Here is a 71382-nt window from a genome sequence, read left to right as displayed (position 1 = left end):
CGGTACAGACTCCCAGGTATGAGATAAACTCGTGCTAGGATGTAATGCGCGTGTGACGACTACAGCCAACACTGCAGTGTGACGTGTGGGAAAGTTAAGAGAGCAAATCCTCCAAGTCCTCATCACAGGGAATTGGTTTTCCTTTTCTTCTTCCTTCTCTCTTCATTGTGTCCACGCGAGAAAACGGATTTTAGCTCAACCCACTGTGTTAGTACGTTCACAATGTGTGTCAGGCAAACCATTGTGCAATATGCCTTCAACTTATACAGTGATGCATGTCAATTATTCCTCAATAAAACTGGGGGAGGGGGATCATTCCCTACAGTAATGTAGATAAACCATTTCGGACAAAAACATTTATTTATTTATTTATTTATTTATTTATTGACAGAGACAGAGAGTGTCAGAGAGAGAAACAGATAGGGACAGACAGGAAGAGAGAGAAATGAGAAACATCAATTCTTCGTTGTGGCATCTTAGTTGTTTGTTGATTGCTTGTTCATTGATTGCTTTCTCATATGTGCCTTGAGAAAGCATATATGGGGTGGGGGGCTACAGCAGAGTGAGTGACTCCTTGCTCAAGCCAACAACCTTGGGCTCAAGCCAGTGACATTGGGCTCAAGCTAGCAACCTTTGACCTCAAGCCAGTGACCATGGGATCATGTCTATGATCCCATGCTCAAGCCAGCAACTCCCACACTCAAACTGGTGAGCCCGTGCTCAAGCTGGATGAGCCCACGCTCAAACAGGCAACCTCAGGGTTTTGAACCTGGGTCCTCCATATTCCAGTCCGACACTCTATCCACTGCGCCATGGCCTGGTTAGGCTAAATGCATTTTATTTTTTAAATGTCCAACAAAGAAGATCCTGCATACTATTTTTATAAGCTTCTGTAGCATTTAACAATCCTGCCTGGTTCTTCTGGTGGTAGTAATCATAGAGGTGATGGTGGTGTTAGTAGTAACAATAGTACTCCTAATGGTAGTGATAATTGTAGCAGTAACAATAGAAGTAGTAATAGAATAGTGATAGTAGTAGCAGTAACAGTAGCAGTCATAATAGCATAGTAGTAATAGTAGCATTAGAAGACCACCTGTCCAATTCACAGGCTGTACTGAGTGGCTCCATCACTGCACAGGTAATACCTGGGAAAGAAAACCTCTGTTCTCTGGCCAGGTCTACACAGACCTCAATAAACAGCACTTAGGGATAGAGACTGAAGGATTTCTCTCCAGGCAAGAAGTATTACATTAACAAAGAAATTTTTTTCTGTTTGAGCAAAGCCTGAGAGCAGAGAATCCCACGACTGACCACCAGCCAAGCTCGGTCAAGCTGCAGAACCATGAGAAATAGTAACTAGTTGTTCTCCAGCGACTGATAACTAAGAGTTCATCCTCAGACAACTCTGGGCGTGAGTGTATAAGCATGTACCCATGCTTATAACCGTTTGTGCTCTGCTTTGCCCACTTTGCATTTCCATTAACTCTTCACGTTCCTCTGTCGTGATTTTCTAATGGCCACACCCTTTCCCCCTATGGGTCCACATCGTAGTTACTGTGATGACTGTGATGATTCGTGTGACTGGGAAGTTAGCTGACTTCCTCATTGGCATTCTTCCACAGGACATCCACAGCATCCACAGTGAGCATTCTTGCACACAAACTTGTCCACGAGTATCTTTCTCCATCCTTCGGATGAATCCGGAGCATGTGATGAGAACACCCAAGGCTTAAATATGTTTTAAGGTTCTGGTTCAAACTGCCCTGAACAAAAACGGTCCGAGTTCCACTCCCGCTGAGAAAGGGGGTGCTCATCTCTGTGCCCCAGTCTCACTACACAGGAATGTTTTATTCTTCTCTTCCAGTCTGTTCGGTGACAACAGTGTCTCACTGCTGTTTTCATTTGCCTTCCGTTAACAGAGGGTTCGATCTTTGTCCGTGAGCATGAGAGGCCCACAGTGCCTCACTCTGCTGCCTCCACCCGTGTGATAACATCATCCATGGTGTTGTCTGACCATCAAGGTGAAATGGACAATGCTCCCAGGAAAACTACATGGGGAGCGTATTTTTAACGCACGGATGACAGGAATAATATTTTAGTGGGGACTAAAGAGTCCTAATCCATTTTCCTGACAGACCAACCTCACAATCCATTGATTTCAAGTCACAGGGATGGATGATAAAATTTCCAGACCATTCGTACCTGCCACTTATATTTCTGACCTGTTTACAGGAAACTGTAAATCATTTCTTGGGCAAACCATTAATTGGGAAAATACATTTCCATCTGATCAAACCCCTAAAACAACCATTTTTGTACTATGAACTTTTAGAATAGGAACTAATTCTCAAATTCCTCTTCTGCACAAGCTAATTTTTAATTAAATTAAATATGCTCAGCCATCAACAGACGTTGTAGGGGAAAGTTACGCTTGGCACTAAAGGCAAGAGATATTGTCAAGTAAAGAGCAGATCTGAGCAGAGGTCACTCGTGCAACATGCGAGGCAGAATTTTTTTAAATTACAATTCCATCAAAAATATTTCTCTAATTTTACCTCATTTGAAATATAATAGGCCCTGGCCAGCTGGCTCAGTGGATGGAGCAATGGCCCGGAGTATGGACATCCCAGGTCCAATCCCCAGTCAGGGCACACAGGAGAAGCGACCATCTGCTTCTCCACCCCTTCCTCTCCCCCTTCTCTCCCTCTTCCCATCCAGCAGCCATGGCTTGAATGGTTTGAATGTCGGCCCCAGGTGCTGAGCATAGCTTGTTGGTCTGAGGGTAGCCTCAGATGCTAAAAATAGCTCAGTTGATTCAAGCATCAGCCCTAGATGAGGTTACCAGGTAGATACCAGTCAGAGCACATGAGGAAGTCTGCCTCACTATCTTCTCTCCTCTCACTTAAAAAAAATATATATGTGTGTGTGTGTGTGTGTGTATGTGTATATATATATACACACACATATGTATTTATCTTTATTATATGCGGCTTAAGTGTCTGTTTGTCACCGATAGCTTATTGGTTGCTTGCGTAACTGTACTAGCCAATGGGGTGAAGTTGCCATGGCTTTCAAATAGTCCCACCTTCTGGCATGCCACCTCACAAATTGAGGTTAAACATTGGAGCAATTATTATGCTGTTAAGAAATCTTAACACCAGAAGGGGTCTTTGCAATGGTACAAGACTAGAGGTTTTCCAATTGAAAAATAATGTCATAATAGCTAAGTCTTTGACTGGCTCCTCTAAAGGTGAAATACATGTCATTCCAAGAATTGATTTGGCTCCATCTCAAACAGGGTTGCCGTTTCAATTGAGACGTAGACAATTTCCTATAAAACTTGCCTTTGCTATGACCATCAATAAGTCTCAGGGCCAAACGCTTAAGCGTGTTGGCATTTTTTTACCTGAGCCTGCATTTGGACACAGTGAACTTTATGTTGCCTGTTCAAGAGTTCGTGAAAGAATGGATGTAAAATTAAAAATAATTGATGGTCCTCTGCAAGGCGAGCTTAAAAATGATGGAAAGATCTACACAAGAAATGTTGTGTACAAAGAGATCTTTGACATGTGAATTAACATTTTATTATTATTTTTTTTTTTATAATTTTATTTTTTTTAATGGGGTGACATCAATAAATCAGGATACATATATTCAAAGATAACAAGTCCAGGTTATCTTGTCGTTCAATTATGTTGCATACCCACCACCCAAAGTCAGATTGTCCTCTGTCACCTTCTATCTTGTTTTCTTTGTGCCCCTCCCCACCCCCTATCCCTCTCCCATTCCCCCCTCCCCCCCGTAACCACCACACTCTTATCAATGTCTCTTAGTTTCACTATTATGTCCCACCTACGTATGGAATAATACAGTTCCTGTTTTTTTCTGATTTACTTATTTCGCTTCGTATCATGTTATCAAGATCCCACCATTTTGCTGTAAATGTTCCGATGTCATCATTTCTTATGGCTGAGTAGTATTCCATAGTGTATATGTGCCACATCTTCTTTATCCAGTCATCTATTGATGGGCTTTTTGGTTGTTTCCATGTCCTGGCCACTGTGAACAATGCTGCAATAAACATGGGGCTGCATGTGTCTTTACATATCAATGTTTCTGAGTTTTGGGGATATATACCCAGTAGAGGAATTGCTGGGTCATAAGGTAGTTCTATTTTCAGTTTTTTGAGGAACCACCATACTTTCTTCCATAATGGTTGTACTACTTTACATTCCCACCAACAGTGGATGAGGGTTCCTTTTTCTCCACAGCCTCTCCAACATTTGCTATTACCTGACTTGCTAATAACAGCTAATCGAACAGGTGTGAGGTGGTATCTCATTGCCGTTTTGATTTGCATTTCTCTAATAGCTAAAGAAGATGAGCATCTTTTCATATATCTGTTGGCCATTTGTATTTCTTCCTGGGAGAAGTGTCTATTCATATCCTCTTCCCATTTTTTTATTGGATTGTTTGTTTGTTTGTTGTTGAGTTTTATGAGTTCATATATATAGTCAAATAATTTTTGATAAAGGGGCCAACAACACACAATGGAGAAAAGAAAGCCTCTTCAATAAATGGTGCTGGGAAAACTGGAAAGCCACATGCAAAAGAATGAAACTGGACTACAGTCTCTCCCCCTGTACAAAAATTAACTCAAAATGGATCAAAGATCTAAACATAAGACCTGAAACAATTAAGTACATAGAAGAAGACATAGGTACTCAACTCATGGACCTGGGTTTTAAAGAACATTTTATGAATTTGACTCCAAAGGCAAGAGAAGTGAAGGCAAAAATTAATGAATGGGACTACATCAGACTAAGAAGTTTTTGCTCAGCAAGAGAAACTGATAACAAAATAAACAGAAAGCCAACTAAATGGGAAATGATATTTTCAAACAACAGCTCAGATAAGGGCCTAATATCCAAAATATACAAAGAACATTTTATTATTTAAATCACCTTTATTTATTGAGCTAGCGGTGGCTCTTAAGAAATGTACCGCCAGTGGTTTCCTTCATTGCACTCTACTTTAAGCAATTAAGCAAGTAGAAGGGGGAAACCCCATGGGGCACTAAGCAAAGGGGCGTCCTCGCCACCTGCCCTGGGTAATTCAGTTTGAATTAGCAGACACCTTTGCACAAATCATTTTAATTACAATTTATAATATCTAGAACAGCGGTCATTTTGTATGACCGCCGGCTTTCTAGTATATACATATGTGGGTGTGTGTGTGTATATATATATATATATATACACACACACACACACATACACATACTGACAACAGTATGTGTATATATACATGTATGTGTGTGTGTATATATATATACTGACAATATTTATTTATTTATTTATTTATTTATTTATTTATTTATGACTGTTGTCCAGCAGACGGGTACCCTGCCCCGCTGGGTACAGTCAGAGGTCCTTGGTCAGGACAGTCCTGGGCAGACACTGGGCATATCTGTGACTCTCCTACTCCGGGCTTTCTTGGGCTTTTTATGCAGAAAGGGAGCAAGGGCAAGAACACACCAAGGCCTGGGAGAGGGGTTTTGACCCAGCTTGCTGAGTTCCAAGACTTAAAGGCACAAAAGTCCCCTGGCTCTGAGGCGAGTCCCAAGGGGACTTAAAGATGAGGGTGGGCTTGCATGCCGAGGTGGGGACCCCAGGCTCCAGTTCAGACTCACCTGCCACCAGCCGAGCACCACAGGAAGGAGATAAAGGGTCACCCCACCCTCCCCACTACTCAGTTTATAAACCCCACACACACCCCCACTGAGAACACCCACCCCCTCCTCCAGGGACACATTTCACTCAGGGACCTCCCGACTCTGGCCACACTGAGTTCTGGACCTTGGTTGGCACCACAGCATTGGTATTGGTGCCACCCGTCCTGGTGAGCGGGTGCAGGATGCACTCAAACCCCATCGGCAACACGCGGTGCAGGTCCTCCCTGGTGCTCCCATCCCTGGGTCTGCTCGGACACTCCGCCAGCTACCCCCTGGACAGCAAGCCCGGGACATGTGAGGACAAAGAGCATGGGCACTGGATTTGATCCCTGTGTCCACGGATCCCCTCTGCTGTGCTGAGTCCCGAAGAGTCCCCAAAGAGCTCCCTGGGCCCCGAATACTACCAGGGGTCTCCAAACCTTTTACACAGGGGGCCAGTTCACTGTCACTCAGACCATTGGAGGGCTGCCAAATACAGTGGTCCTCTCACTGACCACCAATGAAAGAGGTGCCCCTTCTGGAAGTGCAGCGGGGGCTGGATAAATGGCCTCAGGGGGCTGCATTGCGGCCCGCGGGACGTAGTTTGGGGACGCCTGGAAGACGCTGCCTTGTTACTCAGAGAGGACCTCAGTTAGGTGGGTCTGTCTGGGAGTGGCCCTGAGCACAGAGCAGACTGCCACCTCCTCTGGGCACATCGCCGCAGACTGCACTCAGTGCCGCTGGCTGGAGAGGAACAGGGACTGCAGTGAGCATTCAGTAGCCCCTTGACAACTAACCCCAGGGTCTGGATGGAGAGGAATGCTCCAGAAGACAGAGGCTAGCCCTCCGTATCAGAGAGCCTGAGTGTCACACATGACCCCTGTTGTTCCGTCTCCTGTGTAAACGGTGAACAGCAATGCCCACACTGCAGGGAAGTGGTGAGGAGATCACCACACGGTTTGAAGGCACCTACACACAGTTGCTGACGGTTCCTATTTTTCTATTTAGGTCTGTGCTGTGTTAATAATAAACAGAACATGGGTTTTTAAAGCTGCACAGTCATTCCAAACAGCAAGTTGTAGAATCTTCACAGAGAACAAAGGGGCAGTTTTTGACTCCTGTATAACTTAAAACAGATTGTGGGGGAAGAGGGGGGGAGTAGGCAGATTTTCAAAAGTATCAAATATGTCAGCAACTAGAGAAAACTCTGAATCATCTTAAGGCTGTCAACTCTACAGCAATATCTAATTGCTCTAATTACTCGCTCCTATGGCGAGGCCCAGTTATCTTCAAAGGAAATGCTATCCTGTCCTGTGAACGGTTTACTAATAACAACTGTGTTCTTCCAAAATTGATGTGTAAGACAGAATTCAACTGGTTCAAAAAGATACAACTTCAGTGGTATCATTAGGTTGGAAATGTTCTGGTCGCAAAACGTCCATAATTGCTGTCATTCTCTGCCTTGTTGGAATCTGAAATTACGCCGCTGACATCCCTTTTAAGCGACAGAAAGCACTTTCAACAGCCGAAACATTGCAGCGACGCCGGGTAGGTCTCCTTTGATTGGGGGTTTGTTGAGTGCAGCTGCAGCAGTTTCCTGAGTTAAGCTACGTTCTCCCATGTTCTGGTTCCGGCTGGGACATTTCAGTCCCCATTGCTCTGATTGCAATATTGTCCACCAGGCTGGGCTTGTGACTGAGTCACGTTATTAAGATGACACGCGTGCCTTTCCAAGGGCCGTTGCAAACCCACAGCCCTGATAGCGACTTGACTGCAGATGGGAAGTGGGAGGAGGGTGGAGGCCCTGGACCCCTTCCTGCTGCAATTCAGCAACACGGACACAGGCTGTGTGTCGTATCCCACAGGCCGCACCGCTTCTCCAGGACCCTGCAAGTGACCGGGGGCGAGGTGGGGGGGTCACAGTGGCAGTACCCCCCCAGATGGAGTGCATACATGCTGGACAGCCATCGATCAGAGAAGCCAGGTGGAGGCCCAGGCACAGACAGACAGACAGACAGACGCAGGGCTCTTGTAGAAAGCAGAGCTGAGACGCCTGCTTTGCCCATGGCGTTCCCAGAACACCACCCGGGCTCTGTGTCAGGGGTGGCTCTCAGAGACGCCTAGCAGGCCGCCGGTGTGGGCGCTGACCAGTGGTGGGCTCCGGGATTTGTTTTACCCTAAATTTCAATTAAAAGTAAAAAAAAAATACAATAAAAACCCACCTGGGTTAGATTGCGCTGGGTGCTGAGGAGGTCAGCGCATGTGGAGGTGAGGGCTTGCCTGTGCAGCGAGCAGGGGAGCCCGTGGGGAGGCCGGCCTCCAACAGTAACGAGAAGCAGATGCACACAGGAGACAGGCTGCTTGGGGCAGGGCACAGGGGCATGGCCCAGCGCCCCCAGGCACATGTGCTGCTACCAGGAGCTACAAGATGTGTATGGTCACCACTGGTCCCCACTCACCTAAAAGGGAGAACTGGGAAACCGTAGTTCCAAAGACGAGAGCCACCGCTGCCCGCCCCGCCACCACAGGGACAGCAGAGGGAGGCCTGTCCTGTCGGGACTCTACAGTGACCTCCCCAGGCTCTTGGCCGCTTAGGGTGTAACTGAACTAAGGCTTGAGTCACAGTCTTCCTTTAAAATTGGAATGTTCTTTCACGATCTCAACATATAATTCTCTCTTAGACTTGCTTGTTCTGGGTAACGTGAGGAGGACAAAGTTTGAAACCAGAAGACGTGGGCCTGGCTTGATCACTGCCTGTATGTGATGGAAATCACATCATACCCTAAATGTCTGTTTTCTCCTTTTACGTAAAAGATGACAGTCATGTGTCTACTGTCCCTAGCGTTACCTTCTTTACAAAGCCTTCTCCAACTGCCCAAGATAGACTTGGTTGAATGGAACTTGGTGTACAGCTCCATAACAACAGCGGACATCGTGACACGTGACTTCATGTGTCGACTAGTCTGGGCATGGGTGTGCAGACAGCTGGTCAAACATGATTCTGGGGGTGTCTGAGGGTGTTTCTGGGTGAGAGAGACGTTTGAATCAGGGCACTAAGAAAATTGCCCTCTCGAAGTAAGTGGGCCTCACCCAACCAGTTCAAGATCTGAAAAGAACAAAAAACTCACACACACACACACACACACACACTCACACACACACTCCAGCCAGACTACCTTCACACTGGCATGTGCTTCTCCTGCCTTCAGATTCAAACTGAAACATGAGCTTCTCCCGGGTCTCGAGCACATTGGGCCTGAACTAGAACGGCACCATCAGCTCACCCGGGTCTTCAGCTTGCCAATGACAGACCTAAGGACACATCAGCCTCCATAGTCACATGAGCCAACTCCTTCCACGTATGTGTACATCCTGTTGGCTCTGCTCTCTGGTAAGTCTGAATACAGGCACATTGCGCTGTGATTCTCCGTGTGCACTGGCTGTCTCCGTCAGACTGTGAGACCTATCATTGCAGGTAGGACTTTGCGTCTTTGTAAGCCTGACACAGCACAATACCTGGCCAGAGTTCAGAGCTCAGCAAACGTCAGGTGAATGAATGACCACCTTTCAGACTGGCCCTGTGGGCTGTCGGGCAGTATAAATAAAATACGTGTAAGTCCTTTGAAAATGGTTCAGCTCTATACAGAGATTAGCTATTTCTCCCTATTAGTCCCTAAATCCATTATTACTGGAGAAAATCAAATCAAATGAGGACTCAAGTATTTCTAACCTCTCTCTGCTTCCCATTCATGTTGATGCATTTAAAATGTAATTGACGACTGCTTCTTGTGTGTGTAGCATTGTTCTTGGCACTGAGACAAACGATGCAGACAAGGTCCCTGACCCCCCACTCTAGTTGGGATAGGGGGGAGTACCCAGGAAACAAGATGATGACCCCTAATAAGAAGACCAGGGAGAAAGCAGCCAGGACCATCCCGGGAGCGGGAGCTCCGTGAAACTGCACCATCTTCCCCAGAGGAGGCCCCCCTTTCTGTGCTCTTCCACGGTCTTCTTAGTTCATTCCAGACTGCGTTCAGCAGACTCTGAGTTCACCCAGATTAACTTTCCAGAAACAGAATTATGAGCGCGTTCTTGTGCTTCAAAACCTGTGTTCCCTTTTCTTACAAAGTGACGTTCAGACAACTTATTGGCAGCCAGGGCCTCCTGGGGTTTGTCCTGGGCCCGCCCACACCTGTCCCTGGAGTCACTTTCTGGTACGCCCACCCATGTTCTGTTTCTTCCACAAGCTATGCCCCCTCCAACCCCATGACTTTGCTCACTCCACCTCCCAAGATGTCCCTTCTTACTTCCTCTGACCTTCCTACCTGCCTGTCAGCACAGAGCCCATCTCTGAAGAGCCAGACTACGTGGACAATGGGTCTTCGGAGCATTTCATCGGCTATAAAAATATCAGTTCCATCCTTCCCAACTTGAAGGAAGCATCTGCACCTCCAAGTCCTACGGAGCTGGGTCCAAAACTCCCTGATGGCATTTCTCTGGCTCTGCCCGGTGTTGTCATTCCTTAGGAACATGTCACATCCTCCATCTGGACTATTAGCTCCTTGGGAGAACAAATTGTCTTATTCAGCTATGTTTTTCATGCAGTCCAAAACGGCATCCAACAAGTACCTACAGCCTGGATGAGTCCAGTGAGTACACAAACAGCCCGGCCCACAACAACGAGGCCACCCCAACTTTTCTGTGTATTCCTGCTTCGACCACTGCTGCCACGTGGATAACAAGTCCCACACGGACATGTCCGTCACTCCTTATGGAATGTGCTCATAGGCAGTCAGCATGGAAGTGCTGGAAGTCAGAATAATTTCTTTTCACCAAGAGTGACCATTATGGTGACAATTCAGAAAATTATGCGCTGGGTGTAATTATGAACCCTTTCAAAAACAAAAATGAGTAATTTTAAAGTTCTCTTTTATAGAACAGTCTAAGTCCTTGACTCTGGCATCTCTGCTACACAATGACCCCATAATAATGCTTCCTGGCAGGAGGACCCGCAAGGCCCTCGGTAGCATCTGGGTTTGGATGTCCTGCCGAGATGCTGAGACCGTCCCTCACCATCCGAGACATCTATTTGCTTCTCAAATATTAAATAGCAGTTATCTCCTTGACCTACATAAAGCAGGAGAGTGTTAGAGAACTTGCCAAGTGTGGGACAATGGGCTGCTGCCTTCCAGAGAGAGCAGTCGCTAAGGAGTCACCAATACCAATTGGCTACGGTGGCAAACAAATAACGGGTTTCATTCATCTGCTCATCAAGCTAATTGCATTTTTATTGGGCCTCTATTGCTTGCCAGGCAGAGAGCGGATCAGTGTTGGGGGGGGGGATAGGAGGCTCAGGCAACTGTCTGCCTCCGATGGGAGCATCACCCTCCATCCAGCCATTGGGCGGGACCTCCAGCCGTGCCCGGACACAGAAGTGGCACAGGAGCCCACCTGGGTGGCCTCACACCCCGCTCCACTGCCGGCAGATGCAGTGCTTACCATAGCAAACGAAGGTGAACGTAAAAGGGAAGCTTTGCGCGATTTAGCAAGTTCGTAGCACACAGTAGGTTAGATGTTTTCCAATAGTTTCACCTAAATTTCCACGGGTCTACCACAAGGGAGCCTCGTCCTGTTTCCAGGCCTTTTCCTGAGAGCCCCACGCTAAGGCCAAGGCCCTCCACATGCATCTCTGACAGGAGCGTGGCAAGAACAGAGCCGCGGGCACTCACAGCGAGCCCACTTGATGCCTCGGTCACCTAGAAGGACTCTGCAAATTGGGGCAGAGCAACGCCGGGGTGCTGGGTGGCTCCACGGCCATCATGGCCTGAACGGAGCTCCACTGTTCTTCCCAGTCCCATCCGGAAGGGACGGCAGAGCTCTGCGGACCAGAACTCAGGGCTCAGCCGAGTAGCACCGGCCCCCATCCCAGCAGAGAGTCTGGGCTTCACATCCATTTCGCGCAACATAGAGAAGCTGCCTTCATGACACAGAATGAGTCACTGCTGACTGCTGGGGTCGGAGGCGTGGTCATCTTGTGTACGAACAGATGCACCAAAACAGACAAAAGTGTTCAAAACCATGTTGTTCTCTTCTTGGCCTGATAAGTATGTCTCTTAGAATGCATATGACATGAAGTCGGGTGGGTCCTTACTAAGGAATACTGGGGATCTTAAATTTAACATACACAGAAGATAGAAGGGTAGGGCAGGCATGTAGGTAGGTAAGTAGGTGGGTGGGTGGGTGGGTAGATGGATGGATGGATGGATGGGGGGTGGGTGGATGGGGGGGTGGATGGATGGATAATGAATGGACAGATGGACAGAGAAATAGGAATGAAAAGGTTGAAGATGAGTAGATAGAGGGATGGATATAGAGGAATGGAGATATGATGATAATAAATGTTAATGATAGTAGTAAATTCCACATGAAATATTTCAAGTACAGTTACTTAGTCACTTCTTAGTATGTTGCCATGTTGGCTTTATCTCACTTTTCTAAAAAAAAATATTTTCAGTTCCATTACCCCTCCTGTCCCTGCTGTCCCCAAATTTAACCACTTACTTGTTTCTCATTCCCACAAATGTTCTTAATGCCTTTACATGCACTCCAATAGGCGCATGTTTTAGAAACATACACGGGAGTTGGTTTCAAAAGTTTTTAACCTTCTTTCTTGCTTGCTGGCTTGCTGCACTGCCTCAGACCTCTGTCTGCAACATTGACGCCAAGTTCACAGACAGACAAAGCTGAAGCATTTAGGGATGCACACTTAGATCATTAAAGTAGAAAGAAAAATAAAGAGATGGTGACCTAAAAGTCAGGACAGTGGTTCTCTTTCGGGAGAACAGTGGGCATTGCGATTGGAGATGCACATGAGGACCGATGGGTCATGGCAGCACTGGGAAGGGGACACAAGGTTTGGGAGGACAGCAGTACATCCATCCATACACTTGTCCTTCATGCAAGTTTTCTACACATATTATATGGTTTTTTGAAGATTCAAAATTGTTTTAAAGTGAGTTTAAAAGCATTCTCTTTTTCATATGCTCTAGAACAGTCAGCAAAATATTATCTTGTCCCCGAATAGAAGGTTAAAAAAAAAATCAGCTTTCAACTCTTAGAACTTGGTGGGATATTATTAATATATAGGCGTTTGATGATCCATTTCTTTGTTATAGAAAAGCAAATGTTCACATGTACCACTTTTTATTGAAACAAGGTTTGGTATATTTTTCTTAAAAATTATTTTCTTTCTTCCATTGAAATAGATTCGTGTGTACGGTTCCCATACTGTGAAGTCCCTACTAGATAACTACCTTCGCCTTTTTTTTTATTGCTAACATTACTGACATCAACGCCTTTGAGGGCGATTATTTTTTTGCACTTTGTTTTGTACTTTTAAAACGTCTTACAAAAAAATCACATATTGCCTGTATAAGCCATAATAATCAAGGAAGTCTATTTCCATTTTTGGAGAAAAAACAATAAGGCTTCTGGGAATTATCTCCTAATTTGAAGAGGTACCTCATGAGGCAAAAAAAATCACCCCTGATGGAGGTCAGGAGCCACCTAACATTTCACAAATCAGATTTGTTTATTTAAGGCAGTGATTTTCAACCTTTTTTTTTCATGGCACAAACACACACTAATTACTAAGGTCAGTGCCCCTGACTAAATACAACCATTTTCATCTCATGGCACAAATAAATTAGTTACTAAAGAAGAAGAGGTCAGGGCCCCTTTTTCTTTAGTAATTAGTTTATGAGTGCGTGAGAAACAAAGGTTGAAAATCACTGATTTAAGGTATGCTTCCGTAGATGAAAATGGCTGTCACTTGGCACTTAAAAAAAAAAGTGGTACTACTAATGCATGTCGAGGTGACTGTCACCATCACACCTGCACCTCTCCCCATGGGCACCCCATGCAGTGTGCCCTGCATGTCCTCAAAGCTTCTCACTGTTTCCATGACCACTGGCCGGTGGCATCATCTGAGTACTGGAATGATATTTTTGGTGACATACTAGGAAAGGTCACTTCCCTCAGTGGGAAGGAAGCAGATGTTTTCTCACCGACGCCTACCATTCTGGGTGATGGCCACAGGGACACACTAGCAACAGTGCTTCATTTCAGGACCTCGGGCCATCTATCCATGACTCAACTTCGTCACTGTCATGCCCTTAGCTGCCTCTTCGTTTTTATTCCAAATAGTGGTGCCATGTGATCTCAGTGTATCTTTATCTTGGTATTTCAGGCTGTCAAACTAATCTGTGAGAGCGTCCTCCTCACGGGTATTTAACTGGCAATTTCTTTTTTATTCCTCAGCAACAGACAGACTCTCCAGTGCCAGATCTCTCCCTCCCCGCTCCACACGCAGGGCTGGTAGACGGGGAGGTAATTCCGCAAGTGACAGGCATGGTGATTTGCCAGGCGGGAGGTTCACGGATCGCTGAAAAGAGGGGTGGCCCCAATGTTTCTAAAGTGAATTCCATCGCAATTATATAATATCTTCCAGAATCTGGCTCTGGCTGAAGAATTTTACAAAAGCTACGTTCCCCAAAACGAAGCTCTTAACTTCTCTGGAAATACACAGCCGTGACCCCTGCCATGAGCAGACATGGGCACCGTTTCCAGCCTTCACCTGCCTCTAAGAACAGCCCACCTACTCATAGAAGCAAAGCACTGCTCTGCTCATGGACAGCAGCGGTTTAATTCTTTGAGTCAAGCCAGGAAAAGGCTTGCAATCACATTCACCTCAACAGATGCACCTGGGCTGGACTTTGCTGTCTGCCTACTGTGTGAAGGGGACATCAGCTCATGACTGTACTCTCTTCCCTCTCGCCAACGTTAACAAAGAATAAAGCTTGACCAATTCAACATGGGCTTTATTTAGCACATAATCTTGGTCAGCAAGATTCGATTCTAAATGACCTCCTAGCGGTCACTCTGAGAGTGAGCCACCAAATTAGAACCGGGACACAGCATCCTCCATGCTGGCATCGATGCCCCAACGGCGGCAGTGGTACCTGGAACCTCTTTGCGTTCTAAAACTGAAATGCCCAGAGCTGCCTCCAGCCAGGCTGGTGCCTGTCTGCCATCTGCCTTTAGACGCACCCAGGCTCTGGCACTGAGCAGGAGGGACGCAGGGAAACTGCAGCCCAGCCCCTTCTGCAGAGTCCCTCAGCGATGGATACCCGGTCTCTAGTCCCAGGACAGGTGCAAGGAGCTTCCTGTCGTATGCAGCAACTGCTCCAAGATCCCAGGGCAGCAGGTGGGGAACAGGGTGAGGACTCATTCTCCATTCATGGGGCTTTCAATGTCCCACTGAAAGGTGCACAGGAACTTTCATCAGAGCTCTGGAAATTTAGGAGTATCTTCCAGTTACATAGACACTGAAATTTTAAAAACAGGGAGACCACTGTTGAGTCACAGACAGGTTTGTACTATAGATCGTGGCTGAGTAAATGTTTTAAAAATCACTGGCACCTGCTGTGCACTCGGGAAGTCTTTGCTGTGTTAAATGGAACGGCCAGCCAAGGAGAGGCCTGGACAGGAGTGGCCCTCTGGCTGTCACTGCTGGGGGTCCTCCTGCTGCTCTCCCTTTCCTCTCCCCACACCTCTCCATGGCCTCTGACTTGTCTCCCAACTGCCCACTCTCTCGCTCAAGTTCATGACCTTCCCTTGCTGGTCCACGCTCCCTATCTAATGTGAAGGGGAACTACTGTTTCATCCCACGCTCTTCCGTTCTCTTCCCCCCCCTCTGGGCCCTTTTCTTGTGCTTTTCTCCATGTCTGGACCACCTCATTTTTGCAAAACAAAAATCAAGCCATATTTTAAGGTCCTTGGTGGCTTTTTCGTTGACTGCTCTGACCTCCCCTCCCAGGGCACGGATCACGGGGCATGCTCTGGGGCACGGAGTACAGAGCACGGGGCACGCTCTGGGGCATAGGGCATGGAGCACGGGGCACACAGCATGGAGCACAGAGTACAGAGCACAGGGCACAGGGCATGGAGCACGGGGAACACGGCACAGGGCACGGAGTACAGAGCACGGGGTACAGGGCATGGAGCACGGGGAACACGGCATGGGGCATGGAGTACAGAGCACGGGGCACAGCACACGGGGCACAGGGCACGGAGCATGCACTGGGGCACGGAGTACAGTGCACGGGGCACAGCACACGGGGCACAGGGCACGGAGCACGGGGCACGGAGCATGCACTGGGGCATGGAGTACAGAGCACGGGGCACAGCACACGGGGCACAGGGCACGGAGCACGGGGCACACTCTGGGGCACAGCACACGGGGCACAGGGCATGGAGCATGGGGCACAGCACACGGGGCACAGGGCACGGAGCACGGGGCACGGAGCATGCACTGGGGCACGGAGTACAGAACACGGGGCACAGCACACGGGGCACAGGGCACGGAGCACGGGGCACGGAGCATGCACTGGGGCACGGAGTACAGAACACGGGGCACAGCACACGGGGCACAGGGCACGGAGCACGGGACATAGAGCATGCACTGGGGCAGCTTTAGGATCGGTTCCACCAGGTAGCGGGTCCATCTCCTCATGTCCAGGCACACAGCACCCAGAGCAGTGCCTTGTGCTGAGTGGGTGCACAATTAGTGTTTGCTGAGCGTTGTTCTTGGGGTCGCTGGGCACCGTTGGGGGGATCTCCTACCCACCATGGTATAGAATGAGTGCCATGAAGCATGAGCAGAAAGGTGCAGCTTCAGGGTGCAGTGTCAGAAGCAGCTCACGGAGGAAGCCGTGCCTCAGCCCCAGAGCTTCTGTGCAGCTTAGACCAGGGATTGAAGTTTGTCTGCTACCTGACAACCTCACTGCTTCCACAAAGCCCCGTGAACTCTAAAGAAGTGTAGGCAGCCCCCGGTGTTCTATGCAGGAAGCCATATTCAACTCCCAATACAGACCCAAGTCTCGGGACTTAACATGGAAAAGGAAGAAAACGATCTCCTCCCGCCACCCAGCCATCTGCAGTCTGGGGAGAGGCACACCATGCACTGAAATAATGCTCTCTCTTGCCATTGGGTTTTTACCATAAATCACAGAGATCAAAAGGCACGGTTATACTTCCTCATTTAATAGCACCCTTGAGGGGTAAATGGGAAAGGTGACATAAATCCCTGAGACGGCAGGTGCTCTCTGCCTCCAGAACGAAAGAAATCTTCTAACTTTCTCCTAATGCCAGCGTGGAAGGTTTTCCATGTTTGCCCCTCCAGGAAACCAAGTTTTGCCAGCGGGGGACTTTTTCCTACAGACAGCTTTGAGAATGGCTTTTGAAAATTGTTATTGAGGTGCCATAAAGTATCTCCTGGTGAGAGAGAGGAGAGGCCACAGCTCACGGGACAGCAGGGAGCCCGCGGGAAGCAGGAACGGCCGCAGGGCCACTTTTGGGGGATGGCGACTCCAGGACCCTTTTCTCTTCCACGGCCATTCCTTCCACACAAGCAGAACGAATGACAGGGCAAATGGGCGACTGAGCTGTGAAGCCGCAGGGTAGAGGGGGCTGAAAATCCGTCAGCAGACACAGCTCAGAGTCTCATTCTGTGAAAGGAAGCTGCCCTTCCTGGTGCCCCAGGCAGATGCAAGACATTACTAGTGTGTGCTGCAAAACACAAGGGGATGCAGAACCAGGGGCAGCGGAGGACTCATGGGTGCGGGGGATGTATGTAACTACGAGATCAAATCATGTCTACTGCAGGCTCCACAGTCTAGTGCCATCAGAATCGAACAGAAGAGTTAATGCCACTGCAAAAGAAAAATCCAAGACGACGCTGGAAAGTCGTCTTGTACGGTGCCTGGCATGCAATGAACTACCAACTTCAGAAACTATTTCATGGTGAGCTTCCCACTGTGCCCAGACAACATTCAGTCAGTGAGCGCTCACCGGTGCCCCATCTCAGGTCCATGGGCACCTACTCAGGGTGGACACGTGTTGTCACGGTAAGCCCAGCCCACGGGTTTCCCATTGCCATCAGAGAAGTGCCAGGCTTCCCATTCTTCCCAAACACCGTCAGACTGGGAGGTAAGGAGAACAGCACTCTGTTTTTCTTTACTTGTTTACATTCTTATTGAATTTACTGGGGTGACATTAATACAGTGAATTTACTGGGGTGACATTAATACATAATGTAGGTTTCAGGTGTACAATTCTAGAGTACATCATCAGTAGACTGCACTGTGTGCCCCCCCCCCCCGTCGAGTCTCTCTCCATCACCATCTGTCCTCGCTTTGCCCTCTTCTACCTCCCCCACCCGTCCCCCTGGTAATATGTCTCACCATACTGCACTGCTGTCTGTGCCTATTGAGGTTTTTTGTTTTCTTTGCTTGATCCCTTCACCTTTCTCACCAAGCTACTAACTCCCCTCCCCTCTGACAGTTCATCCTGTTCTCTGTATCTCTGAGTCTGTTTCTGTTTCATTTATTTTGTTCATTAGATCCCACATATACATGCAATCATATGGTACTTGTCTTTCTCTGACCGGCTTACCTCATTTAGTGTAAAAATCTCCAAGTCCGTCCACGCTGTCACAAAATAAGATTTGATTCTTTTTTACCGCTGAGTAGTATTCCACTGTGTGAATGGACCACAGCTCTTTCATCCACTCGTCCACTGATGGACACTTGGGCTGCTTCCAGATCTTGCCCATTGTAAATAACACTGCAGTGAACATGGTGGTGCGTGTACTCTTTCAAATCAGCGTTGAGGGCTCTTTGGATGAATTTCCAGAAGTGAAGTTGCTGGCTCATAGGGCAGTTCCTTCACCCATTTTTTGAGGAACCTCCATACTGCTTTCCGTAGTGGCCGCACAAAGCTGCTCACCTCACACCTGGCAGAACGGCTGTTGTCAACAACAGCAGGTGTGGGCGAGAACACAGAGGAAAGAGAACAGCCATCTCTCTGTGGCCCCGCCACAGCCTAACCCAGTGAGCTCAGGGGTCCTCATACACTGTTCTGTGGCTGCTTTCCATCTCAGTCTCACAGGTGGCACGTGGCTTCTGCCACCTGCCTCCAGAATCTTGGCTCACTGTTCAAGCCACTGCCACCCACACAGCTGCCCAACCCTCCCCGGGTGGGGCTGGTGCCCTGCGCCCACTCCACACCCGCTCTCTGGTGACACCATGGAAACAGCCCTGTCCCGTGCTCTACTTCCCCAGGGCTCTTCCCATGGCCTGGGGGTCTGCAGGGCAAGGGCGGTGTCAGCAGCAGGGACCTTCCACCACCGTCCTCTGACTCTACTCCACACTCACACCACACGCACACCTCAGAAGAGAACACCGGTCAGATCGTCAGAGGGAGAAGAACAAAGACAGGGAGGAGGGGACGGAAGCACGCGCACCCCCTGCGGGAACAGCACGGTGCAGCAAGACTCGCTTCTGCCGGTAACTTGAAGTTGGAGATGAAAATAAAATAGTAATTAAAAAAATCAGTACAATCTCAAACAGATGCAGACACAAACCCCTTGGCACCACGGCTGATGTCAGTGTGACCTCCACGCGAGCCCCGAGCATCTACCGAGGAAGTGTTCCCGACGCGCTCATCCACCTCCATCCCCACTAATGCTAGGCCTGCGTTTGCGCCACATGACCCATCTACAAAATGGCATTCCTTCTGATGATTTCAGACACGTCTGTCCTCATGAAAAAGGCTACCCGTCTTACCCTGTCTCTTTAAACACTAATGCGGCCGCTGAATACCATTGTATGGCACTAATTGTAATGAATGCCACGGAGTTCACATTTAAATACATTTTCTCATTCAAGGTTCTAACCAATAAAGAAACAATATGTGTCTACACGCCCCTCCACCCACACACACACACTGATCACATGCTTAAGCAGAATTACCTGTGTTTAAATTGAAATGGCAGAAGAGAAGTATCTTTTCTCTTCACTGAGATGTGCTCTTTCCGTGTTTCTAAAATTTAACTTGATCCTCTCCACATTATCTTGAAAATGACTCATGAATCATAATTCCGAATATGAAATAAGAAAGCATCGAACAGCCTACTGTTTTATTTTCATTTCACACCAAGAACAGATCTTCATCTGAAACAGGTACACCACAGTGACACCTTGCCTCCCCCGTGAGTGATCAGTACTGCGTCCCGAACCAGCGGTTTACGCCCGCAACGCTGAGGTGGAGCTCCAGGCTGACGACAAAGTATTCCTCTGTCTCCTCGAGCCACACCAGCTCCACTCGCACAGCTCCCGACGGGTCCTGGTAGTCGATACAGTAAGTCTGTCCCACGGAATGAGGACCATCGCAGGGGCTGGGGCAAGGCCGCATGCAGACTGGGGAACTGAAACACCAAAAGGGTTTCCCACACTCGTCCAAAAGAGTTACGTCCATTATAGAACAACTCTACAAAGCAAGCACAAACATTGATGGGTGTGAGGATGAAACAGCCAGTTCCGTCAGGTCTAACTAACAAATGTATAAATGCGTGAGGGGACAAACAAGAATGAAGAAGGAGGGGGGAGGAGGAGGAGGGGAGGGGGAGGAGGGGAGGGGAGGGGGAGGGGGAGGGAGAGGAAGGGAGGAGAATGAGGAGGAGGAGGGGGAAGAGGAGGAGGGGGAAGAGGAGGAGGGGGAGAAGGAGGAGGAGAACGATGAAAAGAAGGAGGGGGAGAAGGAGGAGGGGAAGGAAAGGAGGAGGATGAGGAGGAGGAAGGGAGGAGGAGGAGGAGGAGGGGAAGAGGGGGGAGGAGGGGGAGGAGGGGGAGGATGAGGAGGAGAGGAGGAGGAGGGGAGGAAGAAGAGGGGGAGGAGGGTGAGGGGGAGGAGGGGGAGGAGGATGAGGAAGAGGAGGGGGGAGGAGGAGGAGGAAGAGGAGGAGGGGAGGAGGGAGAGAAGGAGAAGGAAGAGGAGGAGGTGGAGGATGAGAAGGAGGTGGAGGAAGATGAGGAAGAGGATGAGGAGGAGGAGGAGGAGGAAGGGGAGAAGGAGGAGGAGGAAGAAGAGGGGGGAGGAAGAGGAGGAGGGGAGGAGGGAGAGGGGGAGAAAGAGGAGGGGGAGGAGGAGGAGAAGGAGGAGGAGGAGGAGGAGGAGAAGGAGGAGGAAGAAGAGGAGGGGGAGGAGGAGGAGGAGGAGGAAAAGAAGGAGGAGGGGAGGGTGAGGAAGAGGGGGGAGAAAGAGGAGGAGGGGAGGAGGAGGAGGAAGGGAGGAGGGGAAAGAGGGGGAGGAGGAGAATGAGGAAGAGGAAAAAGAGGAGGGTGAGGAGGATGAGGAGGAGGAGAAGGAGGAGGAGGTGGAGGGGAGGGGGAGGAGAGGAGGAGAAGGAGGAGGAGGAGGTGGAGGATGAGGAGGAGGAGGAGGATGAGGTGGAGGATGAGGAGGATGGGGAGGAGGATGGGGAGGAGGATGGGGAGGAGGAGGTGGAGGAAGAGGAGGAGGTGGAGGAAGAGGAGGAGGAGGAGAAGGAGGAGGAGGAGAAGGAGGAGGAGAAGGAGGAGGAGGAGAAGGAGGATGAGGAGGAGGAAGAGGATGAGGATGGGTAGGAGGAGGAGGATGGGTAGGAGGAGGAGGATGGGTAGGAGGAGGAGGATGGGTAGGAGGAGGAGGATGGGGAGAAGGAGGAGGAGATGGAGGAGGAGGAGGAGGAGGATGAGGAGGAGAAGGAGAATGATGAAGAAAAGGAGGAGGAGGAGGAGGAGGTGGAGGAGAAGGAGGAGGAGGAGGGGGAGGAGGAGGAGGAGGAGGTGGAGGATGAGGAGGAGGAGGAGGAGGAGGAAAAGAAGGAGGAGGAGGAGGAGGATGGGAGGAGGAGGAGGGGGAGGAGAGGAGGAGGAGAAGGAGGATGAGGTGGAGAATGAGGAAGAGAACGAGGAGGAGGATGGGAGTAGGAGGAGGGGGAGGAGAGGAGGAGGAGAAGGAGGATGAGGTGGAGAATGAGGAGGAGGAGGAGGGGGAGGATGGGAGGAAGAGGAAGAGGAGGAGGGGGAGAAGATCACAGGAAGAAGACACAGCACACACAAACAGCGTGGCAACAGGACACATGGGCAGGACTGGACACTGCTGGGCCTGGCTGGGAGGGGCAGCCACTCTGCAGCCACTCCCATCACTGGTAGTAGAGACGTGGGCTAGTCTTAAATAAACAAGGTCAGCAAGCTGGGGAAGCGAGAGAGCAGTAGTGGCGGGCCATTGTGGTCATTGCGGACCATCATGGAGACGGTGAGAGTCCTCAGTGAGCAGCCTAGCAACTCCAGCACAGAGGAGACAGGAGATATACCACAAGGGGAGCGGGAGCTGGTATTGGAGGTGAGTGAGGGAGAAGGGGTCTAACTCCCTCCCTCTCCCATCACCAAAGATGAGGGTTTGGGGAGTAGAAGCATGTCAGGTTCAGACACACCGGATCTGAAACACTTCTCTATATGGGGACTCTACTCAGGGGTGGGAGTCAGAACTGGACTTGTTAATGTTATTAACAAGCTATATTTCAAATTTATTTTTAATTGTGGTAAAATATACTTAACATTTTGATATATTTACACAGTGGAATACTACTCTGCTGTAAACGTGAAGGAAAGCTTACCTTCTGCGACAGCATGGATGGCCCTGGAGGGTATCACGCTAAGTGAAAGAAGCCGGTCAGAGAAAGACAAGTGCCATCTGATCTCACTTACGTGCGCAATCTCACAAACACAATAAGCTGATGAACAAAACAGAGACAGAGGCATGGACACACGGAACAGAAGGACAGTTGTCGGGGGTGCGGCTGAGGGGACTGGAAGAAAGAAGGGGAAAAGATGAGACAAAAATCACACACACATCACACACAGACACAGACACCAGGGTGGCAATGGCCAGACGAAAGGGGGTGTCAGGGTGGGGGCAGGAGCAAGGTGGGGGTTAGCAGTGGGGGGGGAATGGAGATGGAAAAGGACGTTGCTTGGGGTGGCGGGCGCACGATGCAGTGTGCAGAGGGTGCTAGGTTGAGTTGTGCACTTCAAACCTGAGTAGTTTTGCAAACCAATGTCACCCCAGTAAATTCGATATTTAAAAATTTCAAAAAAAAAAGTCAGGTCTGTGGTCTTTAACATTATTTTGTATGCAACAAACAATCTTTAAAACACTTCATTATACCAAATAGCCAGGGGCTCAAGAGATAACACAATTTACCTTGGACAACACAGGTGTGCACTACACAGGTCCACTTAGATGCAACTTTTTCAATAAATACTGTAAATGTTCTTCCTTATGATTTTCATCAGAACACTTTCTTTTCTTTAGTTTACTTTATTGTAAGAATGCAATATGTAACACGCATACTATACACAACACGTGCTAGTCAACTGTTTATGTTGTTGGTAAGGCTTCTGGTCAACAGTAGGCTGTTAATAAGTTTTTAGGGCCAAAAGTTATATGTGGATTTCCAACTGCACAGGGAGAAGGGGTCAGCACCCCAACCTCTTCGAGGTACAGGGTCAACGGTACTGAATAGTAATTAAGTCCTTCTGATGCTCAATGGTAACAGTGCCGCTCTTGGTCTCAGTCATCATTACTAACAGTCCTAACAAGATGTCCACACACATAAGGCAGAATAAAGCCATGTTACGGGAGGTCGTCCGAACTCACAGATCGAGCCCGCTGAAGGCTAAATCCTAGTCATCCCACAAAATAAGGATGGAGAGTAACGCAACCCAGGGGCAGCGATGGGCACGAGGACCACACAAGGAGAGGACACTATGTTAGAGCGTCCCTCCTCTTCCTCATCCTCCGCCTCCTCCTTCTTCCCCCTTCCCTGCCAACTCCCAACCACTATATCAGCTCGCCCATCCACATGGCTCATTTTTGATCAAGATATAAATTGATTTCACTGCTCAAGGAAACAGCTCTGTCCTGGAAGTCGTAACTACAATAAATTTTGAGTTCGTGGCTGAGTAAATAAAATGACTTGAGTCAATGCTACTACTTGTCTGCTCCTACCCATGGCTCCAGTCTTTCTCCACAAAACAGACGGATGGACGGACGGACAGAGGGGCTAGAAGGGGCACAGGGTGCCATCAGTGGGGCTCTGCAATGCACCACAGGCCACCCACCCCACCACCACACTCTGCCAGAGGACGGGTGCTCAGAGGGCACCAATGAACACGCCAGTCGACGGCAGTGGCTAGAGGGCGCACACAACCCTCCAGCCACCAGAATAATAAACCTAGGACGTGAAAAGCAGCAGTGTCCACAGACATCAGCAGACACTTTTAACACGCGGAAACCAGGTTACCTGAAGAAAAGAAAAGAGCACATTACCTTTATGCAGCCATCAAAAACACCCGCTCTCCAGGACAGACCAACATCCCCGAGAGGCAGATGCTCTGTGGTGTCTTGAGAATGGATCACCATGAGCTTCACATACCCATTCTCAATGTCTCCTGAAAAGAAGCAATATTTTTTAGATTACTACGTCGTAGCCTTGCAGGACACGGAGTCGGCCCCTCCGGTCTGCCGCTGCACCCAAGATGCCGCCCCGCTGGGGACCGGGGCCCTGACGGAGGACAGCCGGGTGCTGCTCATCCGAGCGTCCAGCTGGAGGACAGGGCAGTGCACCTGCATCCCCGATGGACAGACGAGCGGTGCTGAGAAAGCGGCGAGGAGCGGCCCCGCCTGGGTGCCCTTTGTCACTGGTGCAGAGGCTGCTGGGGGGCAGAGTCCTTCTGATCCGGTCGCAGACGGCAGTGGAAACAGAACAAGAACTGAGGACCCTCCGAAAGCAGAGCCCAGATGTGGCCCAGACAGGACACTAATGTGGGAGCAAGGACAGAGATGTCCGGAGAACCAAGGCGCTGAGGACAGGTGCATATGAACACACACGTAACAAACACTTCTGCACACACTCCAAATACACTCAAAGCCTCAAAGCCTCGCACGTCTTACCGACAGCAGGAGTGAGACTGGAGGCCCTGCCCTCCTCTGACCAGCCCAAAGCTAAGAGCAACATGGCCACTAGGGCCCATCCGAGCCCGGGCACATGCGCGTCCACTCTGCAAACCACTGCTGAGCCTCAGGTAGCTGCCCATGTCATCACAGCACGGGAAGAGACTGTCATACATAACAAGAGCATCTTCCCTCCATGAATGACTTCTTCAAGGACAGACACCTGACTAAGGTAAGAAGCAGGTCACAGGGAAGAGCAGACAGAAGGAGAATCCTCCTTCCCTCCTTGCCCTCTGACCCTTGGCGGGTGAGTCCACAGCATAAAGTAAAGCCCACCTAAGCGGTCTGGGGAGCCAGACCCCAGCCCAGAAGCTCGCGCCTCTCACTCAGGTGCAGCCTGCAGGTGAGACCAGCACTCCCCCAGCCTCTGCTGAGACACAGGGCGCTTTCCGGGATGGGTCTCTTGGGGCAGAGCCGGGGACCCTGCAGGAGGGCACCGTTAGTGCAGGCGACACCATGGCTGCTGTGGCCCAGTCCTGCTTTTGTTCCGAGGACAGAGGCTGCTGACTAATTAGCAAGAACTGTGCAGCTACTCTCCTCCTGCCCCGAGGTGGGGCACGAATGCCAATGGCACTGCCCTTCCCAGCAAGTGCCACTGTCCCCTCCGCAGGGCTCAAGGGACATGGGAGGAATTCTGCACCGTGTAGTCTCAGCGAAGGTGCCGTAACGATGCACAGGGACCCGCTGTGACTCTGCCCTGCTGGTCACTGCACGGCCTCATGTGGAAGTGGGAGACCTCCAGCTGGTGGCAGCCAGGGCCGCAGGTGGACTGGCAGCCAGACGTGCAGGACAAAGAACCCACTGAATCTTCCATGTGGCTTGTCCTGGGGACACTGCAGAAAATGGACCCCCAAGTACAAGAGCCAATAACATCTCAATGGCATGTCTGAGCTAATGAACGTGAACCGTCGGCAGGAAGCAAGGACTGCTGTGACTCTGTCATTACCAGATGCCGCCCCTGCCCCACCACCTCTGTAACACTGCAGCATCCTGAAAGGTCAGCCTCGGTCCACCAGTCCTCTGTGTCCATGCGTCTGTGAGAGAAAACAGTAGCGCTCTCCCGCCAGTGAAACCATCTGCACACGGCGTATGTGGGCGTAGAGAACACGGAACAGGTCTGAGTACTTATTGCATAACCACTGCATTCAGTACTTCATGCACAGTAGCTTAAAAGACTGCTTTTAAACAACACCTTAAAACAACACAATTAATTAGGTATTACAGTTTTCAGAATCCACAGGTGAGAAAACTGCAAAGAGAGGTTAACAGTGCCTCATGCAAGGTCAGACTGCTGGTAGGTGGCAATGACACAATTTGGACATTGTTCTGTGTCTAGAGTCCATGTTATGACAGATTAAAGCATATACCAGAAAGAAAACAACAACCTATGAGTGTAAACACTCGCTGACATTTTATAACATGAATTAAATTCTCATCAAGTTGTGCTTTTATATCACTGCCAATAGAGGAAAATCTACTCGTTAGCAAACTGCGTGCAGGAGATCACGTGTGGTTCCCCAAAATGTTTGGTAATTTCTCCATCTGTGAGTCTCATACTCACCCTTGCCCACTCCCAAGCCACTGTATGAATAGCTCTTGACATAGTTATGAGTGAGTGACCTGGGTCCCTTCACTATGAGCTAACTCACCCTCCCCAAATTCCTGTGCTCCTGCAGCCATTCAGAATAAATCCTAACCTTAACCTGTCAGTAAGACCATCCCCAAAGGGCAGGGAAACGCCATTCAAGGCTCACGCCTTGGCTCCCAGGGACATGCACTGACCAGCATGGCTGTGTGAGCAGAGCCCTCACTCCATGCCCTGCCCGGCCTTTCACTGCTGTGCAACTGCTCAAGCTCTGGGCTGAGTTACACAGGGATACAAATAGCACTTCATAAAGCTTTATGGTGATTAATGGAACTAATAATAAATAATGGCAGTGCAGGATAGATTATTATATATGCTCGGTTAAGTGTGCCAAGCACCTTACATGTGTTATCTCAACAACAACAGTCTATCTTGGGCACCAGTCTACTGCCAAGCCGAAAGCAGAGATGTACCATGTCCATAGATGGCAAGACTCACCATTGTTAAGACACCAACTTTTCCAAATTGATCTATGGGCTTAATGCCATCCAGGCCACAATCCCAGCAGGTATTTTAACAGATACTTTATATATAATCAGTATAAATAAATAAATAAAATTTGACAAGCTGTTTCTAAAATTTATATGGAAATGCTAAGGACCTAAAATAGCCACACAATCTTGACAAGTAGAAAAACGCTGACATCAAGATTCACTACAAGCTACCACCATCGAGACAGTATGGTGCTGCTACAAAAAGACACACACAGACCAACAGAAGAGATGGGTCCAGAGGCTGACCAATTCTTCATAAGCTACTGATTTTAACAAAAAAATTAAAAAAAAACTCAATGAGAAAAGAAAGTCTTTTCACAAATGGTGCAAAAAACAACTTGTTCTCCCTATGGAAAATAAAATGAATCTCAACCCCTACCTCATCCCACACACAAGCAGTAACTAGGATGGATCACAGACCTGAACATAGAAGCTAAAATCATAATACAGCTGGGAGAAAAGAAAGAGTATCTCCATAACCTGAGGGACGACAAGTTCTAAGGCAGGAAGGAAAGAAGGAAGCAATAACCATAAAACAAAATGCTGGCCAATCACATTTCACCAAAATGAGAAATTTCTGATCATTGAAAGATACCGTTAACAAAGTGAATAAGCAAGCATAGACTGGGAAAATGTGTTTTCGAAACATATCTCTGAAAAAGTACTGGTATCCAGAATACACAACTCCTACAATTCAGGGATAAAGAGACAAACAACACACTTATTGTTTTCACAAACGCAAAAGATAATGCAGCAAAAGAAGATGTGCAAATGACTGACAGGCATGTGAAAAAGTGTGGGGTCGCTGGCTCGAGCAAGGGGTCACTCGGTCTGCTGTAGCCCCCTGGTCAGGGCACATGTGAGAAGCACTCAATGAACAACTAAGGTGCCTCAACTATGAGTAGATGCTTCTCATCTCTCTCCTCCCCTCCTTCCTGTCTCTTTCTCTCTAAAAAGTTAAATCCCATTAAAAGTTAAAAAATAAATAAAACAATGTACAATACTTAAACTCTTTATAAAGTACTTTATTAGTTCAACAGTGTTTGAAAATAGCTTTATCTATTAATGTATTGAAAGGTTCATCTCAAGACAGATTTATTTCCCATGCATGCCTTTGGACCAATTTTCTGTCAGTCCAGTCTACTTCAGTATAAATTATTTTTTCTACACTAGTCCTTCCAAAGACCTTTTAGGGGAGTGTACAGTTATTTGTTTTGAGCTCTCCAACACCTGTCCTGCTTCTCTCCAAGGTTCCTGAGAAGCACGTCCAGGTCAGCCCCGTGCGTCGGGGGGCCAGGCTCAGAGGTGCAGCATCCGATAATCTTGCCACAGGGCTGAGTCAGGGCTGAGGACACGATCCAACCAGGGCCAAGAAGATGCAAGGAGGCTGGGCAGGGAGGCGGTTACTCTCAGAAAGGGCAGCCCCAATGGACATGCAACTGTAATTTTCCCCAAGGAACTGTGGACCATCCAAGAAGTTATTAAAACAATGTCAAGGTGACTGGTGGTGTAATTACCAATAGAAGGGAGCCCAGAAGAAGGAAAGGGATTTTGTGGGGCTTCAGAGGAAGAGAGAACTGTCAGCACAGCCCAGGCTGTGTACCAGGAAAGTGAAACCAGAAAGAAAACAAGGACCCAGAACAGAAGAAACCTGTCAGTGCAGGAGAAGGAAAGCACAGGGACCACAGGGGGTAAGGAGTCTGACCTGAGAGGTGGCTTTAGGCTCGGTGTGCTGGGACCTAGAGTCCTAACACCAACGAAATTCACATGGGGGCAAAAATTACCAAGTCCATTTCTGCCCTGGCCAGACAGCTCAGCTGGTTAGAGCATTGTCCCAAAGCACAGAGGTTGCCATTTCGATACCCGGTCAGAGCAGATACGGGAGCAGATAGATGTTCCTGTCTCTCTCTCTCTCTCTCTCTCTCTCTCTCTCTCTCTCATCAATACAATAAGATTAAATTTAAAAAGTACATTACTTATGTTCCTTATGAGACTTATACTCCTCAAACAACTTGATTTGAGTAAGACATCCTATATCTACAATCACCTTGATAAATATCTATGAAAAGGTCACAAAATATTATTTAAATATCTTTGAGGCACTGGCCGGCTGGTTTAGTGGTAGAGCGTCGGCCTGGCATGTGGAAGTGCTGGGTTCTATTCCTGGCCAGGGCACACAAGAGAAGCGCCCATCTGCTTCTCCACCCCTCCCCCTCTCCTTCCTCTCTGTCTCTCTCTTCCCCTCCTGCAGCCGAGGCTCCATTGGAGCAAAGTTGGCACAGGCGCTGAGGATGGCTCTGTGGCCTCTGCCTCAGGCACTTTGGGTCAGGCTCATGTGAGAGTCTGTCTCTCTGCTGCCCTGCTTCTCACTTCAGAAAAATACAAAACAGTATACTATATGGAGATAGATAGATATATGGTCTACTAGAAAGTTCTGTCCATTTTCGGAAAACTTTATTAAATATAATTGCCATTATTATTAATGATTTCTTGCCAGTGTGAGGGCAATTTGTATATATCACTTTTGAAAAATGTTTTATCTTTTGATGCAAAAAATTGAACCAGTGCTTATTTGATATCTTCTTCATTTTTGAATTTTTTGCCCCTCAAAAAATTTTGTATGGACAAAAACAAGTGATAGTTGGAGGGTGCTAAGTCCAGGGAATATAGTGGATGCGACAGACATGCTTCTGTAGCATTTCTTCCTTGTTGAAATTCATAAAAATTACAGTGGCATAAATGAACTTTATCAGTAGCCATGGGTACACTATCGCTTCACACATAAGACTAACTAGAAAGCCCGGCGGTCATATGAAATGACCACTGTTCTAGATATTATAAATTGTAATTAAAATGATTTGTGCAAAGGTGTCTACTAATTCAAACTGAATTACCCAGGGCAGGCGGTGAGGATGCCCCTTTGCTTACTGCCCATAGGGTTTCCCCCTTCTACTTGCTTAATTGCTTAGAGTGCAATGAAGGAAACCACTGGCGGTACATTTCTTAAGAGCCACCGCTAGCTCAATAAATAAAGGTGATTTAAATAATAAAATGTTAATTCACATGTCAAAGATCTCTTTGTACACAACATTTCTTGTGTAGATCTTTCCATCATTTTTAAGCTCACCTTGCAGAGGACCATCAATTATTTTTAATTTTAAGTCCGTTCTTTGTTTGCTATTTGGATGCTGATTAGTCAATAATTTATTCAAGAATGGTGGATAATTCTCAATTAGTGGAACTACAATGTTTCCGTACTTGCAACATTGAGAAAATCCTTTCTTGCCAAGGTCAAATTGATTAATTTCTAACTTGAAGTTTAAGGACTGACAGTGTTCATATTTAACATTCATGTCACCAGAGGAATGCTCAAAAATTAAAGTTTCTCAACCAAAAAGCCCTTCAATAGAAGACTGGATAAAGAAGATGTGGCACATATACACTATGGAATACTACTCAGCCATAAGAAATGATGACATCAGATCATTTACAGCAAAATGGTGGGATCTTGATAACATTATACGGAATGAAATAAGTAAATCAGAAAAAAACAAGAACTACATGATTCCATACATTGGTGGAACATAAAAACGAGACTAAGAGACATGGACAAGAGAGTGGTGGTTACCAGGGGTAGAGGGAGGGAGGACGCAGGAGGGAGGGAGGGAGAGAGTTAGGGGGAGGGGGAGGGGCACAGAGAAAACTAGACAGAGGGTGACGGAGGACAATCTGACTCTGGGTGAGGGGTATGCAACATAATTTAATGACAAGATAACCTAGACATGTTTTCTTTGAATATATGTACCCTGAATTATTAATGTCATCCCATTAACATTAATAAAAATTTATTAAAAAAAATTAAAGTTTCTCCGTTTGAAACTGTTTTAATCCTTTTTGTGTTTCAGTCAGCATTACTCTGTCATTTTTTTTTGCATTTCTCTCCTGCCTTTGTTCAAGGGACTCATTTTGTCGAGACAGGCTTTTTTGTCTTGCATCTGAGGCAAGCCTTGTTTCTCTATGCTCATCAGTGTCATTTTGCCAAGAAAGACACATTTGCTCTGCGACTGAAGCAAGCCTTGTCTTTCTCTGCTCAGTGGTTTCTTTTTGTCGAGAAAGCTGTTTTTGTGCAGCTTTAGCTCCTTTTCTCTCCTCTTCAGTGCTGTATTTTCTAGGAGGCACTCTTAAAAGAAATTACGTTAAGACGTAGTTTTTATGTAAAACAGATGATTGCCAATGCAAACAAATGTTCACCTTCCCCCTGACCCGCTCAATTTGCGTTCAGCCGTGGCAACTTCACCCCATTGGCTAGTACAGTTATGCAAGCAACCAATAAGCTATCGGCGACAAACAGACACTTAAGCCGCATATAATAAAGATGTGAGTCAACTTTGTTTTAGTTAATTTGCTACATCAGTATGTATACATTAAGTGATAAAAATAGAGAGGCACACATGTGCCAAATAAACATGCTTACATGTTGAAACTTGTTGTGATAGAAATGGACAGAACTTTCCGGTAGACCATACATAATATATATATATAATCTTTGAAAACAAAAATCTAATCAAAATATAATACTCGTGTTCTTCCTTTTAAATTATTAAAGAAAGTCAAACCACCAAACATAAAGAACCCATCAAAACTGGAGTCAGAGGTCAGAGTCCAGAAACACATGGAAAGGTGAGACAGGCTAGTTAATGGCCTTCAGGACGAGAAGGCTCCTCCTCACGTGTCCTGTGTCACAACAGAGCCAGCTCCTGGGGCAGCCCGTGCAGCCGCCAGGGGCCCTCAGTGCCCCCCACGCTGAAATCCCTCGCAGCACCCCATACGAGTGTGCCCCTACACCCCGCAGGGCCCCGCGAGCCACACAGCCTCCCCCACATGGGAGGCACCACCCAGCCCAGCGCACTCTGACCATGTGTGGAGGGCTGGGCTCCCAACTCTATGAGCAGGGAGCAGTCACGCTGATGTTTCACGATGCGTCACCAGGGGTGCGAAGCGGGCCAAACGCACTAACCAGCAGTGACGAAGATTCTGTGAGGAGTCAGCCTTGCTGGGCGTTCTAGGTAATCGCCGCCCAGACAGGCCTGTACTGTTTCTAGGGCCTTCCTGTTCTGATCAGTGCTTGGGAGCCAAGCTGCCCTAGAAACACAGAGAGGAATCAGTACCAGGAAACACGGGGGACAAAAGAAGTCATCTATTTTTGGAATCAATAAAAATGAGATAATATGCTACATACAAAAAAATTAATACAAACAAAAATTTTAAGAGAATTTGTGAGAGATCACACAGGCTTATCAGGCTCTGCTGCTGACAAGTGGAACAGTCCCCATTTTTTGATAGGAAAACAGAAGTTTGCAAGACTCACAACTGCTTTTATCCCCTCAATATTCCCTATCCTGCCTTAAAGAGCAAGCACTAAATATTTATTATTTAATCAGTATTTTAATAAAAAACATGTTGTAAAGACTCCGTAGGACACAGAACAAATCAAAAAACAAATAATAGAAACATGATCTAAAGGAATGTAGACGGCCACACAACAAGGTGAAGGACCCTCAGAAGGACTACTTCTCCCAACTTCAACAAATGCAGATAGCTCAAAACTCTAAATGAAAATATGCCGATTCTTTCCAAATTAATGTACATATTTAATACAAATCTGATCAAAATGCAAATGAGATATTTTAAAATCTGGCCAAGTAATTATCAAATACATCTAAAAGAATAAATGGATGAAAATAACTAAGAAGTCTTTGATAAAAGTTCATTCATTAGTAAGAAGTTTTATGTTAGGAGAGGGACATGTATTTCCATAATAAAATACACAAGCAAAGCTTGAAGTATCTTCCCTCATGGGGACACACACAGAAGGCCTGGCCCTCAGCAGAGAGAAAGAGCCCTAGGGGGAAGGATGGAACCTACAGTCTGGACACAATTTTTATGTTAATAAAAGGAGGATAGGTTTACGTACAATTCAAAAAACCTTGGAGAGATCCAAAACAGGCCCTGGCCGGTCGGCTCAGTGGTAGAGTGTTGGCCCAGCGTGTGGAAGTCATGGGTCTGATTCCCAGTCAGGGCACACACAGATGGCCACTAGACATACGAAAAGATGTTCAATGTCACTAATCAAGAAATGCAAATTAAAACCACAATGAGATACCACCTCACACCTCTCAGAATGGCTATCATCAATAAATCCACAAACAACAATGCAGGTGAGGGTGTGGAGAAAAGGGAGCCATTGTGCACTGTGGTGGGAATGCAGACTGGTGCAGCCACTGTCAAAAGCAGTACAGAGTTAACTCAAAAAATTAAAAGAGGAACTACCTTGGGGTTGTGAACACACAATACAGCGTATAGATAATGTGGTATAGAATTATGCACCTGAAACCTGTATAATTTTGTTAATCAGTGTTACCCAATAAATTCAATAAAATGGAAAAAGAAACTGCTTTATGACTCAGGGATTCCACTTCTGGGACTATATACAAAGAGACCCTTAACACTAATTCGAAAGAATACACACACCCCTGTGTTCATTGTAGTGCTGCTCACAAGAGCCAAGATTAGGAAGCTGTCCAAGTGCCCATCAGTGGATGAGCAGATAAAAAAGCTGTGGTAATTTGCACAATGGAATACTACACAGCCATAAAAAAGAAGGAAATTTCACTTTTTGTGACAACATGAACAGACCTGGAGAGCATTATGCTCAGTGAAATAAGCCAGTCAGAGACAGACAAGTATCATATAATTTCACCGATTTATGGGAATTAGTTAACACAACAAATTAACAAACAAAATAGAAACAGACTCACAGAAACAGAGAACAGACTGACAGCTGTCAGAGGGGAGGGGCTTGTGGGGTTGGGTGGAAAAAGTGACAGCTTAAGCAAACAAACAAACCAAAACCACAGACACAGACAACAGCGTGGTGATTACCAGAGAGGAAGCGGGGGGGGGGGGGGGGGGGGGGGGGGGGTGCAAAGGAAGTCAAGGGGGATAGATGATGATGTAGGAGACCTTACTTGAGATGGTAAGCACATACTATAGTACACTGATGATGTATTATACAATTATATACCTGGAACCTATATAACTTTACTAACCAATGTCACCGCAATAAATTTAATTAAAGAAAGGAGGGAGGATGCCACAAAAAAAAGAGCCCTCACCGGTTGGCTCAGTGGCAGAATGTCAGCCCCGTGTGTGGAAGTCCTGGGTTTAATTCCCGGCCAGGGCACACAGGAGAAGCGCCCATCTGCTTTCCCACCCTTCCCCCTCTCCTTTCTCTCTCTTCTCCTCCTGCAGCCAAGGCTCCAATGGAGCAAAGTGGGCGGGGCACTGAGGATGGCTCTGTGGCCTCTGCCTCAGGCTCTAGAGTGGCTCTGGTTGCGGCAGAGCAACGCCCCAGATGGGCAGAGCATCGCCCCCTGGTGGGCATGCCGGGTGGATCCCGGTTGGGCACATGCAGGAATCTCTCTCTCTGCCTCCCTGCTTATAACTTTGAAAAAATACAGATTATATATATATACATATATATGTGTGTGTGTATATATATATATGTATATATATATAAGTAAAATATGGAAACTGAACAACAGCAGCAACACATGCTAAGCATCCTGGAGGCCCCCCATACTTCTTCACCGTCACCCACCAGTCCTGATGTCAACACATGCTGCAAGCAAGGATACTTATGGCTGTGGGTCACACACCCCTGAGAGGCAGTGCTGAAGCAGGATTGTACAAAATGCCCCTTCAACAGCCAACCAATGGCCACTGTATGACCGTAAACCTCAGGGGTGGTCGATGTTTTTAGTCAACCTGGCGTTCAAAGACACGTGCAAATGTAAAACAAACAGATACCTCTTTCATTGCACAAATCATCAAAGATTTTCTAAGTAATGTTCATGACAATAGTGCCACAATCATGAAAACTGGAGGCCTCGATGCCCAACATTAGGAGCATGGGTCAACCAAGCACAATAAAACCAAATGATGCAAGGTCTTACAACTTTTTGAAACCAGATCTCCAAAGACTGTTGATTGGCGTGGGAAAATGCTCACAACCCAGTTGTCAGGGGAGGAGGGGGTGCCATTCACACGGTGTAGCCCATGGACACACAAATCGGCAGCTGGGTCAGGGTCTAGACCAGGGGTCCCCAAACTTTTTACACAGGGGGCCAGTTCACTGTCCCTCAGACCATTGGAGGGCCGGATTATAAAAAAAATTATGAACAAATCCCTATGCACACTGCACATATCTTATTTTAAAGTAAAAAAACAAAACGGGAACAAATATAACATTTAAAATAAAGAACAAGTAAATTTAAATCAACAAACTGACCAGTATTTATTTCAATGGGAACTATGCTCCTCTCACTGACCACCAATGAAAGAGGTGCCCCTTCCGGAAGTGCGGTGGGGGCCGGATAAATGGCCTCAGGGGGCCGCATGTGGCCCGCGGGCCGTAGTTTGGGGACCCCTGGTCTAGACAACAGTTGTCCTGCAGTGATTTCCATTGGCTGACGAATAAATGTCTACACAATCAGAGATTCAAACCACATAAGGAGACATTAGTTTTAAGCACATTTTTATAACAATGCAGGTAAAAGTCAAGTGACAGAGGTAGTGCACTGTTACTTAAAACTGTCTCCTCCGCTTCTCGCATCACGCTGCCTAGTCCTGAGCAAGAATGAGCATGCTGTATGTACTGAGCAAACTTCCCACCTCCAGTTTCTGAGAATGGGTGAGAATCAGCTTGATACGAAGGTCAGAAAATACACACTCCTCGGAACTCCGCGTGGCTGAGCGTGCCCTCCTTCAAGCTCCACTGACACTCCACAGGCACGGAGCCTCCTGTCTGCTGTCCCTGGGCTGTGCCATCTCTTGCCCAAGTGTCCGCGGACACTCACTGCAGGGGTGTTCACACAGCGGGCCCAGCTGCCTGAGGTCAGAAAGGCTTGCTGGCCAGGGCGCCCGCTGGTGCGTGGGAACCTGGACCCGTTCTTGAGTGGCAAGCTGGCTCGTGGCACCTGAATGGGTGGTATCGCAGTGCGGTCTAGGTTGGACAGCTCTTTCCCTCTGGGCGTCTGGGAGCCTGGGAGTCCAGGAAAGGGTGCCTATGTGACCAGCACCCAGTAAAAACACTAGGCCAGGCTGGTCTCCAACAAGCTTCTCAGGTGCCTAACATTCCTCACGAGCTCTCACATCTCATTCCGGGAGACATCAGCCATCCTGCCTGACTCTGCGGGGAGAGGGCTCCCAGGAGCTCACCCCATGTCCTCCAAAGCTGCCCCAGGCACCATCTCCCTGCGTGTGTTTTGCTCAGTGCCCCATTGCTGTGACACCTCTGTACCCTGAGTCCTGTGTGTCTTCCTAGTGGATCACTGAGCCTGGGCTTGGTCTTGGGGACCCAATGCCAAGGACACAGCCACATTTCCAAAAGAAAGGACACAAAACATATACAGACAAAGCAAGCAGGCATGGCGGCGTTTCCCTCGGTGTTCGCTCAGTCACTCTCCTAGCGTTTCCTGTCTGTCCTCCCCTCCTCTTGTCTCTCGTAAACTCGGCTCAGTGACACACACTTCCCCACCCGCACTTTCTTTCAGCTTCACGCCCGCGGCCACACACACAGGAGTAGGTAGCAAATGTGCCAGGCTCAGGGGTCTCAGGTTCTTCTGAGGAAGAGAGCATCAGGATGCTTCCATGAAAACCCCTGATGCAGCCGTGACCTCAGAGTACACACAGGTGCAGAGGGAGAGAACACTCCAGGTCCAGGGGACATGGCAAAGGTCCAGGAGAAAAGGTCAACAGACCCTCCGGGAAGAGAGGAAAGGACACAGGGCCTTCTTCTTCACGGTCAGGTGGTGCTGAGAAGTGGGGCCTGTCCCTGGACCCAGTGGCCGGCTGAGAGAAACGCTGTCAGGCGCTCTGACAATCTCGTATTAAATGAGGCCCCGGGCTCCCCCAACATGCACGCCATGCTAGGCCTGCTCTCTCTGGCAGGGCCATGGGGGGGCCCAGCCCGGGCACTGAGCCTGCCAGACCAACACTGGAATCCAAAGGAGGGGCTAAGCTATGGCCTCTGGCAGACAAGGACAGGGCCATCGAGCACAGGGATGCTTGTCCCTGAGTGTCTCCCCAGGTCAGCCCGGCCACCACCCTCCCTTCTTCAGAACCCGCCAGAGATCCCGGGAGCACCTCACCACGTGCCTGGCTCCTGGCTCAGCAGGCTGCCCTGCGCCAACCTGCTGGAGGGTAGGCACCATGTCTGCCAGGCCCCCGTCCCCCAGTGCCTGGCACAGCCTGTCTCAGTAACTGGTTGTTAATGAATGATCCAAGTAAACACGCAGACTCACTCCCTCGACGTCCTGTCATCCCTGAGTCAGGCCAGGTTTCTCCCTGCCCCTGGTGACACACGGCAGGAGAGCCTGCTCAGTTCCAGAGACCTGATGACAAAACTTTCTCCCTGATGGAGAGAAAGTGTGCTTTACAAACAGGGCAGAGCGCTGTCACGGCAACGGCAGCGGTAGAGCGGAAGCTGACTAAGCGTGCCACACAGCGCCACAGGAGAGCCCCCGCAGAGGACGTGTCTGCGCCTCCATCACCCATGGCAACGACTCTGCTGGCAACAGCGCCCTCTGCTGTCTCCTAGCCGCATGGCCACATGCGGAGAAAGGGCACCTGAGTCTGCAGCCTTCTTACTGGGGGCACAACAGGCACAGGCGTTGACCCCCATCCTGGTCCCCACCACCCTGCATCCCCTCGCCGTCCCGCGTGCCAAGACAACGCCTGACCCTCTGAGGGTCAGCAGCACTGACAGAAGTTGGCTCAGAGGCGGCAGCAAGCAGCAGAGAAAGGCCCGGCTGACCACCCTTCCGATGACAACAATCTAAAAAGGCCGAGTCCCACGCACGCGAGGACGGACTCCAGACGCGCATCCCTGAGAAGCACAAACGCACGCAGACAGCACAGCCCAGGGCTAGGACTCCACTCTGGGGAGTGGCCCGGGGACGCAGAGGCCGTGCCACAGGTGTGCCGCGTGGAATCCGGGCCCTGGCCACGTGTGCATGGCTTCGTCAGCACCACCACAAGAGATAGCGTGCCCGGCTCATAGGCTGGCTGTGAGGATTAAATAATTAATGTAACTATGAAACACTCAGCGAGAACTAATGGCGTACCCGTGAATGTACTCTGTCACCATCCCCTCCACCATCACTAAGGGCACAGCTCAGTGTGAGGATGTGTGCAGACTAGGGGAGGTTGCTTCACACTAGGGGAGGGCAAGCCTCTCCTCAGAAGTTCCAGAGGCCTCCCCCACCCCCAGATAAGCCCAACCGCACACCCAAACCCCGCAGGATGGAGGACAGAGGACGGGACAGAGAGGCAGAGGGGGAGGGCTGGGAGTGAGCAGTGCCTGAGGACCTCGCTCCATGACTGGGAGTGGGAAACACTAACTGTCGAATAATAGAAGCCCGTAGCTGAAGAACCAGTGCCCGCTTGACAGGAGGAGCTCACTTTAGGGGTAGTAGAATGTTTACCTTGGAAGACACATTAATAAAATTCACTGCATGGCCAGGGTCAAGGAGAGCACACCATACAAAGCATCCGTAGTTGCCCAAGACATAGTAACACCGAACAGCTGTTTGTAAATTAAAAAAACAACTAGTCAAGGAATAGAAGCACCTTCACTTGTAAGAACACGTAACAAACCTGGTTAGGAATAAAGCATCTGATTAACTCAAGATCCCCATTAGGTTGGAAATACAAAATGGTCCGGCCTAATCAGCGGAAGCTGCTGGTGTCTCTCAGGAACATACGTACGTGCCTTCACCCCCTGACCTCACCAGCCCACTTCTAAGAAAGCATCCCCGCGACAAGCTGGGAAACTATGAAATGAGGCACGAGCCAGGCCGGGCCGGAACCAGCAGGCAGAACAGCAACGGCTGGAGCCCGTTTACCAATGCCACACGCTGCTTCACTCTGTTAACACACTTAACATGTAGAAAGGCAAATACGACATCCTTCTGATGAACTCAATAGGAAGTGCAGGGTGGGTGGAGGAATTGAGCAAAAAAAGGGGGGAAAAAGAAAACCCTCATGGACACAGACACCAGTGTGGTGACTGCAGGGGGCGGGGTGTACAGGGGGAGAAATGGTGATGGACACGGACACCAGTGTGGTGACTGCAGGGGGCGGGGTGTACAGGGGGAGAAATGGTGATGGACACGGACACCAGTGTGGTGACTGCAGGGGGCGGGGTGTACAGGGGGAGAAATGGTGACGGACACGGACACCAGTGTGGTGACTGCAGGGGGAGGGGTGTACAGCGGGAGAAATGGTGACGGACACAGAACCAGTGTGGTGACTGCAGGGGGCGGGGTGTACAGGGGGAGAAATGGTGATGGACACGGACACCAGTGTGGTGACTGCAGGGGGAGGGGTGTACAGGGGGAGAAATGGTGATGGACACAGACACCAGTGTGGTGACTGCAGGGGGCGGGGTGTACAGGGGGAGAAATGGTGACGGACACGGACACCAGTGTGGTGACTGCAGGGGGAGGGGTGTACAGGGGGAGAAATGGTGATGGACACGGACACCAGTGTGGTGACTGCAGGGGGAGGGGTGTACAGGGGGAGAAATGGTGATGGACACAGACACCAGTGTGGTGACTGCAGGGGGCGGGGTGTACAGGGGGAGAAATGGTGACGGACACGGACACCAGTGTGGTGACTGCAGGGGGAGGGGTGTACAGGGGGAGAAATGGTGACGGACACGGACACCAGTGTGGTGACTGCAGGGGGAGGGGTGTACAGGGGGAGAAATGGTGACGGACACAGACACCAGTGTGGTGACTGCAGGGGGCGGGGTGTACAGGGGGAGAAATGGTGATGGACACAGACACCAGTGTGGTGACTGCAGGGGGCGGGGTGTACAGGGGGAGAAATGGTGACGGACACGGACACCAGTGTGGTGACTGCAGGGGGAGGGGTGTACAGGGGGAGAAATGGTGATGGACACAGAACCAGTGTGGTGACTGCAGGGGGCGGGGTATACAGGGGGAGAAATGGTGACGGACACGGACACCAGTGCGGTGACTGCAGGGGGAGGGGTGTACAGGGGGAGAAATGGTGACGGACACAGAACCAGTGTGGTGACTGCAGGGGGCGGGGTGTACAGGGGGAGAAATGGTGATGGACATGGACACCAGTGTGGTGACTGCAGGGGGAGGGGTGTACAGGGGGAGAAATGGTGATGGACACGGACACCAGTGCGGTGACTGCAGGGGGCGGGGTGTACAGGGGGAGAAATGGTGACGGACACGGACACCAGTGCGGTGACTGCAGGGGGAGGGGTGTACAGGGGGAGAAATGGTGACGGACACAGAACCAGTGTGGTGACTGCAGGGGGCGGGGTATACAGGGGGAGAAATGGTGACGGACACGGACACCAGTGTGGTGACTGCAGGGGGCGGGGTGTACAGGGGGAGAAATGGTGATGGACACGGACACCAGTGTGGTGACTGCAGGAGGCAGGATATACAGGGGGAGAAATGGTGATGGACACGGACACCAGTGTGGTGACTGCGGGGGGCGGGGTGTACAGGAGGAGAAATGGTGATGGACACAGACACCAGTGTGGTGACTGCAGGGGGAGGGGTGTACAGGGGGAGAAATGGTGATGGACACAGACACCAGTGTGGTGACTGCAGGGGGCGGGGTGTACAGGGGGAGAAATGGTGACGGACACGGACACCAGTGTGGTGACTGCAGGGGGAGGGGTGTACAGGGGGAGAAATGGTGACGGACACGGACACCAGTGTGGTGACTGCAGGGGGCGGGGTGTACAGGGGGAGAAATGGTGACGGACACGGACACCAGTGTGGTGACTGCAGGGGGAGGGGTATACAGGGGGAGAAATGGTGACGGACACGGGCACCAGTGTGGTGACTGCAGGGGGCGGGGTGTACAGGGGGAGAAATGGTGATGGACACGGACACCAGTGTGGTGACTGCAGGGGGCGGGGTGTACAGGGGGAGAAATGGTGACGGACACGGACACCAGTGTGGTGACTGCAGGGGGAGGGGTGTACAGGGGGAGAAATGGTGATGGACACGGACACCAGTGTGGTGACTGCAGGGGGAGGGGTGTACAGGGGGAGAAATGGTGATGGACACGGACACCAGTGTGGTGACTGCAGGGGGAGGGGTGTACAGGGGGAGAAATGGTGACGGACACAGAACCAGTGTGGTGACTGCAGGGGGCGGGGTGTACAGGGGGAGAAATGGTGACGGACACGGACACCAGTGTGGTGACTGCAGGGGGCGGGGTGTACAGGGGGAGAAATGGTGACGGACACGGACACCAGTGTGGTGACTGCAGGGGGAGGGGTGTACAGGGGGAGAAATGGTGATGGACACGGACACCAGTGTGGTGACTGCAGGGGGCGGGGTGTACAGGGGGAGAAATGGTGACGGACACGGACACCAGTGTGGTGACTGCAGGGGGAGGGGTGTACAGGGGGAGAAATGGTGATGGACACGGACACCAGTGTGGTGACTGCAGGGGGCGGGGTGTACAGGGGGAGAAATGGTGATGGACACGAACACCAGTGTGGTGACTGCAGGGGGAGGGGTGTACAGGGGGAGAAATGGTGATGGACACGGACACCAGTGTGGTGACTGCAGGGGGCGGGGTGTACAGGGGGAGAAATGGTGACAGACACGGACACCAGTGTGGTGACTGCAGGGGGCGGGGTGTACAGGGGGAGAAATGGTGATGGACATGGACACCAGTGTGGTGACTGCAGGGGGAGGGGTGTACAGGGGGAGAAATGGTGACGGACACAGAACCAGTGTGGTGACTGCAGGGGGCGGGGTATACAGGGGGAGAAATGGTGACGGACACGGACACCAGTGTGGTGACTGCAGGGGGCGGGGTGTACAGGGGGAGAAATGGTGATGGACACGGACACCAGTGTGGTGACTGCAGGAGGCAGGATATACAGGGGGAGAAATGGTGATGGACACAGACACCAGTGTGGTGACTGCAGGGGGCGGGGTATACAGGGGGAGAAATGGTGACGGACACAGACACCAGTGTGGTGACTGCAGGAGGCAGGATATACAGGGGGAGAAATGGTGATGGACACAGACACCAGTGTGGTGACTGCAGGGGGCGGGGTGTACAGGGGGAGAAATGGTGACGGACATGGACACCAGTGTGGTGACTGCAGGGGGCGGGGTGTACAGGGGGAGAAATGGTGACGGACACGGACACCAGTGTGGTGACTGCAGGGGGAGGGGTGTACAGCGGGAGAAATGGTGACGGACACAGAACCAGTGTGGTGACTGCAGGGGGCGGGGTATACAGGGGGAGAAATGGTGACGGACACGGACACCAGTGTGGTGACTGCAGGGGGCGGGGTGTACAGGGGGAGAAATGGTGATGGACACGGACACCAGTGTGGTGACTGCAGGAGGCAGGATATACAGGGGGAGAAATGGTGATGGACACAGACACCAGTGTGGTGACTGCAGGGGGCGGGGTGTACAGGGGGAGAAATGGTGATGGACACAGACACCAGTGTGGTGACTGCAGGAGGCAGGATATACAGGGGGAGAAATGGTGATGGACACAGACACCAGTGTGGTGACTGCAGGGGGCGGGGTGTACAGGGGGAGAAATGGTGACGGACATGGACACCAGTGTGGTGACTGCAGGGGGCGGGGTGTACAGGGGGAGAAATGGTGACGGACACGGACACCAGTGTGGTGACTGCAGGGGGAGGGGTGTACAGCGGGAGAAATGGTGACGGACACAGAACCAGTGTGGTGACTGCAGGGGGCGGGGTGTACAGGGGGAGAAATGGTGACGGACACGGACACCAGTGTGGTGACTGCAGGGGGCGGGGTGTACAGGGGGAGAAATGGTGACGGACACAGACACCAGTGTGGTGACTGCAGGGGGCGGGGTGTACAGGGGGAGAAATGGTGATGGACACAGACACCAGTGTGGTGACTGCAGGGGGCGGGGTGTACAGGGGGAGAAATGGTGACGGACACGGACACCAGTGTGGTGACTGCAGGGGGAGGGGTGTACAGGGGGAGAAATGGTGACGGACACAGAACCAGTGTGGTGACTGCAGGGGGCGGGGTATACAGGGGGAGAAATGGTGATGGACACGGACACCAGTGTGGTGACTGCAGGGGGCGGGGTGTACAGGGGGAGAAATGGTGACGGACACGGACACCAGTGTGGTGACTGCAGGGGGAGGGGTGTACAGGGGGAGAAATGGTGATGGACACGGACACCAGTGTGGTGACTGCAGGAGGCAGGATATACAGGGGGAGAAATGGTGATGGACACGGACACCAGTGTGGTGACTGCAGGGGGCGGGGTGTACAGGGGGAGAAATGGTGACGGACACGGACACCAGTGTGGTGACTGCAGGGGGAGGGGTGTACAGCGGGAGAAATGGTGATGGACACGGACACCAGTGTGGTGACTGCAGGGGGAGGGGTGTACAGGGGGAGAAATGGTGATGGACACAGACACCAGTGTGGTGACTGCAGGGGGAGGGGTGTACAGGGGGAGAAATGGTGACAGACACGGACACCAGTGTGGTGACTGCAGGGGGCGGGGTGTACAGGGGGAGAAATGGTGATGGACACGGACACCAGTGTGGTGACTGCAGGGGGCGGGGTATACAGGGGGAGAAATGGTGACGGACACGGACACCAGTGTGGTGACTGCAGGGGGCGGGGTGTACAGGGGGAGAAATGGTGACGGACATGGACACCAGTATGGTGACTGCAGGGGGCGGGGTGTACAGGGGGAGAAATGGTGACGGACACGGACACCAGTGTGGTGACTGCAGGGGGAGGGGTGTACAGGGGGAGAAATGGTGACGGACACAGAACCAGTGTGGTGACTGCAGGGGGCGGGGTGTACAGGGGGAGAAATGGTGACGGACATGGACACCAGTGTGGTGACTGCAGGGGGCGGGGTGTACAGGGGGAGAAATGGTGACGGACACGGACACCAGTGTGGTGACTGCAGGGGGAGGGGTGTACAGCGGGAGAAATGGTGATGGACACGAACACCAGTGTGGTGACTGCAGGGGGCGGGGTGTACAGGGGGAGAAATGGTGACGGACACGGACACCAGTGTGGTGACTGCAGGGGGAGGGGTGTACAGGGGGAGAAATGGTGATGGACACAGACACCAGTGTGGTGACTGCAGGGGGCGGGGTGTACAGGGGGAGAAATGGTGATGGACACGGACACCAGTGTGGTGACTGCAGGGGGAGGGGTGTACAGGGGGAGAAATGGTGATGGACACAGAACCAGTGTGGTGACTGCAGGGGGCGGGGTGTACAGGGGGAGAAATGGTGATGGACACGGACACCAGTGTGGTGACTGCAGGGGGAGGGGTGTACAGGGGGAGAAATGGTGATGGACACAGACACCAGTGTGGTGACTGCAGGGGGCGGGGTGTACAGGGGGAGAAATGGTGACGGACACGGACACCAGTGTGGTGACTGCAGGGGGCGGGGTGTACAGGGGGAGAAATGGTGACGGACACGGACACCAGTGTGGTGACTGCAGGGGGCGGGGTGTACAGGGGGAGAAATGGTGACGGACACGGACACCAGTGTGGTGACTGCAGGGGGAGGGGTGTACAGGGGGAGAAATGGTGACGGACACAGAACCAGTGTGGTGACTGCAGGGGGCGGGGTATACAGGGGGAGAAATGGTGACGGACACGGACACCAGTGTGGTGACTGCAGGGGGCGGGGTGTACAGGGGGAGAAATGGTGATGGACACGGACACCAGTGTGGTGACTGCAGGGGGAGGGGTGTACAGGGGGAGAAATGGTGATGGACATGGACACCAGTGTGGTGACTGCAGGGGGCGGGGTGTACAGGGGGAGAAATGGTGACGGACACGGACACCAGTGTGGTGACTGCAGGGGGAGGGGTGTACAGGGGGAGAAATGGTGATGGACACGGACACCAGTGTGGTGACTGCAGGGGGAGGGGTGTACAGGGGGAGAAATGGTGACGGACACGGACACCAGTGTGGTGACTGCAGGGGGAGGGGTGTACAGGGGGAGAAATGGTGATGGACACGAACACCAGTGTGGTGACTGCAGGGGGAGGGGTGTACAGGGGGAGAAATGGTGATGGACACGGACACCAGTGTGGTGACTGCAGGGGGAGGGGTGTACAGGGGGAGAAATGGTGATGGACACGGACACCAGTGTGGTGACTGCGGGGGGCGGGGTGTACAGGGGGAGAAATGGTGACGGACACGGACACCAGTGTGGTGACTGCGGGGGGCGGGGTGTGTACAGGGAGACAAATGGTGATGGACAGAGACCTGACTTGGGGTGTGAACACAAAGTAGTGTGCAGAGATGTGCTGTAGAGTTGTGAACCGGAAATCTGTATAGTTTTTGTTTACTATACCAGTGTCACCCCAATACATTCAATTTTTTCTCAAAAAGGAAGCACAAGTTACCACATATGAAGTATTCTTGCCAAGAAACTAAATACCCAAATCAGATCAAGCTAGAGGGACACGTTAATAACTAGAAGCAACCATCCAAAATGCAGAAATCATACAGACAGATAACAGATTCAGTTCCCTCAACAGATAAACAGAAGAGCAGGGGTGGGTGGCCACAGATCACAGGGCCCCGAGCAGGTTTATAGGGCCTGGATGGGACGCAGACCACACAGCACACGACAGAATACACGTAAACCTGGAGTGCTGTGTTTATCAGATGGAACAGATCTCAGAGCAAAAACTGTTACCAGGAGGTCACCTCATAAGTGACAAAGGAGCCCGCTGGTCAAGAAGATATAACAACCTTCCACGTTTATGAATAAAATAGCAGAGCTTCATATTCCATGTGCCAGGAACTGAGAGAATGCCAATGAGAAACACTCACGCACGGGGAAAGCTGGAGGTTTCGATACCCCCCCCACCTGTCCCGGTGACTGCTAGACCCAGCGGCAGAACACCAGCCAGGACACAGCGGACTCAGCACCCTGGCCGCCCAGCCTGGCCCAACCCGGAGCACTGACGGCACCACGCTCCATGCAGAGCGTGCATTCTCCGTCAGAACGCACAGGGCCCATTCCCACACGGACTGTGCTCTGAGATAGGAAGCACGTCTCAATGGACTCAGGAGGGGGCGTGGAGGGCCGACGACAGGACAGTACCAGTGGAGAAGTGATGGGGAATGCTCAGAAGGTCGAGAACAGAGACAGTGAGGGACAGGGATAGGGCCAGGGTCAAAGGGACTGGATCTGCCTGAGAGATTGCACAGGCCCCAAGGGACACAGGGGTCTGGGAGGACAGAGTGCCGAAGATAGAGTGGTCAGGGAGGAGGGCATTTCTCAACTCAGATATAAAATCGGTCCCCTGTTTTCACCACTTGATTTCAGACTGAAACAAGAACTTGGCGTCACCTCTGCTGGTGAAGAGATTGCGGAATGTGCTGCACAGGTAGACGTCGCCACCACCGTGCATGTCGAGGTGGAGCTGGTAGCCTCGTAGTCCGTACTCAGGGCTGTCGTCCAGGAGGGGCGCGTGAGTAGGGTGCTCATAGGGGCTAAAACGCAGAACAGAACATGTATAGCAGTGTGTCAGCCCCACAGAGAAAGTGCTGGAACCGAGTGCTCTTCACAAAGGAGCAGGCGCTCAGAGCACGAAGTCACCACCCAGGGCCCTTGAGACCGCCGGACCGCGTGTCCACAGAGGCCACTCTGCTCCTCAGCAGCGCAGTGTCCAGCACCCAATGGCCCCACAGGAGCAGGTCAGGGACTGGGGACCAAGGCCCGCTAGGGACTGGGGCAGAAGGCCCAAAGCCAAGTGAGCCAAGTTTTTTCCAACAAGAAAACCCTTCTCGCCTAAGGCAACAAAGGTCCACAGGTATCAGCTGTCAAGGTAACATTTCAGTGAGGAAGACCTCTGCAGTGAGGGGGGCACATTCCCCACCAGAAGACCCTCAGATTCACTGAAAGGCACATCCCAACAGCCCATGCAGAAACCCCTCAGCAGGCCAGACTTGGTGGCGCATTCAGCGTGCCTTCCAGGACACGGACACTCACATCAGTGCACAGGACACAAGGCCTGGACGCGCCGGCCCCTTCCTGCCCTCAACACACCCTCCCACGGGGCACAGGGTCCTTCCTCCAGAGCAAGGAGAGCAGATGTGCACACAGGAATAATCCCACCACTGCAGCAACCACCACGTGACTATGCCTGTGGGCTCCACCTACCGGTTACAGACAAATCTATGCAGCTATCCCCAGGGTCCGAAGGTGCAGCTATTCCCTGGGTACTGTCCCCAGGGTCCGAAGGTGCAGCTATTGCCTGGGTACTGTCCCCAGGGTCCGAAGGTGCAGCTATTCCCTGGGTACTGTCCTCAGGGTACGGAGATGCTATCAGCTTGCAGTTGTTCACACTGACCGTAGGAAACCCAGACACACACAGGGGTACGTACGCGGCAGCCGAGCCCAGAGTGCTCCTCTCCAGCAGCTGATGGAAGTGGAGACTCGCCATGATGAAGGCCAGCTCCCCTGTCCTCTGCAGAGTGAGTGAGGATAAAACACAGGTCAGCTGGAACGCCTTCACTCCCCCCAAGGTGGCCATGCAGGGCGCAGCACACTCAGCTCACAGACACGCCATCTCTCACAGTGGGACGGGCCTGGGGCCGAGGCTCGTTACTGCTGGCACAGCGTGGCCGTCAGATGGGACAGCAGGGCCCGCTCACCCACACACACAGGGCAGGAGGTGACTGGTCCATCCAGCACCTGGGACACAGCACAGTGCTGCAGAGTCGCACGGTAATTGTGAAAACAGAGCTGGTTAGTTCCGGGTTGTTTCACACTCTTTTCAAAGATAAAGACAGTTCTGGAAAGAGCTTCCCAGATACAAGGTTAACTGCACAGACACATAATGTTTGTGGCATGACACTACTCTCTCGAGTACCGGCCTCCCGGGCAACCCAAGTGGGAATGACTAGATTTCATCCCTGCTCTTGTCCATCAGGCTGGGGGACACAGTGTGACTGTAGAGAAGCTGACACCCACGTCTCCCGACTCACAGCCAGCACTGCCTGGTGTCAGTAACCCAGTGGCCAGAGGACAGCCAGGTCAGTCAGAGTCCTCCTAACTATACAGCTGACAGAGGTGGATGACTTTGAGGCAGGCCGGTGGTGGCCTGGGCCACTGGCCACCTTCACCCAGGAGGGTGGGGGGTCACCAGGGCCTGGGCCGGCTGAGAAGAGAGGGTCACCAGAGGGTGGCACTGGGGACCCCGGTCCTGGGAGTTGTACACAGACGCACACCACCGTTCTCTGATTCAAAGTGGCTCTCTTCAAACATCCACGGGCCACGGCCACAGAGGAGCCTGTGCTGAACACCGGGCATCACCTCTGTGCTTCTCACAGAAGTGACCGCCCAGGAAATAAGCCCGGGGAGGGGCTGGCCAACAGCCCGACCTGGTGTAAGGAGCCTCACCTGGTGGGAGAGGTAAGTCCTTACCCCTTTCCCTGAAAGGCACGGACACCCAGCACCACATCCCCGGGGCCTGGGCCACCTGCGAGGCAACTGGGTTCAACGCACAGAGACAGGGACCTCGGCAGGGACAGAATCAGGGATCAGCCAAAAGGGCACAAGGGCACAGGGACATCCCATGACAGTAAATGGAGTCTGTCACCTGTGAGAGCGGAACAGCAGGGAGCTGCTGCGGAACTGAGGGTTGTTCTGCTACAAGAATGTGGCTGGTGTGATGGCAAACGGGGCACAGTTGGTGAGAAGCCCGGAGACTGGGCCCTCGGCAGTCGGTGTGGTAAGTATGGTGGGGTGGTGTCAGAGGGAGGCTGCCCCCCCAGCCCCCCAATCCCCCAGCCCCCAGCCTTACCTTCCACAGCCCCACCAGGAGGCCAGGGCTTAGGCGGAAGGTCTGCACGAGTCTGTCACTGCCCATGGCGGTGGAGTCGGTCAGGTCACTCAGGCTGTACTTGGCGAGCAGGGAATGCCAGCGAGGTCTTCACACGTGCACGCCAAAGAGAGGGGAAAGAGAAGTGAGTGCACGCGTCTGCAGATGATGGCTCTCATCCCTGTGTCTAATGCTACCTGGGAAGCACATGACCATCCAGTGCACATTGCTAGGACGTGGTGTGCTGAGGGATGAGGGACACAAACTTTACACATCGAAGACAAAACGGCCACACCCAAACTTCTGACCCAACCCTCTGGCCTTTCTCTCCCTGGGGCTCCTCCTGCAAGCTTAGCACCCTGGCAGAAGCTGGAGAATCTTGGGGGTGAGGAGGGAAGTACCCGTCACTCTGTGCCCCTCACACTAGCGCCCGCCACAGTCAAGAGGGACTCTCAGTGTGCATCCCTGGTGAGTGTAATGCACAAGCAAAGACAAAATGCTTTAAACAATAAGAAAGCAGTTGGCCTCGTGGGCCCCAACAAGGAAGTGCACCTGTTCACATGACTATCAACATAACTCGGGTAGTGAAAACTGCAACATTAGAAAATAAACGTAAACCAAAATCATAGTTTTCATGAAGGAGGCGCACTGTGAGCTCTGTCAGAATCGGTGCTAAGAGGAAACACTCAGTCATGTCAGAAAACACGGATCAGCTCTGGCACACATCATAAGACTAACATCAGTAGAGGAAGCAGTCTGCCAGCACCATCAGGGGAGACGCAGACGTCCATCACTCCCAGGAACCTGGAGGAAGCTCAGAAAACCACAGTGGACAGATCTCAACGGCCAACTGACAGCTCAGCATCAGACCCGACTTGCCAGTAGCTGTGGCCACTCTGCCATTGGGCCTCCCCTCTGGCACCTGGCCAGCAGGGGACAGGTGTCCCAGCGTCAGCCCCACAGGGGTGTGAAAGCCCTGCCATTCGTGGGCCCTGTGCAGAGCAGAGGGGCTGGCCGCCTCCAGCTTTCAGAGAGGCTGTGCTGAGACCCACGTGGGTCAGGAGAGGTGGGTGGGGACCAGGGAAGTCCCCACTCGCCCTGGCCCCCCAGCCTGTGACAGGGGCGAGGCTGCTGTCTGCCTCCCCCCATCCTCACACACCTGGGGAGCCCCAGCACACAGGCAGCTTGGACAGCATAGGCAAAGGGGACGACTCGGTGAGTCTGTCTCAGAAGGTATAAATTACAGGGAAACTCACGTTGCAAGTCACGTAATTACGGCTTTCATGTTCTGAAAAAAATTCCCGCAGAGGAAATAAAAAAGCTGCAGATGGAAGTGACCATGTGTCTCCTTGGCTGCCACCCAGCTGTAGACGGGACGTGCTTCTCCAACAACACAGGCTCCTGACACACACGTGGCACGCGTCAAACATGGGTTACTGCAGGCTGGCGGGAGTTCGCGGAGTTTTAATGCAAATGAATTTCATTAAAGGAGCTCCCCCAACTCCAGCGTTCCTGCCACCATGCTGTGCCCGGTGCCCCGACGTGGACGGCACTGTCTAAGGCCATCCATCCACACCAGCCTTTCCTGACCATTCACTGATGCGGACAGCTTTATCCCGATCTTCTGTGATGTGCTGAGCAAAGGAATGGGGCTCGTTCTCCAAACCTATCTCCATGCCTGAGACCGCAGTGCTGCATTAGAAACCTGGTGTCCTGCCTGACCAGGCGGTGGCGCAGTGGATAGAGCGTCGGACTGGGATGCAGAAGACCCAGGTTCGAGACCCCGAGGTCGTCAGCTTGAGCATGGGCTCATCTGGTTTGAGCAAAGCTCACCAGCTTGAGTCCAAGGTAGCTGGCTCGAGCAAGGGGTTACGTGGTCTGCTGAAGGCCCACGGTCAAGGCACATATGAGAAAGCAATCAATGAACAATTAAGGTGTCGCAACAAAAAACTGACGATTGATGCTTCTCATCTCTCTCTGTTCCTATCTGTCTGTCCCTGTCTATCCCTCTCTCTGACTCTCTCTCTGTCTCTGTTAAAAGAAATAAAAGAAACCTGGTGTCCAGCGTCGCCGAACGGAATCTCAGAGATTCATCAAAATAAAGGTGCCGTCTGAGCAGGAACGAAGTGAACGAGATGCCTCGGGAATAGAACTGGGAGATGATTCGCATGGTGTCTGCCAGAGCATCAGGGTGCTGCTTTCAGAACACCACCACACCTGGTCTCTGGCACTAGGAAGCCGACAGTCACACCACAGCAGGGCGCCTGGTCGGTGCTCGCTGGCACAGCCTCAGAGAGCCAGCCTCACAGACAGGTGCCAGAGCAAAGTCCCAGGTATGAAGTCACAAAACTGTGACGGCATCCAGGGAAACCAAGAAAGAATGTCGCCCCTCTGTGGAAGCAGCAGGCTGACATGAGAGCCATGCCAACATCTTCCACAGCAAGGGTGTGTGTGAGGGAAACCGGGCACCGCAGCGCGCAGTGACGTGGCAATGCCCCCACAATGACAAAGGACACAGAGACAGTGGGGGAGGCAGCCAGGGTGGGAGAACAATCCCGCAGGAGGCAGCCAGGAACCTCACATGGCCGTAAGTGCTACACAAAGATATGGGCACATGCACAGGAGGTCAGGGTGCTACACGTGCCACAGCGCAGCCTTCAGGAAGGAAGAGCTAAGGGTCAGAACAGTGTGCACGGGAGCCTCAAAGGGAAAAGCAAGATGCAAGCCTCACAGAGAGGGCGGGCTCGGAGAGCGAGGACTCAGTGAGCACCTTATGTGAGACACACGCATCCAACATGTGCATATGACAATGAAAGCGCATGAGCTTCACTGCCACACATGCTAAATACAACTTCACCCTCATCCTCACCCTGCTCCATAGATGAAGAAAGGGAGGTGCAGAACCACTAACAGTTTGCACAAGGCCACATATCTGGAAAAGCACATAAAAATGACTGATAATTAAGAGTTGATGATCCAATGTTTAAATGATGATTATTATACCATTTACTAAAGAAGGAAAAACATAATAGCTTTATATACCCTTCTGTTAAAATAGGTAAAACTGGCCCTAACCAATGTCTCAGTGGATAGAGCATCAGCCCGGCATATGGACATCCCGGTTTGATTCCCGAAGGTCAGGGCACACAGGAGAAGTGACCATCTGCTTCTCTCCCCCTCTCTGTCTTTCTCTCTCTTCCCCTCCAGCAGCTAGTGGCTCAAATGGTTTGAGCGTGGCCCTGGGCACTGAGGGTAGCTCCCTTGGAGAGCATCGGGCACTAAAAATAGCTCAGTACTTGAACATCGGTCCCAGACGGGGTTCACCGGGTGGATACCAGTCAGGGCGCATGTGGGAGTCTGCCTATCGCCTCACCTCTCACCTAAAAAAAAAATAATTAAAACTAAAATCTTCAGGTCAGCCACCCTTCATCTAGGAAATTTTTTTTTCTTTTTATTTTTTTCTTTTTTTTTTTGGTATTTTTCAGAAGCTGGAAACGGGGAGAGACAGTCAGACAGACTCCCGCATGTGCCCGACTGGGATCCACCCAGCACGCTCACCAGGGGGCAACGCTCTGCCCACCAGGGGGCGATGCTCTGCCCCTCCAGGGCGTCGCTCTGTTGCGACCAGAGCCACTCTAGCGCCTGGGGCAGAGGCCAAGGAGCCATCCCCAGTGCCCGGGCCATCTTTGCTCCAATAGAGCCTCAGCTGCGGGAGGGGAAGAGAGAGACAGAAAGGAAGGAGAGGGGGAGGGGTGGAGAAGCAGATGGGTGCTTCTCCTGTGTGCCCTGGCAGGGAATCGAACACGGGACTCCTGCACGCCAGGCCGACGCTCTACCACTGAGCCAACCGGCCAGGGCCTCATCTAGGAAATTTTGTGAACTAGAGTATCATCCCCTCACCATCATACATAGCCAAGATAAGAGGAACCTAAACTCAGACTAATCATACGTGTGGGGAGCCCCACTCTCCACAGTGGTCCAGGATGAAAGGGAGGTCTTTACGATGCAACCCCGTTCAAACACACTAGTGTGATTCCTGAATTACAAACACTGGTGTGATCCCTTAGTTACAAAATGCAGCCCACCACTATTTACATAGAAGATGTTCTCACCCAGAAGTTACACTGAATTAGCACTTACCCATTTTTGGCGGGGGACTTGGACCGGTCCATAAAAATGGGCGTCACACCACACAGATCCAAGGAGGCAAGCGCAGCCAGCCGTGGCCAGTCCTTGCCATGCCACACAGCCATGACCGCGGAGTCGTTCATGCAAAGGTCAGCGTGCTCCAGGACGTGCTCCTTCCCGCCTTTCTCCCTCAGGAGAATGACCCAGCTGAGACCCAACAATCTGGAGGGGAAAAGCAAGCCACAGATGTACAGGTGTGCACCACCGCGTTGAGAAAAGAAACGCACACATCCATCTCACAGGTCACAACCCTAAAGCATCAAGTGCCCTCACAGGTCACACCACTCATCTGGAACAAGAAAACACGACGTGCTGGAGAGCAGCACAGACACATGCAGACCCCAGGAGACGGCCCCTCTCAGCACGGAGTGCACACGGGTCCTGTGCACACTCTCATCAGCACTCGGGCCAGCCTTCCTCTCGAAGGGGACGCCCATGTCAGCATGCAGTGGTGCTCCAGGAAGTGGGACCCCTGCCGCTGGAACAGACGTGATACCTGAGGGCCTCCTTGGTTTTCACGCGGAGGCCCGTGCAAGGGTTGACAGGCGTGAGGAGCCGCGCCACGGCCGCCTTCACAATGGCGACCTGCCTGGCGATGTACTCCTTCTTCCAGTAGCTGGTGTCCTTGTCCTCCACCGACAGTGCGTGCAGGGACACAGCTGTCCTCTCCATGGAACCAACTGTCCAATAACAACGTTTCGGTGTAAAGGCCGTTGCGTAGATTCTGACCCAAAGAAAACTGAGAGAAAAGAGGAAATAAGTAAAGAGCAGAAGAGACAGAGACCCTGCCATGTACCTGTAGTTAGAATATATATATTCAATAGTAGTTGCTGTTCAGGCAAAGCTGCAGTTCGAGGTACATGGTTTAGGTTCACCTACCCCAGAAACACTTACTCAAAGGAAAGGCTTGTTTCCCAGGGTCAGGTTAAAATGAGTGATCTCATGTAATTGGGATCGTCCACACCACTGCCCTCATTCACAATAACTGAATAGAAGATCTATCATAGAAAAATAGCAAGCAGTGTACACAAAAGAGGAATACACACACATGCACACACAGAAATGTCAACACTAACTGACCTGATTGATGCTTCTTTTGCTCCTACATCTTAATTTTCCAGCATGAACATGCTGCTTACACAGAGACTGATGAGTACTGATGACAACAACCAGTGACAGTCACCGCCGCAGAGCACGGCGTGTGAACACTGGTTCAGCACCCTGGGCATGAGTCCATTTAATCTTTCAACCAATCTGTGAGCCAGCTGCTACTCCTATGCCCACTGAACAGACAGTCTGACTGAGGCCCAGACGCACAGGAAGTGGCCCCGGCCCGTAAGTGTGAGTCAGTGTGGAGCTGAGACTGAACCCACCCAGCCCCACCCAACTCCCACTCACAGCCCCTGCTCCACAGTCTCGTCAATAACACACACAGATGGGCTCACGGAAATGGAGAACTGATCCAATGACAGAGAGCCTGTCAGTCACGACGCCAAATGCCAATCCAGCTACACAACCAGAGTCTGTGGTCTGAGCCCCACGACAGAGGCCACAGGAGCAGTCCTCAGCAGGGGCCGAGGCTGGGCATGGGCACCTCTCTCCCAGGCAACGCTCTCCTTCAGGGAAGAGAAGCAAACTCCTCTCATGGGAAACTGAGGCAGAGGTTAAAATCTATTTCCTAATGTAAAAGGTGAGGTTCACACCAATAAGCTTAATTACTTTCCAATTTATGTCTGCACATCCTGTCTCATGCAGACTGGGACGAAGTGGCTGGTGGCCAGGCAGCAGGCAGAGGGACTCCTCGCAGATGGGAGGGCCTGGACTGCGGGACGTCCCTGGGTCTGAGACCACAGAGCCCGGGGGCAACAGCTGTCTCTGCCGTGCAAGTGGTAACCACAGCAGAGAAGGAGCACTTCTCAGACATCTCACTCGGGACCTTGGCCCCGGACTCAGGCGTCACACGGACGCCCCGACACACTCACACACTCAGACCCTACTGCTCTCCCTTTCTAGTGGGGGTTTTCAAGTAATGTCTCACACCCCGTGAAATCATTTCACGCCAAGCTTATGGCCCTAAAGTACGTCCATTTCCATCTCGGAAGTCTGACTCTGTTTCTCGCTTGCCCTGCTCCCTGGCTACAGAGACAGACCCGGCCGTGGAGAGGTTGAGCAGAACACGGACCCACACCTTGTTGCCATAACTATGCCTACACGCGTGCCGTGACCCACTGTCACCCGCTACCTTACTTAACTTAGCATAGAGGAGCCGGAAGAGAACAAAACATCCCACAGCACTGAAGTCTGGTGTAGACTGTTCCCAGGGGTCATTTATAAAATACAATGGTCAAGTTTAAGAGGCTTTTATCAGTCTCCAAAACCCACCACATCACCTCTTGCTCACAAATGCTCCATCCTGTTAAAATGCTACAGTGGACTTGCGAACAAGAGCGTATTTATCTAACCTGACTCCCAGTCAGGCCCAAACAACTTCAAACGAACTGTTGAGAAAGTAGGGCCAGTTTAATGTCCTGATGAACAGTGTTTCCTGGAGTGCTGGGACATAAACCTCCGAGATGAGGCAGAGGCGGAGGCAGAGGCAGAGGCAGCCTGGGCCCGGCTCCAGTGACCACGGGAGGCCGGCACTCACGCTCGCGGCTCAGGATGCGCACCAGCGAGGCAGCCCCGCTGCTGGCCTGGGCCCCAGGGAGAGCCCCCCCTTAGAACATGACCCCCAGAGAAGTCCTTTGTGCCAGTGGCTAAGATACATCCTGCTGTCTGCTGTTCAGAAGCAATGCTTAGAAAATACCCTTAATTTTCCAAAAACAGTGATTGTTTACCCATTCAATTATTCATACATTGTCTTAATGAAGACTGATGCAAACACAATTACGATCATCCTTTGAAAAGAAAAAAACAAGCACTAGAGTAACTGCATCAAAAGCTCAGATTTTTAAAGGACAACTTCCAAAAAAGGTGGGATGGGCACATAAGTGAAAATCCTGTGCACAGAGAACGTGACCAGCGCTCCGGCCCCAAACCCACTGAACGGCCCAAGCCTCCACCACACAGGCCGTGAAGGCAGCTGGGGAGGAGGGGACAGTTACAGAAACTCAGGACTTGTCATTTATCAGTTTCTGTAAGTAATCTGAATTCTATCCTTAAAGGTAAAAACCCTGCCCCCAAAAAAGCTACAGTCTGGGACACCGAGTTGAGCTCTTTCTTGAAAACTCACTCACCACACTCAGGGCACAGCCCCATCTCTTATCAAGAGTCCCTGAGAAAGAGACCCCTCAACGGCTTCATGCTCGCTCCAGACTATTGTTAAGAACGTGATTTCACTTGGTGACTGTGTTTAATGACAGAAATGGACTGATAAACATACACTCCCCCATAAAGAAAACATCCTTTTAAATTAAAAGATTAGAAAACCCAGTCTTCCCACCAGAGACTGGTTCGTGACCCCTTCTGATTACAAGAACTTGACTGTGCATTACTATCACCTGGACAAATGTGGACTCCAGAGCACAGAAGGGAAATCTCCAGAAATGCAGGCGAGGGGTCCATCCTGTCTGCCCACCCGGCAGGCTCCAATGCAGCCATGGTACAGATGGGCATCAGAAAGCACTGCCCATGCACGGCACTGCCCAGACACAGCTGGAGAGAGCTGGTCCTGCCGCCCTCCCCTGCCATCCTCACTCCCTATCTATTCAACCCCCCCCCCAGGTCTGCCTCCTTCTCTGGTCCTTTTCCTGGCTGATCTGTGGGTTCCTTGTGGGATCGGCATCTGTCTGCTCTCTTGATGTTGAAGGAGCCAGGGACCTAAGAGCCAAGATGCTCAGCTGTAGGCCCAAAAACTCCCCAGGAGTTCGGAGGAGTCCACCAGCTCACCCCAAGGAAAAATTCTGCATGGCAGACAAAGATCAGAGCATCAACACAGGGAAGGTTTTGTCCTATTTTCCTGGGCTAGCTGGCTCACCCTCATCTCCTCTGGCTTCCTGCCCACGGGGGCTAAGTCTCCGAGGGAGCACACGCTCGGCCTCTCCCACCCCTCCTGCGTGCCGGCCCACGAGGCAAGGGTCCATGGTCAGCAAGTCCAGGCTGCCCCACCACAGCTGACCGATCCCCTCCCCCTGCCAGCAAACTGGAAGCCACCCTCTCCAACAGCTACCCCAAACAAGTCTGCTCTGTGTCAGCTCGTGCACAGAACAGTCCCTTCTTTAAGGACAGAGATGCAACTCCTTGAACGTATCGTACAAGTACTTAATGTATCAGAAACATTATGTCTAAAAATACTCTTGAGATTCTTTTAAACTTTAAAAGATGGACTGAAAAGGCCTTGCTAGTTCTCGGAACTGCTTTCAAAACAGGTCGGGACACTCAGGCTCTCCTTACTTGTCATTGGCCAGCTGGTAGAGTCGCCTGTTCACACAGCCAGCGCACAGCAAGGCCGCAGCATCCAGGTAGGACAGGATCTTGAGCAAGACTTCGGAAGGCATGCTGTGGAGGGTGGAGTCAGAGCAGCGGATGTCACCCCGCAGCCCCCCGCTAGGACGATGGACCCTCCCTGCGCACAGGGCTGCCCGCGCCTGCACACTCAGTCAGGGTCTTGGTAGGTACGCTCTGACTATCCCAACCCTCACGTCCTACCCCACTACCCGGGCACAAAGAGCTAACCCCCTGGGCCTTTCCATCAGGTTCCCACACTGACTCCAGCAGGTGGGACCTCACTGCCTCGCTAAGGGAAGGGCCATTTTCAGGAGAGAACTGGGAATAGAAAGCATGACAGAATGTGTGCCTGGCTCTCCACAAGAATTACAGAGTCTGCCCCCTCCCTCAAAACAGGATAAGGACCTATCAGGGCAGCTCCCTCCACCAAGTCCTCAGGCTCCATCCCTTCCTCTGGGCTTCCGGCAAACACCAAGTCTGGGAAGCTGCGCTCAAGTGTCTTGGGAGGGACAGGAAGTCAGGAGTGGGCGCTGTGAGCCTCAGGGAAAAGCAGCAATGAGAGGAAGCTGCAGAAGACTGCCCTGGGGGTGGGGGGGGGCGTCTGGGGATAAAGGGCAGGAGGGAACAAAACCCTCTGGCCAATTGAAAAGCGTTTGCCCATACTCTTTAACTGTGATTTTAACTAGTTTAAATATTTAAGTTATGATGCAAACCAGGTTATCAAACATGTCACAGGGACACACTCCTAAAGTGCTGCTGACACTAGGAATGAGGAGGGAGGCAGACAGATGTGAGGGGCAGGTGCCCTCCCCGCACCAGAGCTCTCAGGTCTCGAAGCACAGACTTCCCCAGAGCAGAGCGTGAACCCGCAGCGTGCTCAGGTGTTAGAGAGATCCCGCCCCCAGGGGAAATTCCTTAGGGTCAGAGGCCAGAAGCTAGATGCTTTTAGTGAGAAAAGGCCTCTAATACTCCATGGCAACACTGCAAGCAGCACGTTTTTGTGACCATCTGGATTACCCATCGCATGTCATTTTTTCTGTAGTTTGATTCAACTAATTCCCAGTTCATAGTTATTTTTTAAACCGGTGTAATTTTTTAAATGTAGAGCTGGACTTAAGAAAAACACATCAAAGAATTAACCAGCAACTGTAACGACTATTTAACTGGAATAGAACCCATTCAAGAAGGACTCGAGGCAGGTTCAGCCCCCTGCGCAGCAGACACACACTCTGAAGGGCGGGGACCTCTCCACGTCCTCCAGCAGCAGGAGAAAGCCTCCACCATATCGCTCAAGCAGCTGAGATCAATGATGGTCTTAATCATCCCTCGTGAGGTTTCCTCAAAGCCACATAGTTCCTGGGACACCCACATAGGGTGACTTTCTGTGTAGACATGACTATGGGAGCCGCACACTTCACTGAGAAATGTCTGGTAATTATTCCAAGCTGTCAGCTCCACACGGACGGAGCTGCGTGGATAGTTGGCACTCCATAACCCTTAGAACAGTGCGGCTCCGTAGCTCCTCAGCATCAACTTCAAACTGTAATGGTAAAAATAAAATTCTACATCTCTTGTATAGTACCTTGCCAGCACAAAATGGGTTCCCCAAATCGTGAAAGCGAAGAAACTCAAAGTCCCCCTGCAGGTTTAGAAGAAGACACTTCCATCTATTTCTCCTTTTTCGAGGGTCTCTGTGAACTGGAAAGTTTATCACTTTAAAGGATGTTTTTTTAAAAGGAAAACTAAGTTGACTTATCACTTTTAGAACTTCGGCTTCATAAACTAGTCTAATAACGATGGTGGTGGTGACAGGCTGATGGCTCATATCAAACCCTCTGGGTTGTACGTTCTTCCTGCACGATTCTATTGTCAGAGCTCAAAATAGAGTGAGCAACATTCTATGCAACACGACAACCTTCTCTCACAACCGCGTCCCCAGAGCCTCCCAGAGAAGCGGCCGAGGACTCTGGCCCCTTACCTGTCCAGAGGCATGGCGCAGGTCGGGGCACACGTCCCGTGGTGCCCTTCGCAGGGGGCATGCTGCTTCTGCGGGGCACAGGCTGCTGTAGACTGCACCCCTAGCCCCGTTCTGAAAGGGAACGTGGGAAACTCAAGTTACTACAGTGCAAGGGGAGCCGTCTGCTCCCCGTGACAACACTGGAAAGGACTGGGAACTCCAAGGCTGCTGCCTGGGAAACCTCATCTCTGCAAAGAAAGGAAGAGGGAGGGAAGGGTGACTGGGGACACCACCCAAGTCGAGTCACTGAGTCCGCAAACTGGACTTGCTCTCGTGTTCAAAACTGACATTTAACTCTCTCTCTCTCTTCTTACGGGCTGTCAGCATCAGAGAGGGTCTGGGAAACGTACTTGATGGACACAAACAGATAAAATGTACGAATTGTTCAACCACTTTACTACAACAGGACCTAACAAAGACAGCATGGGCAGAGGGAAAATACCTTTAGGTTTGCGGGCTGGAACTGCCAGCATGCCCCACGCCTGTGCTGACCAGTGGAGAGGGTGGCTGGCTCAGCCCAGCCCTGGCGGTCACAGCCACAGAAGGACCAAACACTCGCCCGCAAGCCTCTTCACATTTTAACCCCTCACATTCAATGGCATATAACTTTCATCGCCTCTTTTTTTCCTTTTTAGTGCTATGTAAAATAATAATGAATTTTATAACTAATGGCTTTTAAGATTGAGTTGATGAAGCAGTGTACAATATTTTGTGCAATCAGTCCTTCTCACAAGTTCCCAAACTTTTTTTAAGTTCCGCCCTCAAAAGCAGCAGTGCTCACTGGCAGCTTGGTAGGGACCTGGAATGCCCCAAAAGTCACTGAACCCACAGCCTCCTGTTTCCGGGCGGCAGTTGGCAGAGACGCGCCCAGCGAACAGGCTGGTCCTCAGAGAAAGGTTTGGCAGTGGCCTCTTGAACCCACATGACCTTCCTCCTGCCCAGTGTGCTCTTCAGGAAGGACTAGAAATCTCGAGGGTGTATATCCATGCACTTGGTCCACCAGCACCATCACTCCGAGTCTGTACTTCATTCACCAGGTGTTTAACCAGCGTATTTTTTTTCCACCAAGCTGATGGCTTGGACATATTTGGCCTGTCACTCAAAGAGGACGTGGGCAATAACTGGGGGTAAAATGAGGGGTCCCAGGAACTTGGAAGGAAGGGCCATCACGTCTGGGGAGGCTGAAGAATGAAATCCACGTGAACAGGCATGAACAGAGCATGACCTAGACCAAAGCACAGCTGGCACTCAGGAGGCTCAGGCAGGGCATCACCCGGGGACCTGGCGTAGCCCAATGCCGACTGTGCGGGCAGTATGCTGCAAGCGTCCAAGCCTCCTGGCTCTGCCCCGTGCTTCCGAGCAACACCTAGCAAGCCCTCAGTAAACATCAGCTGTCACTCACACACTGGCATCCCAATTTAAGTGAGCGGGAACACCAGAGGCCTCTCCAGATCCTGGAGGGTAACCAATGCAAGCAGGAGAACAATGCTGACTACCCACACCTCTCCAGTCCATGGCAGCATGGCATTCGGCGTGCCTGGCATTCAGCGAGCCCTTGTCTCATCTGACTCATGAGCGGCGTGCCCTGGGGAGACGAGAAGCCATGAGGGGCAGGGGCAGAGGGACAGAAGCAGGAAGACGCTAGCTGGGAAATCTGAGCCATGCCCGCTCCACCTGTACTCAGATAATTCCCCCTGTGCACTACATTTTAGTACTTCTGTTGGAATTTTTTTTTAACCCAAGATTTCCATAGCAGAAAGGCTTCAGCATCCCTGGTCTGACTCTAACACTGCAGTTGGAGGAAAGATACAATCTCCTAATTGTATTCATTTCCCGAGGGCTGCCTTAACAAAGTACCTCCAAGTAGGTGGCATAAAACAACAGAAAGTTATTGTCGTCCCCCTCCGTCCTAGGGGCCAAAAGTCCAAAACCAAAGTGTTGTGAGGACAATGGTCTCGCAGAGGTTCTAAAAAAAAAAAACTCTTCCTGGCCTCCTACTAGCTTCTGCTGGCTGCCCATAACCCGTGGTGTCCCTTGGCTGTGGCAACATTACTCCAACCTCCGCTCCACCTGTACAAGGCCACCTTCCCTCTGCGTCTGTGTGCCTCCTAATGAGGACATCAGTCATGTGTGATTGAGGACCGACTCAACGCCAGCATGACCTCATCTCAACTACATCTACAAAGACCCTATATGCAGTCACTTCTTGAGGCTCTGGGTGGACAAAGTTTGAGAAGATGGGGTACATGATCCAATACAATACACAGTTTTTAAAGTTTTTTATTGAAGTGTAGTTGGCATACAATATTATACTAGTTTCAGGTATACAAGAAAATGATTTGACGTTTTTATACCTTACAATGTGATCACCCCACTAACTCTAATATAATCATCTGTCACCGTGCCTGCTGATCACAATATTAATGAGTAAATCTTCTGTCCCCTCTCACCCACCTCCCCCATCCCCTTCCAGTAACCATCCCTTTGGTCTCGGTTTCCATGAGTTTGTTTTAGTTTTGTTCATTTTCTTAGATTCCAGATATACGTGAGACTATACGGTGCACTTCACAGTGATTAAAAGCATTTCTAACATGATGAACTGCTCTTGAAAGTTCTATGTTGACCTGCATCACATATTCAAAGACAAAATAGTCTCAGTTGACAAAGGTTTCTAACATCTCAGTTTTAAGTGAAAAGAACCTGTCTTGCTTCTCCATCAAATAGTAACATCTCTCTCTCTTTTTTTTTTTTTTTTTTTTAGAGAGAGGAGAGAGAGACAGAGAGGGAGAGAGAGGAGAGAGAGAGAGAAGGGGGGAGGAGCTGGAAGCATCAACTCCCATATGTGCCTTGACCAGGCAAGCCCAGGGTTTCGAACCGGCGGCCTCAGAGTAACATCTCTCTTAAGAGCTCTACACAGGTGGCCTGGGGGTCCCACAAGTGTGAGGGGCCACACCATGAAGTCCGTACACGCACACTGTATGAAGACTGAGGAGTCCCTCACACTAGATACTTTTAACACATTGTTTTAATGAATACTGCTGCAGTTAACCAAAAATAAATGCATTTAAAAGTGTTACTAAATTGATAACAGCTTCTTGGTTTACAGATAAAAGAAGTCACGCGCATTATGCTTTCTGACACACCAGATAGGGCTACTCTTAAGCGTTAAAGAAGGATTCAGTTACTTAACGGATAAGTAAGATGTGTAGTGTTGGATGGTATCTGTAAACCAAGAAGCCATTGTGTATATATGTCTTCAGCCAAAAGATGCCAAAAGAAATAAAAATTATTACCCTAGGCCTTTCCAAGGGGAATCGACGAAAAGTAAGTTAATAGGAGGCATCCATCCGTTTCAATCCAGCAAGTTAGCAAAGAGCACATAAAGGATGAGGACCTGCGCGGGCTGCTGCAGGTCAACAGGCGTGCATGCTCACCGCACAGGTGCACACGGCAGGGGAAGCAAATCAGGAGTGTACAGCAACACCCTTAAAGGCATACCTTTTTTTTAAGCCAGGAATTTCATTTCTAGAAATATATCCTCAGGTGAAAAAATGTGCCCTGTAACTTCGCTCAAGAGCATCCACCTCAAAGTTGTCTGCTGGAAAAAAAAAATACTATAGGAGATTGGTTAAATTATATGGCCTCCCTACAGGGGACAGTGCTCAGCCAGGGAGGGTATGGGGTCCAGACAGGTGAAAGTGGGGACAAGATCATGAGGACCTTCAGCTGCCTGCATGGCTTGCTCCCTCCCCTCCTTCTGGCATGCCTTCATACATCCCCATCTCACTGGGGACTTCAGCCATGCTCCGGGACTCCATCCATACCCTACACACCTACCTACCTACCTACACACACAAAGTATGCCCCTTCCCTGTTTTTCTCCTCAGCACATATTACCATCCAACACTATACATCCTACTTATCCATTAAGTAACTGAACCCTTTTTATCGCTTAAGAGTAGCCCTATCTGGTTTATCAGAAAGCATAATATGAGTGACTTCTTTTATCTGTAAACCAAGAAGCATTACAAGCAGAAGGAAAATCCTCAAGTATGCTATCTGTCCTTCGCATTATCCTTCCACCTGTAAATTAATTAACTGGGATGATCAGGACAGAGTCAGGAGCGCTCACAATAACGTGGAAGGGATTAAGGTAACTCCTGACATACTGGATCACTGGCCTCAGGGCAAAAGCCATCATCCTTGGGCTAACTAAGCTGAAAGTCTTCTGGGAGGCAGCTGCAGCCTCCTGCCCGCTGTCCCTTCCCCATCTCCTCAGAGCTGCCAGTCCGACTGTGGAAGAGGACTATTCTTCAGGTCCAGGGTTCCCCAGAAAACTGGGGGGACGAGCCTCTAAACACAGGAAGGAGCTCACCACAGGCCCCAGCACTTGGACAGGAAAGCCGACAGAAGGGGGGGTTAGCACCTGAGCCGCGCGCGGTGACCACCCAGAAGGCACCCCTCCGTGGCTGCTAGGGACTTGGTCTCAGCCCGGGAAGGGGCGCTCCCAGCCTGCCCCAGGAATCCCCATAGGAGGGGGGGTCTCGCGTCCTCCACTCAGGAATCGTGGTGAGGCAGAAAACCAGGGTGTTTCTACTTTTCCAAGTTAAAAATTATACAAAGTCGCAAGGTGACTCCTGCTCTCGGAATAAGAACTTGGGGGCGCTGCAGAGCGGCGCCCTTTCAGGACCCGCAGGCGGAGGCCGCTCAGGGGCACCTGTCCCCGCAGGTGCAGCTCATTCAGGGAAAGAGGTCCCCGCGGGGCGCTGCTCGGGGGCTGGAGGCTGGGGGGAGGCTTACCACGCTCGCGTCCCCACAGTGTCCACTAACTGACCTAACGGAAGGAGCCGCTTTCCTTGGGCCAAGACTTGGGGGGCGACCCCACGCTTCCAAGTTCAAGACACTGCCTCCCTCCCACCGTTTCCCCAGACCTTCCCCGCGGGGACGCGCCGGACACAGATCAAGACCCCGGCGGGGTGGGCGCGGCAGGGGACCGTCACGAGAGCCCGCCGCTCCCGAGAGCCACGCCGATGCCCCCGCAGGACAGGCTCAGCGCCTGCGCGCCCAGCCTGTGCTGCCCCAGCCGCGGGCCGCCGCCGCCGCCGGTCGCCATGGAGACCCGGCCAGGAAGCGTGGGAGCGGAGGGGGGGGGGGCGGAAAAGCACCACCCGCGCCTCGCCCACTCGAGGCCGGCAAGCCGCCTTTCAGCCCGCTCTGGGGGCGCTTCCAGAAACTTCGAGCGCACACAGTTGGTAGCAACCGCGCTGCAATCATGGGGACATCGTTCCTTCCCAGCACGGTGGCCCTGGGGTCGTTCGCGCCACTTTGGGGGGAAGAAAAGTGAAATGAAAAGGCTACATCACGTGCCCTTAAAGGAAAGGCAGAGCCGGGAATCATACCAGAGAATTTCTCGGTTTACCGCCGTCCCCAGGAGAGGGTCGCACGGACACGCACGTCGCACCTGCTAACTGGACTCTCGCAACGGGGACAATTAGGTACTTGCCTCCAACGGAGGTGCGAAGCCGACGCAAACCCGCTACCTCCTGCGCATGCGTGGGCTGTCGCGCCGGGTCATCCGCGAGATTACGAGAGGCACGCGTGCGCTCTGGCCGCCTTGCACTGTGGGAGATATAGTACTTGCGCCTTCCCCGCTGCGGCAACTCAGTGAGGCGTGAAGGCCTTGGACTACGATTACCAGAATTCCTAGCGGTTTCCCATGCTCTCCTTCGCAAAGGCTTGGCGGGGAGAGTGTGAATGTCAGCCTAGGTTCAGAGCGCTTTAATGCAAGTAAAGAGAGGACGGAGCAGCAGGGGAGGCGCTCGGCGACACGTTATTTTATCAAGCGCGTCGTGCAGCTTGACCGGCGTGGATGCGTGCGCTTGAACGCGCGTCCGGCGGAGCGCGGAGGGGCCTGTGAAATCCGGCTGGCCGCGGTCGGCCTCGGCCCGCAGCGGGGCGGCTGGCCGCGCGTGCGATGTGTTCTCTTCTGCGAGCCGTGCAGTACGTGGAGAAGCTGCACCGGTCCTCGGGGAAGCGCCTGGTGCCGCTGCCCTTCGTCTCGCGCGGAGCTGGCGTGAAAACCGAGCCCGCTGTGAGATGGGGGCTGCCCGGGCAGAAAACGGCGCGACCTGGAGGGTTTCTGGGTGGCAGCGCAAGGACCCTCTGGACGCAGGCACGGGGCCCCCAGCGAGCCAAGGAGGACAGCCGCAAGCAAGTGTCCGTGCACCGCCAGAGCGGGGAGCCCGCCGTCTCTACCTCCCAGAAAGGTGAGCGGGAGTGCGCCCATCGAGACCGGTCTGGGAGCAGCAGCGGCCCCCGTGCCCTTCGGGGCGGGCTCGGCGCAGGAGATGGGAAGACCGTCCACACCCATTCCGGGGCGGAGCCGCCGAGCAAGGGGCTGCGGGCAGGTTTACTGTCGTCCTCAAAGAGTCGGACTCAGATCTGAAAGTGGATCTTGATAGAACTTTGTTGCATTGTGTCTAGACAGTTTTTCCTAACATTTGTTAGTTCTGGCGTGCAGAGGGTTATATAAAACCGCCACTGTTTAATACTTGAAAAAGTACAAGTTGCCCTGATGTTATTTCATCCATTGGACTCTTCTGTTCAACCTTGCAAACTTTAATGGCCCAATGTAGCAGGTGTACTTTCCCAAGTTCACACAGCTGGAAATTAAACGCAGATTCCCCAGATCTCGGTTTTCTAGCATCTTTAGGACAACCACTCGCAAGAATTTCACGGGCTGCTTTTTTGTCTGTGCTAATCCCTTGATCAGTTGTTGATAGGTGTGCCAAAGAAATCCTAAACTCAGACAGTTTTACCACTTAATTAGGAGGAAAATAGAGTGTGACACAAAGGGTGGAAAAAAGGTTAGTTGTGCTACAGAGAGAAGAAGGGAGCATATGATAAAGAAGAATTGCCTAGAACTGTCTTTGGCTGGGGGTGGGGTGCCCTGCATGCCACTCGCCCCCCCCCACCCGCACCCCGCAGTGTACTAAAAAGTTTTGCTGGTGTGGCTGACCATCTCTGGATCCGTGTGCGGCTTAAAAAGTTTTGCTGGTGTGGCTGACCATCTCTGGATCCGTGTGCGGCTTATCCCACACACTCGGGAGTACAAGTGTCTTACCGAGCCTCCCGACACACCCGCCACCGGTACTGTCGGCTCTAACGTGACGGCATAGAGTGGACAAATGAGATATTCTGCACGACGTCTGGAGCAGTGTTGTCTAAACAAAACTTTGTGCAGTGATGGGAATGTTCTCTATGTCTCCTGACCCAGGGTGCTAGCCACTAGCCAGCCACCTGTGACTATTGAGCACTAGAAATGTTGCTAGTATGAAGGAACTCATTCTTATTTAATTTAAAGTTAGGTTAATTTTAAACTTAAATAGCCGTGTGTAGTATATTGCCCCTGTATAGGACATTTCAGGTCCAGAATATCCAGGTCACTTAAAACTATTTTAAAACAGGGTGGAGGCTTCACAAATCCTGGGCGAGATTTTACATACACATTGTTGTTGTCTATTTTGTGTTACTACAAACTAGTACAGTTGTTCCTTGCCTAGAGGTAGAAAACAATGCTTTCTCCACATCAATGGCCGATACCTTGAGGCTGTGCTAATGTAGTCTTATAAGTTACCATCTCTGTCAGGGCTTCTACTTAGGTGAGTTTATAGGGGACCACAGTCATCTTCTAGGGTCTGTGGTTTTTGTAAGAGGAAGACGGATGAATGACATGGGAATAGGATGGGGACCACCACCCTTGTATCTTTAGATCTCTAAGACGAGCTCTGCCATCCCCACTTAGCTGTGATTTGGTTTAGATGTGTTGTTTATTTGGTTCTGAGTCACAGGGACATTTGAGAACAGGTGCTCCAGGACAGAGACAGACAGACCCAGTCCTTAGGTCCTTAGTCCACACTTCACTTAGAAATACTGAAGGCTCCTGCTTGTGTCCGGCACCCGTTTGACTCAGTGCTCTCTCTACTCTTTACAGTTAAAGAAGCTGGAAGAGATTTTTCCTATTTAATAGTGGTGCTTATTGGAATCACCGTTACAGGTTGAAAACAGCAAGTATAAGACCCTTGAATGTCTGTTTCACTTACTGTTCATCTCACCCTTGCTTGGCTTCATCTTCTTTCTCTGTGACTTCCAGGTGGCTTGTTCTACACAGTTTTCAAAGAACTTTTTTCTTCATCCAGCCCTAGTAAGATATATGGGAAAGCCTTAGAAAAATGCAGATCTCATCCCGAGGTGAGTCCTAAAGACAGAGTTCCATACCTCTGGTAATAGGGAGAAAATGTTGGGAGGCAGAGCGGAGTGGGCAGCATTCCTATACCAGTTGTGTGACTAGTGAAATTTATATAATACATAATGTTTGAGTTATTTATGTTGTGATCTCTTTGTTCTGTGCTTGAAATGCCTTAAGAGCACCGAAAGGTCAGTGTAGGGTGTTTTCATTCTAATTATACAAGAGAAAGGCCTTTTACTATTTATCACCAATAACATGCTCAGAATGTACCCGAGTCCTACACTACGACACAGTTCTTAAGTAGCTCTCATGTTACACATTATTCCTTTTTGTAAGAATGTTACTATGAGCTATGTGATTAGTCTTTTAAAAAGATCCCATTATCACAATGGTTTAAATAAATGAGCCCAGGGCTGTGCTTAGCATTTTGTGAGTCATCCTTATCAAATCTCAAAAGAAACATTATGTCAGATTCTGCTAGGATCCCGTTTGTAGAAAGGAAAACTGACACTCATAGAGGTGACAATAACTGAGTAGTGGCATAATTACATGTTACAGTGTATCTTTAAGGAGGTGGAGAGTAACTGTGTTAATCACAAACTCAGCCTTTCTTGGGTCGTCAGCCTTTTGAGCAAAACAAAATGCACAGGATAATCAGGGATAGTATAAAAGTCGTGACTTGATTTGCTATGTGCAAAAGCTCTATAAATAATAACTGAGCTTCAACATTCAATTCTGTCAACATTTAGAAAGGTCTTGTTCTTTGCCGGGCATTGCCTGGTTGAAAGTGAGTAATCCTCCCGTTGTGTACTTACGTATTTACGAAGTAAACTTTGTGAACAGTTGTTGCATTTGTTCAGCTCCACCGTTCTAACATCTCTCGCCTTACCTTTATCCCTTTTTATTTATGCATAAAAAATGTGGTACTGTAAATGCCTAACACAAAACAAGAAAAGTTGTATAGACTTGAGGCAGTATGTATTTCAGTTTGATGTTTCTTGTTGAGTTTTTTTAGAAAGGTCCCAAAGTGTGAGCATTTTAAATTCAATAAAAATTACATTTCCATTTCACTGTGAGTTTTCCCATTAGAAATAATTGATTCACACCTATACATCTGGTTTGTTTGAAACAGGTCATTTTTTTTTCTTCACTGTGTTCAATGACTTAAAAACTCCTTTCATCTCATAGCTTTTAGTATTAGACCCATCAGATAAATTCGCTAAAATGTTCAGGCATTTAAATATCTGAACACTGTTCCATTGTGCTTGTTTTTTGTGAGTTTTGTTTTTAGTGGGAGCATCTTTGCTTCACCTCCCCTGTTCTGAAACTACAAGCAGCCCCATAAAGTTACCTGGATCACTCTCTGTCCAGGAGATATTTATTTAAGTTATGGAATGACTTTTGCATAATAACTTCTTTTTCATTATTGGAGTTGTCATTTTGAAAGGGTCCCAGGCTTACTGACTCTTTTTCCTTGGCAGGCTAGCCCAGTTGGTTCGAGTGTCATTCCGATATGACACGGTTGCCAGTTTGATCCCCATTCAGGACATATACAAGAGTCAACCAATGAATGCACAAATAAGTGGAACAACAAATAGATGTTTCTCTCTCTCTCTCTCCCTCTCCCCCTTCCCCTCGGTCTCTCTCTAAAAACAAAAAAAAATTTTAAAAATAAAAAATAAATCTCACTTGGTTTGTCAAAATACTTCCCTAAGAAACTTGAAAACAACTAACTACAGCCTGGCCTTTGTCCTACAGGTTATCGGTGTCTTCGGGGAGCCCCTGAAAGGCTACGGGGAGATGACCAGACGTGGGCGCAGGCAACATGTCAGGTAGCACGTGGCTGGCATTTGGGGGCTAGAGGGGCCTTTCTAAAGGAAAGGAATTGAGGCCCGTGCCCTTTGATTTTCTTGACAGCTTCATTGAGTACGTGAAAGATGGGCTGAAACACATGCGAGTCAAGTTCTATATTGAGGGCTCCGAGCCCGGAAAGCAGGGGACGGTGCACGTGGAAGTGAAGGAGGTGTGCGGGGGCGGGGCGGGGCATGCGTGACCCCCAGGGCGCCAGACTGGATACGGGACAGGACCAGGCACGCGCGTTCCCGAGGGCGCCAGACGGAACCGATGCACAGGAAGAGGAGTGACACCTGAAGGGCTCTTTCTTCCCCCAGAACCCCGAGAGTGGCGAATATGAATTCCGGTATATATTTGTGGAGCTGGAAGCGTTTCCTAGGAGAACTATCATCATTGAAGATAACCGGTCCTGAGACCAGGGGATCCGGCACATGTGCGCCTCCCGGTGGATGCTGAGCGCAGACTGCGCCGCCCCGCCCCGCGGCTCGGTTCTGAACCAGACGGGAAAGACTGGATGGAGCTTATAAAAGCCACCGTCCCCGCTAGTCGGGGCATTTAAACAAGCCGAATTTGAGATTTTCTTAATGAGTAAAAAAATCATGGAATAGAGCATAGCTTAGGTGATTGCGGGCAGTATATCTGCCCTCAACACCATCTTTCATAGGAAATTTTTGTTAAGAATTTTACACCATGTAAATAAGGAGACAGAGTTCAGTATTTTGTGCTTTTTTTATGTTGGATGGCTACATAAAATCTGTGGAATAAAATGAACATGTCAGAAGCAGCTTCCTTCCACATACTTTGGTGTCTGACTTGAGAGACATGAATATTTGAGAATTGTAGGGACCACAGTTAGTGTGTCTCCCATGCCCCCTCCGTGAATTGCGGGCATTGGAGCAGCAGGGAAGTGAACACTCAGGGAAGAGGGACCTGCCGGGGGTCTCACCAGGTGTGTGGGCCTGCTCAGGTACATCCGCCTCTCCCAGCCTCGTTGGCACGGCTTGTTAAGGACGACCTATGAGGTGACAGGTCCATGTGCCTAAAAGGTCCCCATGAAGAGAGACAGCCGTGGGAACCTGCACGGAGGCCCCCACCGCAGGAGCATGGAAGTGAGTGACAGTCACTTAGGTGTGCGTGGAACGCCCGTGGCTGTGGACACCCAGTTTTACCTGAAGGAGTTACAGGTCGTTTGGAGAAAAGTGACCTTAACTTAAAAGAGTGTGACCACCCATCTGTGTAAAGGTCTATGTGTTCCAGGTCAGCTCTGTAAATGCCCTTACCTGTGGAGGCTTCAGTTGTACGGTACCCACATGAAGTGTGTTTTCTCTGTCCCATAGAACTACACAGGAACTTCTGCTGGGGTCTTGAAACTGTAGGATATTTGGGATAGAGAGACCCCAAGGCAGACAATCGCCAGTGTTTAGTCTGCCTCTCCTTAATTTAGTTTATACTTTTAACTGTTTCAGTTGTTTCTAAATTTTAATTATGACAAATCACGAACATTTATGAAGTACAGAAAGTTATTTCAGCAGACTCCTTGTCCTTGGTGGGCTGTTCAGGATGTCATGTGTTTGGCTAGTAAACACTCAGCTACTTGGAGTTTTCTCAATACTGAAGTCAGGCCGCTCACACACTGCTTCCTCACCAAGTCTGGCGTGGAAGATACAGTTTTACTGCGTACGAGTTCTCCTTCCCTGGGTGGCATTTTCAAAAGCCTCCTACAGCATTCCATAAAATTCCACATAAAAATTGGGGCCACGGGGCATTTTTTTATGGTCCCTAATTATTGACAGGGCATTCACAGTACTGTAAACAACACAAAAAGAGACAGCCACACCTCCCAGAGCCCCAGGCCACA

General features: G+C 50.7%; 2 protein-coding genes across 7 annotated transcripts; one reads left to right on the top strand and one right to left on the bottom strand.

Moving 5' to 3' along the window:
• Positions 1 to 19717: 19717 nt before the first annotated feature.
• Positions 19718 to 65054, bottom strand: FBXO15 (F-box protein 15). Of its 6 annotated transcripts, none has more exons than XM_066246394.1 (12): positions 64822 to 65035; positions 62921 to 63020; positions 59384 to 59494; positions 57352 to 57456; positions 53456 to 53698; positions 52912 to 53121; positions 51641 to 51703; positions 48754 to 48880; positions 47333 to 47415; positions 46296 to 46438; positions 23987 to 24108; positions 19718 to 20101 (listed from the first exon to the last, which is right to left on the bottom strand). In XM_066246394.1, exons 3-12 carry the CDS (start codon positions 59395 to 59397, stop codon positions 19832 to 19834), a joined length of 1380 nt encoding a protein of 459 aa, XP_066102491.1. In that variant the 5' UTR covers positions 59398 to 59494; positions 62921 to 63020; positions 64822 to 65035; the 3' UTR covers positions 19718 to 19831. The 6 variants fall into 6 exon arrangements, with proteins under 6 accessions (XP_066102491.1, XP_066102490.1, XP_066102492.1 ...); XM_066246393.1 differs by having other exon boundaries at positions 62921 to 63017; XM_066246395.1 differs by having other exon boundaries at positions 62921 to 63017; positions 64926 to 65035.
• Positions 65055 to 65143: 89 nt separating this feature from the next.
• TIMM21 (translocase of inner mitochondrial membrane 21) lies at positions 65144 to 70308 on the top strand. The gene is made up of 6 exons (XM_066246400.1): positions 65144 to 65688; positions 67416 to 67478; positions 67575 to 67672; positions 69429 to 69502; positions 69588 to 69693; positions 69842 to 70308. Exons 1-6 carry the CDS (start codon positions 65397 to 65399, stop codon positions 69935 to 69937), a joined length of 729 nt encoding a protein of 242 aa, XP_066102497.1. The 5' UTR covers positions 65144 to 65396; the 3' UTR covers positions 69938 to 70308.
• The last annotated feature ends 1074 nt before the right edge of the window (positions 70309 to 71382 follow it).

This window comes from Saccopteryx bilineata, chromosome 11 (genome assembly GCF_036850765.1).
Source record: "Saccopteryx bilineata isolate mSacBil1 chromosome 11, mSacBil1_pri_phased_curated, whole genome shotgun sequence".
Classification (NCBI taxonomy): domain Eukaryota; kingdom Metazoa; phylum Chordata; class Mammalia; order Chiroptera; family Emballonuridae; genus Saccopteryx; species Saccopteryx bilineata.
This window is presented reverse-complemented; position numbering and strand designations above follow the sequence as displayed.

Excerpts from the sequence above, each read along its gene's own strand:
- FBXO15 (XM_066246398.1), bottom strand. Across the intron at positions 53,699-57,351 it reads TACCAGCTGGCCAATGACAA|TTTTCTTTGGGTCAGAATCT; the intron begins GTAAGGAGAGCC and ends CTTTTCTCTCAG. Across the intron at positions 24,109-46,295 it reads CAATCTCTTCACCAGCAGAG|GAGACATTGAGAATGGGTAT; the intron begins GTGACGCCAAGT and ends GCTTCTTTTCAG.
- TIMM21 (XM_066246400.1), top strand. The coding sequence starts at position 65,397 with ATGTGTTCTCTTCTGCGAGCCGTGCAGTACGTGGAGAAGCTGCACCGG. Across the intron at positions 67,479-67,574 it reads TATTGGAATCACCGTTACAG|GTGGCTTGTTCTACACAGTT; the intron begins GTTGAAAACAGC and ends TGTGACTTCCAG. Across the intron at positions 69,503-69,587 it reads GGGCGCAGGCAACATGTCAG|CTTCATTGAGTACGTGAAAG; the intron begins GTAGCACGTGGC and ends TTTTCTTGACAG.